Source organism: Crassostrea angulata, chromosome 2, assembly GCF_025612915.1.
Source record: "Crassostrea angulata isolate pt1a10 chromosome 2, ASM2561291v2, whole genome shotgun sequence".
Lineage (NCBI taxonomy): Eukaryota > Metazoa > Mollusca > Bivalvia > Ostreida > Ostreidae > Magallana > Magallana angulata.
In genome coordinates, this window is record NC_069112.1 from 71,333,789 (window position 1) to 71,405,877 (window position 72,089).

The window sequence follows — 72,089 nt, forward strand, 5'->3', positions numbered from 1 at the left end:
TACTTGAACCTTACCAAAATGTTGGACCTTCACCTGTAATTTTTATTTCAAGGTCATATTAGAAAAAACTTCATTGTTCAACTCCGGAATATACCTTGACAGAAGGACTTCAAACTTTAAACAAAGAACAATAATAATACACTTAAGTGTACTATTGAATAATATTTGACCTTGATCTTGTTTTACTCAAGATCAAATTAAGAAAAAAATAATGAAACTTTGTCTGGGTCATAACTGTAATACCCTTTAAAATTAAGACTTCAAACTTGGAACATAGGTAGATGGTATTGAGAAGGAGTGTAGCCACAAAAAGTTTTGACCTTGGTCTATTTTGTTCTTCAAGGTCAAGCTTTTCATAAAAAATATTGTCCGGACTTTAACACAAGACTCCTTTAACATACAGACTTTTAACTTGTATCATGGATAGATGGTATATAACCTAATTGAATCTTACTAAAAATTTTGACCTTGACCTAAAAATTTTATTTCAAGGTCAAGTTAGAAAAAACTTCATTGTTCAACACCTGAATATACTTTGACAGAAGGACTTCAAACTTTAAACAAAGAACAATAATAATACACTTAGGTGTACTATTGATTTATATATGACCTTATGAAATGTCAAATTAAGAAAAAGATAATAAAATTTTGTCTGGGTCTGGGTAACATATAGCTGACATCATTCTTTTTCAATTGTTAAATTTGCCCCATATTACAATCCTTGGGGAGAAGGTGAGACATGTGTTTTATTGTAATAAAAAACCCCAATACCCACTAGTTTAAATGGTGAATTGCTTTTAACCAGAAAAACCAAGTGTTAAGTTGCATCGTATTGGCGGCCAGGTAATTAAAGGTCACATAGGGCCACATGGTCAATGTAGGCTCACCATAATGGGTCAGTTAAGTTTCAAAATCAAAATATTACAGTGGCCCAACACATGCCTTTGTGTTGGACCAACCTAGGTCCAACATTGTTAGCTATTGTAGACCAATGAGGTTTCGTTTGTTGGGCCAATGTTATTACAACATGATGGGTCAATGTTGGACCAACACATTGGCCCAGTGTTGGACCAACGTGGTGGGCCATAGTTTAAATCAATGCGTCGGACCAACGTACGCTCAACATGTTAGACCAAGGTTGGACCTACACGTTGGTCTAACGTAGAGCCGATGAACAATATAACATTGGGCCAACAATGTTTGCCAACATTGGCCCGACGTAAACAACATTGTTCGGCTTAAGTTGGCCCAACGTAGTCATGGTATCTGGGTATCGAATCCTTCAAACTTCCACATGCAGATGCTTTTTAACAAGAGGCCCATGGGCCACATCGCTCACCTGAGGAACAATAGGTATGATAAAATCAGCTCAATGGAGTCATAATACAAACTATCCGGACAATGTACAATAATACATACATGTAGATCCTGTATAAATAAAATCCATTTTCCCCTGGATATTCTTTATGTTTATAATCATTAGTCCCTTTTCTTACAGGATGATTTTATAGTCATATCATATGTTGAGTATTGCAGTTCTCAAAGAGATCCCTAACAATAGTTTATATATGGGATATAAACGTAAATCAAACTCTGAACCTTCTCGTGAGGCCAAAGAATTGTCCTGGGGCCAAAGTCTTAACAATTATAAAAAATAATCAGGCTGATTAGTTTCTGAGAAGATTTTTAAAGATTTACCATATGTATTCCTTTGTTAAACTTTGACCCCCCCCCCCATTGTGGCCCCACCTTACCCTGGGGATCATTATTTTCACAACTTTGAATCTACACTACCTGAGGATGCTTTCACACAAGTTTCAGCTTTCCTGGCTGATTAGTTTCAAGAAGATTTTTAAAGATTTAATCTGTTTATTCCTATGTAAAACATCGACCTCCCATTGCGGCCCAAACCTACCCCCAGGGGTCATGATTTTCACAAATGTGAATCTACACTACCTGAGGATGCTTCCACACAAGTTTCAGTTTTCCTGGCTGGTTTCTGAGAAGAAGATTTTTAAAGATTTATTCTATACAATCATATGTTAAACTTCGACCCCCCATTGTGGCCCAAACCTACCCCCAGGGGTTATTATTTTCACAACTTTGAATCTACACTACCTGAGGATGCTTCCACACAAGTTCCAGCTTTGCCGGCGGATTAGTTTCTGAGAAGAATATTTTTAAAGATTTACTTTTTATATTCCTATGTTCAACTTCGCCCCCCCCCCCCCTTGTGGTCCCACCCTACCCCCGGGGGTCATAATTTTCACAACTTCGAATCAACACTACCTGGGGATGCTTCCACACAAGTCTCAGCTTTCCTGGCCGATTAGTTTCGGAGAAGAATATTTTTAAAGATTTACTTTTTATATTCGTATGTTAAACTTCGACCCCCATTGTGGCCCCACCCTACCACCCTCAGGTGAGCTAAAAAGGTTAAGTTAACAATTCAATAAGTTGGTGTCTGGAAGAAAAGACTTTGAAAATTTTCGTAATAAATATTGACAATTTTTTTACTTTTTAAATCTTTAGCTTTTAAGATCTGTGTACAAACAGAGAATTGTGAGCAAATCTCTGTATCTTGCTTATAATTCGAAGCTTAACACTCAAATATGGTTAGTAAATAGAAATTGTAAACAATTTAACACAAGAAACATGCACTATAACAAATAAAGAACACAATTTATTTTTTCGAAATGAGCATATATATACATGTATATACCTACATATTTCCGACAGCGATTATCAAACTCTATTTAAACTGAATAAACTCAGGAAAATGCCGAGCATCTCAACAAAACCTATTGCATTAATCTACCATTACGCAAAAGATAATGCTGAATTACCGATAGAATGAATTGTATTTCAGTACTTTTTTGATACATCAGATTTTGCTTAATTTGCGCATGTAAACAGTTAATTGTTTGATTTACCGAAGTATCTGTTTGATTTGATACGTAAAATTCACGAAATACAGACGATAGTTCCCAGGTTACAAAGCATAAATAATGAAAATGAAACGAAAATCAAAACAAGCTAACACCGACGTCATGTGTGAAAACTGTCAACGCTTTGAAATATTTAGCCTTAATTTACTTCACAAAATCGGCACCAATATATTTTGCATGTTTCAAAAATTTCCCTTCATACGCGAACGGTTGCATAGCAAGCAAATTCATCATAGTCAGATCGACCCTTTTTCGTATAATGTCATGGCTGCTTTAAACAAAGAACCTCGTTTTAGAAGTATGGAATACGAGTCTTGGTAAAATGGGTATGCAAACCCAGGCCGTGGCAAAATAAAAGCCGGGGCAGATCGGCAATCGTCAATTCCAAATACGCATTATTTTGCAGCAATATTTACAGCGAATACAAATATACTGGTCCATCAAATATCCCGAAATTTTAATGAGATTGGCAGAATAATAACTGCCAATCTTTTGTTTTGCTCAGGCCAAGTCTTGGCTACCCATTTTATCGTATGCCGAGCCCGAAGCTATTAAACTGATTGAAACACGCCATTCCTTTATTATTATTTTCGTAATAACTCAGATTTGAAACAGAATTAACACTTAATTTTTGCAATTTACATTTTCCTTCCCATAAGGATAATTTATGCTAAACTACGTTGAATTGAACTCGGTAGTTCTTGAGAAGAAGATTTTTAAAAATGCACCCACCTTTTTCTACAGTTTCAAGGTTTTCTCCGCTTTGAATACAGATCGGACTTTTATTTCTGCAATTTATATTCGCCCTCCCATAAGGATGCTTTGTGCCAAATTTGGTTAAAATTGAATAAGCGGTTTTAGAGAAGTTCAAAGTGTAAAAAGTTTACAGACGGACAGACAGAAGGACGGTCAGACGGACGACGGACAAAATGTGATCAGAATAGCTCACTTGAGCTTTCAGCTCAGGTGAGCTAAAAACAAATAAATTGTTGCAATCCATCCATTTCCCTTCCATGCCATTGCTATCAGCATCGAAATTGCAAATTACAAGTGTACATGTAGCATAAATTTCTTTTACATTCAAGGTAAGCGCTTTTCAGTACTTTGATTTCTGCTTACTGCTGAGCATTGTCTCTATTTTGTATTTAATTGGTGGTAAAAACATTTACGTGGATTCAAGATCAGGTGGCAGGGGATAGTTTTTTTGGTCGAGGAAATGTGAGGCAGATAGTGCTCATATATGAGATTTAATTTTTCAGTGGATTTTTAAATTTGCTAAAATTGGTTTGCATGCAGGGGACACATGGTCCCAACTCTTGAGAATTTTTAAACATTTCAGAATTAAACAAGTACAACTTACATATAGCACTATAAAGAAGAGCCAGGGACGGTCTCAAAATTTTCTGAAAAATTGCCCTTTTTTCACATTTTCACGGGTCCAGAACCACGCTCCAGTCCCGAGCAACTTCCATAAACTACCATAGGATTGGTAGCTTAATGTATACCCATGCAAATAATCACCAATTGATGGGGGGTCAATCACCTTCTTTTCGAGTGACATTTCGTGTTATGAACCCACCCTACTTTTCAAGCACAAAACCGAAAGTGAAAATTTTGGCCACAGTTTCGCATTTTCATTCCATATCTGATGAAAAGTGCTACCAGTATTAAAGTGTCATATATCAATGAAATTGACATGAGCTCCTCTATCCACAAAGTGAATGCAATAAATATTCTAGCAATTTGTACCCCTCAAATAACCAGTCAAACCCCAGGTTCTCCCTTTATTTCAAAATTTTGACCGGGTCTTTCCTTCGAAACTATCCCCTGCCACCTTTAACTTTTAGAGTTTGTTTCTCTCTAACCAAAACACTTCAAAATCAGAAAGTTCATGCAATTCTGAGTAAAACTTTTCAAATTTGGTCTGATTTCATTGAAAAATCAAAAAGTTATGGCTGTTGAAGTATTACCCCTCTTTCCCGGCTGAATCACCTTAACCTGTTTCTGTAAGGTTTTCAAGATATATCATGACTTCTTTCAATCCAAAAGACATTTTTTCTTTTAAAATCAGTTATAACAAGAAACCTTTATCAAAATCTGATGTAAAAACATTGAAATATTCACATTTAGTAACAACATATAGGAGAATTCAACTCATATGTATCACCTATCCCCCTGCAAATGGGAATAAGAAAAAACACACTATTACTCCTTGCAATCAATCTTTTTGTTTCTAAATGGTATCAACAGGTTTAAAACTCCATTGGAACATAAAAGCAACTTATTTGAAACACAAAACCTTCACTATCATCTCTTCATAAGGGACAGGTACCTAGAAAATGGCAATCAGGCAACCTACCCGAGGAGTCATTTCCCAAATATGCTGAACGGATGATGTTGAAACCTAATTTCTCTGTTTATTCTTTAACCAATAGTAAAAGATCTAGATTTATTTGGTAAAAAGATTGAAATACATGTTTTACACATAAAGAAATACCAAATTTGAACATCATGACCACACCCCCATCATGAGGTCGGAATATATGCAAATGACAAATGGTTAAAAAATGCACACAAATTCAATTTTTCTTGATATATTTTCAATAAAGAAGAAACCAGACATATGTGTTTTGTTTTAAATGGGAGCAATTTTGTGTACCTATGAGATTTTATCAAGAGAAATGTGAAATAAAGGCTATTTTTGGTTTTTGGTGAAGAAAATTGAAGGGTGGGGGGTGCTTTTTTGACAATCAGACTTTTTAAAATTGTTTATAATGACTTAAAATGCAGATATTAACTATTTAGAATTACATGTAATTACATGTCATTTACATGTAGCACATGTAGAATATATATTTAGCCATAAAATCTACTTTTTGTCTGTTTTAGCTTGAGAAAGAACAATATTTAGCAATTTCTTATCAAAACTAAGGGTTTAAAACCTTATAAAAATGCATGGCTATCAATTAATTTCAAGAAAATTTAAAGAAAATGGTAAAATATTATTCAGTTAATCCAAATTCAACCCTGCATCTTATATCAATAAGAATTAAATGCCTATAAAGGGTTTTAAAATAAGAACAAACCCAAAACGCTGAAAAGTTGCACTTTTTCTAAGGAACACCCCCTGTTACATTTTGGCCCCTAAATCTCATCACAGGGTTGAGCAATCATAAAAATTCAGCCAGTTTCCCATTTTACACACATTGAACATCTTTTCTGTTCCCATATTGTTCAATTTCAAGCCTAGTAAAAATTTGACATTTTCTTGAAGGTGGCAGGGGATAGTTTTTTTGGTCGAGGAAATGTGAGGCAGATAGTGCTCATATATGAGATTTAATTTTTCAGTGGATTTTTAAATTTGCTAAAATTGGTTTGCATGCAGGGGACACATGGTCCCAACTCTTGAGAATTTTTAAACATTTCAGAATTAAACAAGTACAACTTACATATAGCACTATAAAGAAGAGCCAGGGACGGTCTCAAAATTTTCTGAAAAATTGCCCTTTTTTCACATTTTCACGGGTCCAGAACCACGCTCCAGTCCCGAGCAACTTCCATAAACTACCATAGGATTGGTAGCTTAATGTATACCCATGCAAATAATCACCAATTGATGGGGGGTCAATCACCTTCTTTTCGAGTGACATTTCGTGTTATGAACCCACCCTACTTTTCAAGCACAAAACCGAAAGTGAAAATTTTGGCCACAGTTTCGCATTTTCATTCCATATCTGATGAAAAGTGCTACCAGTATTAAAGTGTCATATATCAATGAAATTGACATGAGCTCCTCTATCCACAAAGTGAATGCAATAAATATTCTAGCAATTTGTACCCCTCAAATAACCAGTCAAACCCCAGGTTCTCCCTTTATTTCAAAATTTTGACCGGGTCTTTCCTTCGAAACTATCCCCTGCCACCTCAACTAAGAAAAGTTTGGTTAACTCGTGCATATATTAGTCGGTCAGTTTAGAACTAAACAGGTCACAAATCAGATAACACCGCTAACGTGAGTCTTTTACAGTTTAGAGTCTGTGGCACGGGACAGTTTTTTTATTCAATTCATTGTAGCCAGGTGATGTGTGTCTTCGGAACTCTGTAACTAGAATCTATTCAGCACAAATACCTTCCATTCGCTCGTTATAAGGCCAATCTGATTAAAATTAGATCTTTGATCCGCTCTGACAAATTCGACGTCGCTACACAAAGATCTGAAGACATCCCGTACAGGGTCACGTCAGAATGAACTTTGTATTAACCAATGAAATCTACGCTGGCAAAGTCGTTAGAGGCAACGCCAATTTGATAAGTCTCGAAGGTCTCCGAACGATAAAGCTTAAAATTTATTTCCGAAAGAAAAAAATGGCGGCGCCCACGAATAAACAAGAAATTGGCAGTACCCCTAAAAAAGTGTACCTGCGAGGGAATTCCTGTCTTGTATGCGGCTTTTCATTTATACAGAAGTTAGTTGATAGTGATGGCAACACCACTATCAAAAAGTATTTAGACAAGAAGCTTCGCCTTTCCGTAGAACGACTGAAAATCGTGAAGGATGTGTGTAACATTACAAACGACGTCATATTCACTAGTGATACCGGTGTGTGCCAAAAGTGCTTCAGAAACATTGAAAAGGTCCTTAAAATTGAGAAGGAAGCAGCGACGCTCCGAGACTCTTTTAAGGCTTCTGTCCAAGTTACGATGCAAAGGTTTGTCAATCCACTGTATAACATTTAGCTGATCATGGATATCATTCAGTCCCTTTTAAAACGGCAATTTAGTAGAATTATTTTGATTTTAACACTGTTTAAAAAAAAATCGCCAGATTCAGTCAGATTAATCTCTGATGAAAATATGTTCCTTTTGTAAAAGATAACTGACAAGCAATCATGTCATGTTGAACAGGGTTTAATTGTGTAATAATAGCCCATTGTAATTAATGTTTGTTAACATCATAATTAGCTGAATATATCCACCTAATTATTACATGATTGTCTTTGTATTGTTTTTATTGGCTATTATTTTAAGAAATTAGTTTGTAAAGCAGGGTGTTTAAAATAAAGGGGCTTAACTAATATCCAATGTAGTTATGGTCATCCTGATCCACATGTAATGATTTGATATAATTATTTATACATGTATAATGTTTGTTAACTTTCAATTAATTAGTAAAATATAAAACCACCTAAAGCTTCACAACATCAATTGTTGTAGGTTAAGTGTCTTCGTGCCTTCCCCATCTAATTTTTTATGGAAAAGAGAGAGATGAGGAGTCCATTGAAGGAAAATGTTCAGGTAAAGAGGGTCCGAACCAATCAAACAGATGATCTGCTCTTAGTGCCCATCAGACGGGTAACGCCTGTCAAGCTTGTTCCAATTCAGCCTGCTCCTCAGATGGTGGATACAAGCTCCAGCTCTGTAATTACAAGCAAAGCACGTCGTTCTCTCGGGGGTGACTTAAGCAAAAAGGTACACATTTGTCATTTAGTAAAGAATGTGCGATATTGTTTTAGTTTATTTTTGGATATGGGTCCAAATAAATCAACTTTTTAAGTCCAGTTTTTACATTTTGTCTGATGTCTTTTTGTGTTTTAAACCAGATCAAATTTCAAATGAAATCCAGATCAAATGTCAGTATTAAAGTTTATAAGAATGTCCTATCAATAATTTTAAAAAATCTAGAATATGTTATGTTTATGTAACTAAAACATGATCAATTTGGGATAATCAGCATTGCATAGGTTTATTTCTACTGCCTTCCAATGTGAATGTGAAATTAAATTAAAGGATATATGCTAACTAGACAAGGCTTAGTATTATTCAATTCAACATATGTAGTAATTTTATTTTTTAATTGAAGACCAAATCATGTGTCATTTTAATTAATTGAGTATTTGTCATAAATTTTAGGAGAATAAAGCTGATAAACATGACACTGTTTATAAAAATGGAGAAGTTCAGGTATAGTGTTCATGATGAAGTTTAGGTTTAGATATTTACTAAACTTATATTAATATGTTGGTCAATTATTTTTCTGATGAAAATTTATTGTCAGTTGATTATACTGACAAGTTCAACTCTGAATTCAGTGGCGTCGGAAGCAAATTGAAAGGGGGGGACTTTATAGACTCATCAGAAATCTTGAAAAGCAAACAAAAAGGATTATGGTTATGATTATGCCTACTTTTGCACCCCCCCCCCCCCCGGTTCCGACGCCAATTTAATTAATATTTGTTATATATGAACATGAATGTGATATATGACCAAGTTTTCCATTCTGCATGTTTCGTAGGCACAGCTATGCCTTATTTTCAGTACGGATCAATGATCATCCTCTAATTTGAATGAAAACTTGAAAACAATATAGTAGATCATACTTATAGATTACTGATAGTATATATTGAAATTTTTGCAATATATACAAAATAGATCAAAGAAGAAGTGATCAGTAATCCCATTCATATTGTTAAAAGTCTAACTGCTTTCCTTTTTTTTGTTTATTTGTTTGTTTGTCTATATTACTGAATGTACTTATGTATGTCAAAAGTTTGTTCTTAATTTTGTTCTTTATTTTGTTGACAGATATCAACACTCTAGAATATGCCTCAAGATGTATCTTTTATTTGTCAAATATTGACAAATATTTGCATAACTATGAAGGAAAGGATTTCTCTTCATAACTGCTGTACATGTAAGATTCGTATAAATAAATGAAATACTTTATAATTATAATGAAGCTAAGCACGACTTGTAAATGGAAAATTTATCATTATCAATATCTGCAGTATTTTTATTTAGCCCTATAATGCCTTACCTATCTTACATGTATGGATATATTTACATTGAAAATAATGCTTGACTTCTATAAAATTATAAAAAGTTGAACAGTAAATATACCATGGCAGTGTAAAAAAGTAATAATCAACTGTACATGAAAATGCACCATAAACACAAATTGCACTTTATGCATATACATAGTGAAATCAGGTGTAGTGAGTGTGAATTGAATTTAAGTGTACCTATTTATTGATTACTGAGAATACTGAAAAACTGTCTTTTTGCTAGTCATGTTAAGCTTATATCAAATTATTCAAAGTACATTTCAAATATTAGCCCTTCAATGTGATTATCATGCAAATCAGCTAATTTTTTAATATACTTACTCTCATTAAAGGTATATGTGCATTACCCAAGTGGAAAGAAAACAGCCCTGATTACTTCGGAAGTTCACAGAAGCATTTGCCGAACAATAGTGGGAGGAAACAATGTTAAAAGGACCATTGTTAACAACCTTTGCTCATCTCACCCTGAGGAGGTTACAAATGGGGCAGCGAAAATGATCAAGAAAGAGGCACTTGCTCTTTATAAGAGGGGGTCGGGGTCCATTCTCCAGAGTAAGGACTTTAAAGATTTTTTTGAATTTAAGTGGCAGCAAATGAAGGAAGAACTCCAAAGAAGATGGCCTATAATTCTTTCTTTACTATCAGCTGTAGTAAGTGACCAGTAGCTCTCCAGTGATAGCAAATTAGTCATCCATGTTATGGTATCTGCTGCCATTGCATTGCATGGGAGAACCCAGAAAATGTCCCTTTTCCGGTACATGATTGCCTTTGTGTTAACTCATGGTGGATGTATTCAAAGGGTATGATTATTAACAATGTTATATATTGCCTATGTACATAATTCAGTAGCAAAACAAATACAGGTACAAGCAATTAATTTTTGCTTGCAAGAGTCAAAGGCTTAAAAAACCTTTCCTATTGCTTATTACCTTATGTTAACTTCTCAACCAACCAAACTTGGTACAACCTGCCTTCGGGGGGGGGGGGGGGGGGGGGGGGCTCTACAATAGGGGACCAATGGTTTAAGTCTTGTAAAATACAGTATGGAATTATTTTGATGCATGTTTGTATTGTTTTGTAGGATATTGAACGACTGTCAAATATTGGATTATGTGTACATCCGAAGACCATTTTTTGAAAATTAGAAACTTGGAAGGAACTAGTAGATTTGAAAGTGAAAGAAATGAGGGATTCCTGGGCTGATAGTGGAAATGTGAAATATCAATTAGTCAGGGACAATTAGGACAAGAACATTTTGCCATCTTACAGGACTTCAGAACGAGGAACACTGTCACTGCATCTCTTCAACGTCATTGCGGTTCAAGATAGAGTTCCACCCTTACCGGATCTCCACAGAATAGAGGAAAGAGATGCCAAACAAATCTGTGAATTAATACCGTCTGTTGCTGAGCAAAACAATTGATGAGAGAATTAGTGTTCATATTTGCAACTTCCATTATTAAGCACAATCCTCAACTTCAAAGGGTGTACAGCTCTATTTATCCAAAGCATTTGGATCACCCTTACAGTCATTTCTCTGGGCTAAAAACATTCCAAGTAATTATTACACATTTATTATATACTATTGTCAATAAACGTGACTGTTAGATTCAATAAGATATCTAGCATTTCAATTACGGTAATAATGAAAAATAAAGAATAGTTTCTAAATTATATTTTCAGTACCCTCTTGGACTGTTTGACTGTAATGAAAACAAGACCCAAGAACTCATTGCTCTTTTGAAGAAACTTTCCAATGACTTCATACCATACAAGAATGGAAACATTGTTGAGCCTGTGTTTTTTGGAGGTAAATATTATTTTGTCTTTAGGCTATACTTGTAATTTTATAACATAAGAAATGTGTAATATTTGTAGATGTTAATTTAATTATCCAAATTCCTAAATAATGATTTTTTTGTCAGAATATTATTTAAAGTTTTGATACTCAATTTAAGGTAAGTGCTGATTGTAGAAAACATTGATATTTTAGGGGACAGATTAACAGACGAGAGAGTTCAATCAGCTCAAAAAGCTATGAAGAATGCAGTAACAGCAAGAGAAAAATTAGAAGGGTATATTTCCAAAATAGAAGATTTTCATAGGCTGATGAATTTCGTAGAGGTATCTAAAAAAATTTTAATAATTCTTAACGTTTTGTTTGTCTTTGTTTCAAGATAAATTGTGAGACTTATTTGCCGAATGAAAAAGATTCAAAAAATTATTATAGAGTATTTCTCTTTCTTAACATCAGTAGTAGGGGGGTGGTGATACTAGCACACATCAACTCCACCCACTGTACTATATAATACTACAGTGGGTGGAGTTGTGCTAGTATTATATAGTACTGTTGATTTGTCGAAGGCTCTGCATAATAAGTGTTGATGTGTCGAAGGCTCTGCATAATAATTATGCAGAGCCTTCGAGCCTTTTGATTTACATTAGTACTATATACTATATAATACTACAGTGGGTGGAGTTGATGTGTCGAAGGCTCTGCAGGCTCTGCATGATTATGTAAAATAATACCTATGCAATATGTAAATTAACTCAAAAGGCTTGAAATGTCATCCGCCTACTGTACTATATAATACCTATGCAATATGTAAATTAACTAAAAGGCTTGAAATGTCATCCGCCTACTGTACTATATAATACCTACGAAATATGTAAATTAAGTCAAAAGGCTTGAAGTGTCGATTAGCATACTGTACTATATAATGTCTACGAAGTATGCAAATTAAGTCAAAGGCTTGATTGCTCTGCATAATCAACCTCGCCTATTGTAATATATAACATCTACGAAAAATGTAAATAAGGTCAAATGGCTCAAGATCTAACTCCACCCCATATGATAATATGCAAAAGGCTAAGACTTTACTATATGTTCTTACAGATCTACCATAAAACAGAACTCCAGCTAACAGGAATCATTTAACATTTATTAGCGCAATACTAAAGAACATTAATATCAGTACATCTTTTGTATATATAAAACTAAAAAAAACTAAAAAAAAAAAAAAAAAAAAAAAACAAAAAAACAAAAATATATATAATTAACAACAATTACAAATGTACATAAAATGATTGTATAATTGCATCATAAAAATGTCTATTGCAACATGCCTCATGTATATAAAAATAACGACAAAAAATAAAATAAGAGCATTAATCACTATTAATCACAAATGTATATCAAATGATTATTTATAATGCTGGAATAAAAACATAAACTCACTATCAACTGTATCATAAACAAAAAAAAAAAGTTTCCATGCCTCATGTATGTAAAAAAATAAAAATACATAAAATCACTATCAATCACAAATGTACATCAAATGATTATTTATAATACTGAAATGAAAATGAAAAATTCAACAAAATTTTACAATATTACATAAAATGATTGTTTGCAACATTGAAACAAAAATGAAAATAAGCAAAACTAAAATACATGTATTAGCGGAACTTAAATATAATTTTGATAAGAATTCATACAATTAATAAACTACGAAAAGAAGTATTTATCAAAACATTAATTAAGCATACTAGATGATTGTGTATATATGGAAAGATATGAAGTTATAAGAACACTTTGGAAAAAATGAGCAGATTAAGCATTTGAATATAGTAGTTAGTGAATATAAGGATGTAAAAAAAAATAATAATTGTGATACAACTGACCAAGTTTAGGTCTTTTTGCTTTATAAGATATAAAGCATACAAGTATAAAAGATTGAAGAACAAATCTTGCAAGAGCAATGAGCTATAACTATTAAGCATGAAGCGGAAAATATACACACAAACGTATGAGTAAACAAGCAATGTCATCCTTCATCATTGTTTACTTATCTCACATATATTCACATTTCCATATAAACCTACTAATGTGTCAACAGAAAATTTAATTTTGCTTAAACATTTAAAATAGTCTTAAAATTATGCACCCACAATAATAGTATAAAGAATGATATATAAATTTAAATTGTTGAGAATGTAATTAAAGTAAAGAAAGTACATTTTTGAACAAACAAACTACAATGATTCAGAAGTTGAATCAATTTCTCCGAACCCTAATCTATTTCCGTATCTGTATATTTCTAGTTCATCGTCATCATCAATATAGTGAGCCAAAAAGTCTGCTTGTAAATTATGCTGTCGCCGTATATGACGTTTACAATGATGAACGATACAAAAGATGAAGATGCAAATGATGGATGTTATTAAACTTGCTGAAAAAAACAGTGGAATAGATTTGTAAAGGTTTTTTCTATCAAGTAATATCAGCAATCATTTCATGTTTCCTCAACCACAAGAGGTACACTTAGCCATACATTAAGGTGACTCTATACATCATGGTTTAATATGATAAATTGTTAAAATGTGATGTTTGAAAATTGAAATATACAATTATTGTAATTGAATGCAGGGAGAATTTCAGATGAAATGACATTTAGATAAAATGTACTTACTTAACAAAAATAATATTTGGCTATAAATTTGATGCATTTTGAATTTATATCCATTCCTAGATCAAGTTCAGTTCTTTTTCCATGATCAAATTATTCATATAAAATCTAATGTGTAGAATCTCCTTAAGTACTTGACAGATTTCCATTAGTACACACTATAGTCGATGCCAAAACGTTGTGTTCTTTTTCTAGTTCTTGGGGGTAATATTTTCTGATTTATTGGCTGAGTAGACTTATTTTTCAATTTCTTTTTACTTGACTGCTTAACTTCAAATACTTTTTTCACAAAAATCTTCAGTTGAATATAAATGTGTTTGAAAATATCATATATCTCTGTTACTTTCCTCTTAATAATAATGATTTGATTGCAAATAAATGTTAGGAAGCCAGCTACACCTACAAGCAAAAAAACAGCACATATAAAGCTGTGTATTTAAAATAAAGTTCACAGATTTTCATCAAGTATTTCTTCAGTATGAAGATTTGCAGTTATCTCCCTCCACATGCTATTGTAAGTAAAGCGTCTGTATAAAGCATACGCGGCTAAACTCAGGCAGGATAAAAATGCCAAAGCTGACAGGCAAATAGACACAGCTGAAATATAATGAAGACTTTCTTATGTAGCTATTTGTTTACCTAATTGTATAAAGTTAAATAAAAAACATTTAACCAGTTATCCCCCTCCACATGCTATTGTAAGTTAAGCGTCTGTATAAAGCATACACAGCTAAACTCAGGCAGGATAAAAATGCCAAACCTGATTGGTAAATACACACTGCTGAAATATAATGAAGACTTTCTTATGTAGTTACTTGATTACCTAATTGTATAAAGGTAAATAAAAAACATTTAACCCAAATATTTACTTATAATGATGGTGAAGGTCCTTCCATTAGTGAAGTCGTTCCCATTTTCACTCTACAAAGTAAATAAATATATAATTATGATGATATTTATAATCCATTCTTGATTAAATTGTATTATTCTGATTGGAAATACATCCTTTTGTCTTTTGTAAAAGGCATATAAGTTATTTACTTTAACTTTGTAATTTATCAATTAGTATAACTTTACCATGGTTATTTGTTAAACAGAAAAATGGATTATATTCCTTTTGTTTACCTCACTGCTGCTTATGCTCTGCAGGGTGGTCGGATGGAGAATTTCAGAGGAGGAAGAAGAAACATGCTACAAAATTGTTATTTATAAACTAGAGCAGAGCTCGTGGCAAAGCCACGAGTAGGTCTTCCGTTGTTGCTGCGGGTTGAAAATATATGTGATATGGTGTCAAAATTACAATGACTATACTTTCAGTTCTGCTTTTGTTATAAAAACGTGTTGTGATTGAAAGCTTGTCTATAAAACATGTTTTGAAAAAGAAAGGAAGAAAATGTTTTAGGAAAACTATTTGTCGAACACAGTTTGTGTAATCGTTTCAAAAAGGCTTTAAAAAATGAGATGTTAAATGGCGAGTTAAATTTTCAAAGGGTAGCAAGCATTGTTATAAACAGTATGCACTCATGATTCATGTCAGGAATTGTATTTTTTTTAAAAACCGAACACGCCTACAAAACACGTAACCTTTTCTCTAAGATAACTTCTTTATCTAAATCTTTCTAAATTTTTGAAGACTATGTGCAAGTTTAGAATTGTTACGTGCTGACAAAATTTAGTAATTAGTCAAAATTGATGGCATCTCTGAACTTTTCTATAGGGAAATGTGTGTCGTCTGATATTATTTAATGATACGAGTAGACTTGGACATTCAAAATAATATATAATCAGCTAAATAAAAAAGATCAGCGGGAGAATTTATGCAAAAGCGAGCATCTAAATTTTACACCAGATGGTGCTGTTTCATAAAGACACCGCTATGTAACGTGAATTAAATAACCTTATTACAGATATGAATATTACCTCTCTCGACGATGTAATAATATGCAAAATCCTTATTTTTATGTCAGTGGGTTGATTAATAAAATTGAAAAAAAAACTCCAATTGCACTTGCGTAAATTGGAATTCTGGGAAGGAATTAGAGAAATTAGAGAAATTCGAAGAAGTTATGAAACTGTTCAGTTTCTAGATCAAACTGCGCATTGATGTATTAAAAGACTATCATGTGTATCGTCTGTAGCCACGGTCCGGAATCCGTATGTACAGTCATACATTGTATGTATATCGATACACCTTTACCTCCTCACCTACAGCCATGCAAACGAGGGTGCAACCTTCATATACACATGCATAGTATTATAGTTCTGGAAACAATTTATCTTGTATTTTAATATATTGGGTATCCATTGTTAACCTAAAATTAGTATTCCACTGGCTGTAGCTAACCTTGTAAGTAAATTAAGTTGCATTACAACCTCATAATACACAACTTCAATTAAAAGGGTTTATTTTTTAAATCAATTTTCGTACAATTAGCAATAAATAAAATCTCCAATAACGCACTTAAGTGTAACTTTGAGACGCGCATATATTTTTTGGAGGCAGATATGTCGCTATATTATAGTCTGCAAGTCAAGTGAACTATTATGGTCTTGCAACGAAATAAGAAATCTGTCGACACTTGCAGTACTTTGATGATTTCTATGGCGATCGACTGCATTGCGTAATGTAGTCGTATTTCCCAAGAACAAAATTTCCTTTGACTTCCAACTTTCAATTATAATATATGAATTATTCTGTCCATAACTATAGAAGTTTAGCATGTTCAAGAGGTTAATTTATTAGCCACATTCTCAGGTTACGATTTCACTTCTTTAATGTGAAGATGATTGACTTCGAATTAGTCTTATTGTTAATAAAAGCACCTTCCAACTGTTACTCAATTACATATGTTCTGAGTTGTGTGCGCTAAAGCGACACAAGATTTTCGGTCGCACGTGGCGATTGAATTAACACAGACTGACCGAATGTACAAACGGGTGGGAAAGTGAAACACGTTGAGGAGAAAATGTTACACATAAGAAGAAGTCACCAAAAATGATTTTCGACAGATCTGGATATCTTTTCGCCAATTTAAATAAAATCCAGCGCGGGCACTTGTCATACAAACCAACCATTTATTTATGTCTGACGATGTTTCCGATTTGGAGTAATATCGTTCATTAATATTCATTTTCACTCAAATCTTTAATTAAATAAATACAAGATGGACAAACTTTTATAACATAAAATTAAAATAGTTCTTGTATTTACGGCTATATAAACTCAACCACGTTCATATTCATCTAAGTGTGCATCGCAGTGTGCGAATCTTGTGTATTAGATAACCGCTGACCGCTAGGTAGTGCAGCCGTGGCTGATCTCCTCGGTCGTGGACGAAGGGTATATTACGTAAAGGTACAACGCACAGACATGCACAGGTCAGAACCCAGGACGATTTGAAAAGTTTGCAGTATAATGACCATATTCTATCAAATAAAAGTTCTTAATTTTAAACTTAAAACCCACAATTGATCTGTGTCTGATATTGCTTTAGATTGAGAATGACATTGCTTTTAATAATTAACTGAACAATTTCTTAATTGACACCGAATTGTTTAGTCGATAAACTTTTATGTGTAATCAAAACTAAAACAATTCTTGAGTTCGCGGCTAAATAAACTCGTATATGAGAGACGCAACTCTCGTGTATTAGATAACCGCTGACCGCTAGGTAGCCCAGCCGCGACCATGGTGACCGATTTTCTCGACCGCGGGCGAGGGAGAGTTTCGTTAACTTGGCCAAATTGCCGCGAGTACTGGTCAACACGTATTACTTTTCCCCTCACATTATGCAATACCCGAACACAAAAACAGTTTTATGAGATCAATAAAGTCACAAACAACATTTTTTGCAGCGACGCCCATATCGAAAAATTTACCGTTTTAGAGTTATGAAGCAAAGACTTTTAAGGGATCTAGACCCCTCATTTTAGGGGCTAGCCCCTTTTTTATGGTATCAAATGAAAGCTCTTAATATTCTGCACAACTTTTGCTCTATATGTGTCTAGAAAAAATTTACAACTAAAAAGTTATTGAGCAAAGATATAAGCAAAATTTAACATTTTTTGAAACATAAATTTCGATGTAATTTTTTAAGAAGTATACGTGGGTTAATCAAACATGTAAAACTAGGAGGACAACGTTCAAGATGTCTACATTAAAGATTTGTAAATTAAAACTACTTGCTACTGATCAACTCGGAGCCTTTGCAGGTACACGAGACCCACTAAAAAAATATTCAAAGGGGAATAACTCAAAACCGGAAGTAGCGATTTCATAATTTTTTGTGCTATAGTAAGCTATTGTCATTTCCAATAAACCCTGAAAATTTGAATAAAATCTAATGACAAACAAGCGAGATATTAAAGTTTAAAGAAACGTCTAGAAGAAAAAGAAGAAGAAAAATAATAATGAAGAATTTCCAACAGAATCAGTACAAGGTCTTCCGTTGGAAACGGAAGACCTTAATTAGTCTATTTTTACCATGTTTATTGTCTACCCAAAGAAACAACAATAAATATTTTCTTTACCTCCCTAATCTGTGTGCTCTCAAAGGTGATGGCATGGCTGGCAATGGCTGGGGAGGTAGAGGGATGCTGTAAAATAGTAATTCATAAATTAGTCTAACTTCAGCATGACTATTAGTCACTCAAAGAAATCAACATGTATTCTATTTTCATTTTTACCTTACTATTCCTTGCGCTTCCAGTTGTAGTGGGAGGGAAAGTGTCAGAGGCATGCTGTAAAAATGTAATTCAGAAATTAGTCTAACTTTACTATATTATTTTTATTTTTTAAGCAGAGAAATGGATTATATTTTCATTTTGTTTACCTCACTGTTGTCAATGCTTTGAAGAGTAGTCTGATGAGGGACCTCGGTGGAGGGAGAAACATGCTGCAAAATTGTTATGCAGATATTAATCTAACTCTATAATGTCTTTATGTATTAGTTACCAAAACATGACCCCCCCCCCCCCCCCCGTTTAAGAAAATACTCAAATGCTTACACATTCGGTTTTTGCCTCTCCCAAATAAAATGTCACTCCACTATCTGTAACAACATGCTGATTCAGGTCCTTACACCTTAATGGTGTAATTTCAATCACCACAACTTGTACTGAACAGTCTCGGAGATCCAAGAGTCCATCGCCGTCGAAGCGATCAAAGTAAAGGATGGGGATGTCATCAATACAGCCCCCGTACCATCCTCCACCATTCCACATGCATTTTCCAGCACTATCACAAATAGAGTCCAAAGGCTTGCCATGCATGCGAGCAAACAGCATGATGATAAGAATGAAAGAAACGGTACACATGTTCATGTTTGCCATTTTCTTTTCACTTCGGCGTGTTCCTTCGCATTTAATGAATTTCGAGCCCGATTTTATTGTTTCAATTTAAATGAGATATAATGGGATATATATATATTTATTTATATAAAACAGTCTGTTTGTGTTCAATTCCATTTAATTTTACGATTTTATATATATTTTGAACTTAATAACTTGATATGTTTTGTTTACTTCTTTATTAATAAGTTCTTAATTTGCAATCTTTCAATCTTATATTTAGCTTTAATTAAAAATTTAATGCTGAAATATTGTTTATCAGACAGTACTGTTTTCAAGGACGAGTCAATGGTCGAGAAGTTATTATATACATTAAAACTTTATTGTGTAAAAATATCTATCATATCAAATTTTCATCAGTTGTATATATAAAAAGTTCGAAGTCTGACATTACCATAATATTTCACCAACCTATGAACTCCACCTTGGTAAGTCCAAGCAAAATAAGAAAATGGTTTACGGTTACATAATCTTTAAAAAAAAAAAAAAAAAAAAAACAGAGGCAAAGGTTACGAACAACAGGGTAATTGGCAATACACATCCTTACATACGTTGAGTAATCAAAATCAAGAGTCATAAAATTTGCAAGACTAAAGCTGTTTACTTCTTTACAAGAAATAGTTGTTTGCTATATTTTGAACTTTTCAACCGAAATTTATTATTGAAAGGGTTATTAGAGAGTGTATATATATATGAAAAAGTTCAAACACTGACGACGCATCTAAAAGCAGTCATGGCTTCGAATGCAAGAGCGGTCTTCTCACAGCAAATTGATGATGATGGTGAAACACCTATGTTTGTCATAGAGAAAAATGATTCTCTAAGAATTAGAAAAGGACAGTACTCTATCAAGATGAGCTATTATAACCGGAAAGTTTACTTCCACATTCAAAGTAAGTTATAAACCTTATTAAATAAACCTCTGTTTTATATGGTAATTTATCCAGAAAACGTAAACTAAAATATTCATGATTTTTAAATTATTTGGTATTTTTGATACTACTCTTTGTTTTTATTTATTTATTTATTATTTTTGTTATAATTTTTTAAAGTATTGATATGTTACCATGTAAAACTTTTACGTTTACCTGTTATATCATTAATATATCCATTATTAAATTAAGATTAGATTAAAGTGATTTTACGTTCCTGATGATACTTTAATGTAAAATTTTAACATTTTTCTTTTCTGTTTCTTCCTGACAGACAATGCAAAAGGAACATCGACTTCCATCCCCGAGGAGGTCATGCTAGCAATGGCAGGTTTGGGGGAAGAGATTACAGCAGTGCGAGACTTTGTAAAAAGTCTACAACCCCCGAGTCCACCAATGGTAAGTTTTCTTGAAATTTGTCTTTATGTTTAGACGATGAGATACATGTATATAACCGTTTAAATAATTCATACAGCTGATATACATGAATGTCGGATAGGTAAAATTCCACAAGTGTTATTATTATTTTTTTAATATAGCTCAGAATCACCCTTCCCAAAAAAAGGAAGGTAACAATTGTTGAATCAGACGATAACGAAGATGGGGGAGCTTTTTAAGATTCATGACCATCTTGGCTGTAGATAGAAATCATTTATTCAGGAAATGTGTTAATCAAGAATATTAATACTCGATCCAAGAAGCGGAAGAAGTTACCCTATTTTTAATTATTTTAACAAGATCCAATCTTTGCGGCATTCCTGCGTGGTGGAATTACAGAATGTGGCGGTCAAACTTAAGTCATCAGCAGATGTTCTTCTAGAAGGAATTGACAAAAAAATAAGTGAAGTTGAAGTAGGCGAACAACAATTAGAAATAATCAAAAATCGTATGGCCGACATTTGTTCCATCCACTCATTGCGACCTTCCTCCGTGGTGGAATTACTTAATGAGACAGTTAAACTTACGTCGTCAGCAGATGTTCTTCTGGAAGGAATCGATAGAAAAAAGAAAGAACTTAATGCAGATAAACAACAATTAGAAATAATAACAAATCGTATGGTTGACATTTATCACTGTCTATGTGTCATGAAATGATCACCTTAAGGTAAGGTCAAAATTAAAATGTTTGTTTGCAGTTGACTATCCTACCCATTAAAATATATGCGACAAACCTTTTAACCTATTATTTGTGATTCAATAGGAAGCAGTAAAGTAATATTGTTATAAAATTGAAAAACTATCCATTCATTCTAAAAAATTACAGGTTGACAATTGCAAACAATTTTTTTTGAATTTTTGACCTAATGTTTTGTAGCGTACTTCCGACTTGATCGAGTATTCATCACTTTACCCATTTTATGTGCTCATATAATTGTATACTGTATTAAGATTTATCAATTAATTTGTGTATTATTTTGATTTTAAATTATGGAAAACTAATTGCCAACATATTTAATCCTTTCACGATAGCAAAGTCAAAATATTAAGATATGTTAACACAGTATTGATAAATCTTAGGCAAATTATTATACGTGTATACTCTCTCGATAAAAACTCTTCCATTTTATACTTTATATATTGCCTACTGTTTTCATTTAGTAAACGTTAATGACTCTGCAACGAAAAACGTGATAATTGGAGAGCTATTGTAAACAATATCATGCTTTATTCCATTACTCATTTAATCCAATTAAACAACTTTCTGCATATTAAGAATATTGACTTTGATTGTTACTTTCCCAGATACGGAATTGTTAGTTGTATCCTTAATTATTTATTTCCAATTAAGCGATTTTGCTTAACTATTTATTGTAAATCAAAGTAAAATAAATTGTTGGAACGAAGGTTTTATGTTTATTTCAAATACAGAACACTGATTTGTATCAAACGTCTCTATCTTAATTACATGTTTACATTCATATGCTAATAAATTTAATCAAAATACATATTGTACAGTTTATTCATCGATTTGATTTTTGGTCGCATAGTGTCCATATGAATATCCCTCAATGCCGTTAGGCTCCAACCACCATCGTTTATCGTCAAACGGTGACAGAGAAATTTTGTTGATGTTCTTTAAATACAGGTTATGATTTTCACTTCGAATAGAGTTCATTGAATGTCTATTCAATTTACTGTCCATTAGACAGTTTACGTAGTTTTGATAAGTTAATTCTTTTTTGACTACCGATTTGGAAATTCCTTTAGCTTTCTTCACTTGCGTTTTTTTCTCATCGTAAACAATGAATGAATACATTTTTGGTCGTAAACCAACAAATCCAAGAATTGGATGAGATGCCGTTTCATCTTTCATCTTTCCAACAACTTTCTTGTGTTTTTCACTGAACAGAGGATGATCTCTCGGATAGTTTGACGTGTCAAACAAATCCATATGCTTGTTTATCTCCTCGTACATGTCTTCAACTTCAAATCTACAAAATTAAATAAGGTGAAGAACAATGATCGTCTGAATTAGTTAACAGACTTTATCACAAGAAATAACTATACCTACCTATAAAATAGAGAGTCAGTGTCCGTCATCAGTAACTTTGCATTTTCTCTATACTGTTTTTTGACAAAGCCATAATGGAATTCATACATGAAAAGCTTGGAAAGATCCAATATGCTCATCCCAGTGTAGATTGGTTTGTTCAGTAAAAGCTTGACCTTTTTGTTTTTCACTCCCACAAGATCGCTATTGAAGATGGTAAAACTCTCAAAACTTGGTTTACTAACCAATCTCTGCAGTCCCTTTTTTGTATGAACTAAGTTAAAGTTCAATCTATTTCTGATATTTTCCATGGTTTTTCTGTAATGATAAACGAAAATAAACATATCTTACTGTATAGTGTCAGAAAACTATGATCATATGACAATCTGTACATAGATAATTTTGAAAATGCTTACCCAAAAACTATATTGTTGTAAGACTTGTAAAGAGAGACTTCAAATTCATTCTGAGCTTGCTGCCTCATCTTCGTGTTGTATTCTATGTAGGGTTTTAACCAGTTTTCCTGTTCAAAGCTTATTACTCTATGCATATCTTTCAGAATAAGTCCTTGTTGAAGATAGAATTGTAAGTTTCTGTAGTGAACAACGTATTTGTGCTTTGTTCGAAGTGTAGGAACAAGTTTTCTCGAGATCTCACCCTCGATTTTCTGTTTATGAAAAATCTTATACAGTTCTTGGCAGTAAGGAGATAGATCTTCAATTTTGATAGATAACGATTCCGGTGCTAATGGTAGATCATTATGTACATCATGCAAATGACTTGGATATTCAAGTGTGACCTCTAAGATATATCCATTTTTCGCATTTTTATCTACATTCATAATGTCAAGCTCTGATATTTCATTCGCACTCAGCCATTTAAAATCCCTAACAGGGAGGGACTCAATCATAGCTCCACCATATAAGTTGTTCATATCAAAATATCCAAGGTAAACATTTGGTTTGCTTGGATTATAATTCTGCTCAATATAGGGGTTGTTAGCTTCAGCGAAACGTGATGTTATCATTGCCACACCACCACGCACACCCTTTTCAATCATCAGATATTGCTCTATGTCAGTAAGTAATTCTAACTCCACACCAGTCATTTTTAAACATGCACTCCAGCACATACCAGCGAGGGTGTAATACTGTGCAGGATCTAAATCAAAACTTTTCATGGAAATATCTCTGAATCTTTCAAAAACATCCGCTAAAAGTAATACATCACAAAGTATATATAGATCATGATATTCCCCCATTGTTTGGATATTCATCTCTCTCCAAACTTCTTTCGCATGCTCATACTCTTCATCTGATATGTGACATTTGCGTATAGTATTGTAGAATTCATGTTTGGGGGGTAATTTATTGACTAAAAACTTTGAACTGTCTGTAATGAATGAGTATGGATAAATTCCCTTTCTTAATAAAAGATTTTTACAAGAATCGGAGGGTAAATGTTCATTGAATTGTTGAAAATGTTGTATACCGCTAGATTTCAAATTCTTCACCAACACATCCAAAGATGTTGTAAGAAATTGAAAAGAGTCTATAAACCTTAATTTTGAAATTGTAAAAGAGACGTATCGTTCATTAGTATTGGCGATGACATTAATACGTTTTTTCTTGAATTTTCCAAGTCGTTGCATGATAAGATGAGCGTCAAATCCTCTAAGATTGTGTAAAATAACAGGTATAAACTCTACCTGCTTAAATTGTAAATTACAATTCCGATGCAGCACCAAAAAAATCACCTGTAATATGATCATGATTTCTTACTTTGTCATGCTTCTTAATAAATTCCAACCCACACAGATGACAATGTGTTGCTCTTTGAAATAAATTTTCTATATTACCGTTGATTTGCATAGGTTCTATAATATGTAACAAATTCTTTCCTCTTCTTCGAGTAATCGAACCATGAACGTCTCTACGATGTCCTCCCCTCGATATACAGTAGGCGGTTTAGTATATCTCTTATCAGTAGAAACTATATGATAAGCAAAGCCACAAGGTTTGAATTCAGAAATATTACTGGTGTGTGAAGAGTTTGGATCTAGGTCACATGATTGAATGGGTTTGACATATGTTTCGAAATCAGCGTAAATGACAAATGGCACACGAAGTTGTTTCGCAATATCAGTAAATTTTAATACGTCATTTTCTCCAGGCGTTGGCATCTCTATTTTCTGTAAACCGAGTGACATGCAAAAGTCAACATGTTTATTCAAAATTTCTCTCCTCACAAATCCATGCAAACAATAAGGACAATAGTGATGTGAATGGCGTGAATTCCCACCTTCTGTTCGGAAGAGAAATCGATTGAGATTTTTGATTAAGCAGTAATGGAAAATGTCTTTATTCCTTAGATAAAGCAAATCGACATGAATTTTTTTTTTGATTTGGTAATACGCATTGGAAATATTTCCTTATCTTCATATCCAAATACATTTAAGGAAATATCATTTTGATTTTCAAATTTTGTTATCTGCTGTACCCGAACTGGATATTGGATTCCACGCATGTTTACTTTATGAGTATATGCATAGTAATGACTGACTCTCGACGGGTTTCGCTTAGCAGGATAAAGTTTTGCTAAAACTGAGTACAGGAAACATTTTTGATCTGTATTTCTTATGTTTACCAACGATTTGCTGCTTCGCAGTTCGTTTGGCTCTCTTATATAAGTTCCACCCTTTAATGGCGAGTAAACAACGTAGCATAATTCCACGTAAATTACTTTGGAAAAAATCCAGTCTGAGCCTTTCATGATGAATTCTTCTTTAGATGTAAACATCTTTTGGAAAGATTCATTGATATTGTGAAAGTTAAATTCTTCTGAGGTTAAATGTCTATAAACGATAGTGCGAAAATGAGGTAAGGCCTTTTCCACCTGACCTTCCCTTTCCCTGGTAAATTCCACTCTCGTTACAAGATACCACTTTAATCCTTTTTTTGTATGCGAGTGTGAAACAATTAATTCTTTGATTTTATCTTTAATATTAGAATAAAACACAAGAAGATCAAATTTTTCCATTTGTCGTGGTTTAATCTTGATAGAAGTTACTTGATCATTGATTGATTGCGTGATTTCATGTTCACGGTCCTCGGACTCTTCTTCCCGTAATTCCTCAGAAGTTCCAGCTTCACTTGTTTTTTCTGATGAAGATACATTCGTTGACGTACTGGTTCTAGTTGATGATGAGGAATGATGGCTACCTCCAATTTGGACATTGGATGCAGTCTCATGATAACGACGATAGTGAGTTTTAAAATTATCCTTTCTGTTGAAATGATGATCGCAAATAGGACAAACGATTTTTTGCTGCTTTGACCTATAATGTCTGTTTAAATCTGACTTGCGTTTGTAACTTTTTTTGCAATCCGTGCAGTGGAATCTCTTATCACTTTGCTCCATGCCTATTCATTTATATTTTAACCATTTTTTTCTGTTTGTTTTTCTTCTGCTTGCAGATACCTTCCGACGATTGACGATGCTTGTCGGCGTGCTACGTACTGCTAATTTTATGACGCTGTCATCGGATTTATCTCTGTATGCTTCAGTAGTTTGTAACGCTTCACTTGATTAACTCCTGCTTTCCCATTAAGAGTGTCATGGTGTACCGACTCTAAAACTTCCTCTGTGTCAGCATTTTGCAAGTTATTATACGTTCTTTTATTGAAATTTTGGTCAACACTTTTATCTCCACATTCCGTATCAGGTTGTGACTTTTCTTTGTTGTATAAATCTGTTTCTAAGTTAATGTTGTTCGGGTCACTGATGCTTTTCTTCTCTTCAAAATCTCCATCTATTTTAGAAGGGTTTGTCTTGCACCGATTATTCATGATCATGCGATCCTCCAGTAATTTCTGATATTTTTCTTTCGGAACTAGAACGACCTCTTTTGCCATTGTTTAATAGATACCTATTCACTGCTGATATTAAAGTTGGTATAAGAGCTTGAATACGTATCAAGATCTGTTTTTTAACACGTTTGGCTTTTTTTCTTTCTATTAATTTTCGTAACAGTAGTTTGTGTTTTTTCAGTTTTTCTTCCTCGTCTTTAGTTAGAGAACAAACACCCTGAAGAATGTTGTATACGACTTCTATCAAAATGTCAAATTGTCCGTTGTCAATGGTGTGAAGTAATTGTAGTCGCTGACTCCTATATGTTGATGCTAGCAATCTTAGAAAATCCAAATGGTCTTTCAGAAATGAGGACATAATTCTACATTGGTAAGTATAATATTGTTTCCTGTTCTGGAAAAATGTTAGAAGACAGTCGGTATCTCTCTGATGTGCCAGGATAGAGTGTCACACATAAGTAAGAATATGGAAGTTCGGTCGCCTTCTTATAAGCATCCATGAAATACTTTGATTGGTTAGGAAAAATCTGACTACCTAAAGTTCTGACTTGTCGCTCATCACGTGGATTCTTAAATAGTATTATATAATGCGCATTTAAAGATATGGTTCTCAATACTTTCCGGGAGGAAAAATATTTTGCAGTAGGAATATCACAGTTATACCCATGTCATGTGAATAAGTTGTAAACAAGTTCATTAACTCTACATTATTTGTTCCTTGACCCATGACATCGTCCAATACCAGTAATATGCTTCCATGTTCATTGGAAAATCTTTCTAAAATATTTTTATCTGGAATTCCCTGGTGAAAGGTAATGGAATTAACTACTGTCTCCATTTGCTCAAATAATGGCTGCCAAATTCCGAAAACATATAGTATATGCTTAATATCCGATTCAAATAGTTCCAGGTGTTTCAGCAGAGAAAATACAAATGTGGATTTTCCTGCATGCGATTGCCCTGTCACAATTATGTTGCTGTTAGCTTTAAATTTAGTCACGATTTCATGTTCATTATCAGCCATCCTTCAAAGAAATCCAGTAATGAAATGAATACGAAGAAGGAAAATGCTCTGTATTTATTTATTAAAAAGTGTGTATATGTATATATCATACATGATTTGTTAAGCATAATGAAAATGTGCGAGTAATAAATTTAAGTACAAATGCATCATTGATTTCACAAACAGGTGATAAGAAATTCAAAAACTCTTGAAATGAAACATCTCGAACTCTAAGGAAAAGATACAAAATAGAATAATGTCCACATACTAAAGAATTGGAACATTGAATGTCGATATGATTAACGTATATTTTGTCATTTACTAGTATTTTATGAAATTCAATAAGACTTTTATCACTCAGGTTTCCTAGACTGTCAAATATTTCCACATTATTCCCATCATTGTAAACAGCTAACCAATGTTCTCCCTCATGACCGGATGGCTTTATATTTACTATTAATCCTCTTTGTGCTTCTAACTTCTGTATTTTATCTGCTGAATAAACACCAATTATCGTGTCTTTCATCAGTGGATCACATGCTATCATACATTTTAGTTGCACACTGCTGAGAGCCGACATCACTTCACGAGGTTATTATATCTCTGGCTTGGTTAATTTCGAAAAGAGCGGTGTATTGCCCCCACACAATAGCCGTTACTGTCTCTGGTAGAGCTACTCCAAACTGTGCTTCTAGACGTACATTACCCTGTTTAAGTAATGTTAAATACTCTCCTTGTTCGAACGTAGGCTCTAAATCAAAACAGAATATTACATTACCACCCTCTGCAAATTGTTTTCTATTTATAGCATTTCCTCCATCAAAGAGCCATTTTCCCGCATTGTCAAATAAATTCACGAAGGCTGAGACTATGCTATCTCCATTGACGCTGTCAAATGTAAGCTTTATGGGTGTATTACCTACTGGAATTCCATCGCTATACAAAGCGATTTGGTTTATGTTGTAGTGTTGAAAATTGAATGGATTTTTGGTAAAATCTCCTGCCACTGCTTGTGAGGATACAAAAGCAACATAGAGTCTGTCTGGTCTGGTACCTGAAAACATATTTTCGATGGAGATGTTCAGCAGCCCCTTCGCAAGACTATACATTTTCACTGTGCTTTTTTTGAATGGATATTTGGCTGTGGTGGTTTCCAACATCTTGGCATGACTAAGTATCACAGCTGGATTAATTTTGCATTTACAAACTCGTAAAATAACTTCCACTAACTTAATAATGTAATTTTTCCCGTCAGCGCTATTCGAAAGAAGACAAAATTCAGGTCTCGTGCGGTAGAATTTGAGGGAGATACCAACTTGATTTAAAATATATCTATCCATCTGAAATAGTTCATGCATGATTGGTCCTTCCAGGTCGAGGGTCTTGCTTCCCTTGATAAGCAGGGCTCGTTTTAACAATCCTCCATTTTTTCCTGATTTGGCATTGACGTCATCAAATTCACCCGAGTTATCACTCTCCCATAATTGTGAAGTCAGCTGAGAAGATTTTGCATCACCCCCATAATTTATGAGAGTATTCAGCATACTAAGGTATGGATAATGCGCTCCTGAGCTATTGATTGGCTTGTTCTGCATCGATACATCCACCTGACTGAAAAGTGATGATAAAAGCAAGTTCACTGGGCCAATTACGTCACCATCTTCAAGCACTGTGTCTCCATTCATGACTTTTAGCTTAACATAAAGTCTACTTCTTTTAAGATCGATGTAGTCCATTCCATTTTGTGGGGATAGTTGAAATTCTATTGGTGAACTATCTGAGATTTGTGATATCGGGCGAACATCTTGGAAGTAAATGTTTTCTACTGCAGTCTGGGTGGGTGGTAAATCAAATAAAGAAAGCTGACTAGGCATAGCTTCTCTAAAACTTTCACTGGATAAAATCGACATGTTTCAATATAATCCAAAAACGTCTGATTTTAGTTTTACAATCTTATTTCTTTTGGTTGTAGGTCCGCTCTCTTTCTTGCTCGACTTCTGACTGGTACGCTTCATGACTCGCTTCCCCTTTTCAATAGTTTTCTCCCTCTTAATTTCACTTTTTGCCTGCTCCACCACCTGCTCAGCTGGTGAGGTAACATTTATTTTTTGCTTTACATCTCGATCAGTAGCCCCTCTTGTGTAGTTGTCTATGGATAGCATATATGGTGAGGTTTTGTTTCGTAATCCACCACCTCGTTGATATCCTTTCATCGTATGATTGGTATAAGGATTTACATCACCATTACCTACCCGCATGTAAAACATTGTCCATTTTTTAGTGTCGGGTACATACAGAGTTTTATTGACATCCATTCTTAAAATGGATATCGTATTAAATGAAGTGTAATCCAAACGTCTGAATTAATGAATGTGGCGGGTAAATGACTGTCATCCCTTAAATACAAATGTAGGTCAGAAAGGTGAGTGACCCTAAGGGGAATGTAGTACGCAGGATAAAATTTGTCATTCCAACCGTAAGATGGATCCGCTTGGATGATTCGAAGCAGAGGTTGTTGATGGCCATTGACGCTTGAAAAATCACACACATTTGAATAAACAAATAATGATTTATGCTGAAATGTCGTTATGGGTTTTGAAGTTAATGCGTCAATGACTGTCTTTTTCGTTGAAGACAGAGTAAAAAACTCGGTTATACCAATTTTCCAAAAGCCTTGTAGATCCAGAGCGTTGTCAAGGTGAATTTTAAAATCGTATGGTTTATTTTCAGGATAATAGTCCCTGCATTCGTCAGACTTGACAAATATATACTTTTCCATTACTTTGAACTTAGATTGACGATGTCAGATTCCTTAACCCACTGGTTAAACTTCTCTGGCCAAGATTCAAATTTAATGAACAATTCTTTCTGTCCTTTCCGTACACGCTTCTTGATTACTTTCTCAATAAGCCATAAGGAATCTTCGCTTTTGTCAACTTTTTGTAGATCGTTTTCGTAAAAGTCTCCTTCAATTAATTCCTCGTTAAAATCTCTGACTTTGTACATTGGTATTCCTTGTAGATGAAATCTTTTGGATACTTTGAAAATTTCTCCTGTAAATTGTTGATTATATCCCCGTCGAAAGATATGTTTTAAATGTGAAAGTCTGACTAAATCGTTAATTTTATATCGATATCGAACGGTTCTTTGGTTTTTTTTCTTTGTGTTCTGTTTTCCACTTCTTTTAATTTTTTTTAAGTAAAGTCTGGCCCACACATCAGCCTCGTTTTCCTTTGTAACTTCATTTAGTGATAAACCGTGAAGACTTCTATGTGGTGTTGAATTATAATTTTCTACTACATCTGATAAGACATCTACATATCTATGCGTTCTTTCTTTTTGAAAGTATCGATACAGTCTACCGCGAATTGTACGTATAACTCTTTCTGCAATAGATGCCTTTGAATTTTGATTGGCAAAGAAAATTCTGACTCCTTCATTTTTTAAATAGTTTAGTAGTTGTCGATTCTTAAATTCCCCTCCACGATCACTTCGTAATGTCTGACATTTCACACCAGATTCAAAGACCTGCTTAATAGCATTTAAAACATCTCGAGCAGATTTTTGTTTATAAACTACAATTCGTAAATATTTAGAAAGTGTGTCTATCAATATTAGAAGAAATCTGATACCGTCATTTTCTTTTGATAGGTTTTGAACGTCCATAAGATCCATACTCCACTGAGCATTGATGCCACTGACACGAATATTAGGAATCTTCAAAGGTCGACGGATCTGTCGCTGTAATGTATACGCATCCTGTTTTCTCAGCCATTTTGAAATAAAATGTTTACTGAATTTAAAGTCTTTGTTTGATTTTAGTGCTTGATAAAGTTTTTCAGGCGTTGTAAATGCCGCAGGATTACGGATGGTATAATAATAAGTTTCAAGATACTGCGTCTTTTCCTTTTCACTCATAATGTGTCAATAATTGCATGATATAGCATCCCTTTCCATTTCTGAATATAGTTTATCCCTCCAAATATCAGTTAGGCAATACATTTTCATGATATCAGCCAAATCTTGTATCTCTGCACGATCACAGTCATGATCTCTCAGCATAGTATGAAAAATATCTTGAATGTTCAGTTTCATATAGGCAAGCTCAAAACTCGTAATTAGTTTAATGTGTGTCGAATCCATCAGACATGGATGTTCCGTTTGAGACGGATGATCTATTTCACAACCATTACATCTTTCCTTAGATATACTATATATATCATTCCAAATAGCGTTGACACAAAGAGAAAAAAACAAATCGTAATATTCATGCTCTACTTCCATCGTTGAAACAGTTTATTCTGTCAGATGTGTAATTCGATGTGTTATATACTTGTTTCACATTGTATTGATATTCCAGATGAGTGATTCTTTTTATTATAATCATCGAAAGCAAATGGAATTTCTTCACATGGATTTCTTCAACAGTGAAGAATCGATATGATCCACTGAGTTCTTTAAATACTGCCACTGCATTTTGTTAAGTTGAATTCCATCACCAGTCCATTTTTCATCTCTGAATAGTCGAATATCTAATGTAATGCTACCCTCCAACTGACATATTCTTACGTAAATCTCATCACCGAGTGGATAGCTATCTACATATGGACATCTTGGGGGAGATGCTGTAGAATTCCAACACTTCCACTGAATACAATCGCTTATATTCAACTGCTCTTCAGTTTGGTTTTCTTTCAGAAGTATTGTGTTTACACATAAAAGTATTATAACAACGGTTGAAATTATATAGAGTAAAACAAATTTAAGTTTTTGTTTCTGAAATGTTTTTTTGAATTCATCATCACAATTTGCTTCCAATAAATTAGAAACGACGCTGACAGTTTCCATTTTTATAGAAGAGAGTACTCCCCGTGGTATCTAAAGGTGAAATGATCAAATAAAATGATTTTTTGCTCTATTTATATAGTGATGATTTTTGGGGGGGGGGGAATATTATAAATAAAAAAATTGATATTAAAAGCAAATAAACGTGTGACTTAATCTAAATACATGTATTTGATAGACGTTAACAAATAGAATGGGTGTAACTTAAGATTTAGCTCGCAGTTCATTGTATATCACATGTCTGTGAACCTTCTGACCTTCTTACATGTATATAGTTACTTTGATGATTAAGGCTTCAATTGACTGTATGTGATTATTTCGGTGAACCAATCATCGACTTAATTTACATATTTGGTAGAGATTATGTTGTATTGTGGGTGGGATTAGCCTTCCATCATTTGACAATTATGTAGAGCCTTCCGTCTGCGCCCTTTGATTTAATTTACATATTTGAGAGCCTTCCAGCCTTTGACATAATTTACATATTTGCTTGCTATTATAAAGTACTGTACTATATAATACTACAGTGGAAGGAGTTGATGTGTCGAAGGCTCTACAGTGGGTGGAGTTGATGTGTGCTGTCTTTCAAACATATAAATTCTTTTGACTCATAATTTTACATATATAGTAGATATTATATAGTACATTGGGTGGAGTTGCAATTATGCAGAGCTTCGAGCCTTTTGACATAATTTTACATAATTATGCAGAGCCTGCAGAGCCTTCGACACATCAACTCCACCCACTGTAGTATTATATAGTATATAGTACTAATGTAAATCAAAAGGCTCGAAGGCTCTGCATAATTATTATGCAGAGCCTTCGACACATCAACTCCACCCACTGTAGTATTATATAGTACAGTGGGTGGAGTTGAAGTGTGCTAGTATCACCACCCCCCTACTACTGGCTTTGACTCTGTTAAACTAAATAGGGCATAGGCGTCGGAAGCAAATTGAAAGTGGGGGGGCTAGACTAATCCTCAGAAATATTGAGAAAAAAGTAATTCCCAAAATCATGGAAATCCTAATCCGTGGGGGGGGGGGGGGAAGTATACCTATACTTATACTTCCAAAAAAAAAAAATTTACTTACCAATTTTTTTTCCCACAAAATCATGAAACTCCTAATCCGTTGGGGGGGGGGGGGGGGGGGGGGGGGGGCTAGTATGCTTCTGAATCTAACCTCTCAATCTTTCAAGGTAAATTTAGGAACAATAGTCTTTCCTGCGAGAAAAAGTGGGGGGGGGGGGCTGAACCCTCTATCATGCTATGTTTCTAATGGTTAGGTATAACTTTGCAAAAAAAGTGGGGGGGGGGGGGCTAAGCCCCCCCTAGCCCCCCCGGTTCCGACGCCTATGTAGGGTACATGTACTTTCAGCGTAACTTAACAATGATAGTGCTAGACTACTGTTTTGTAACTCTGAAATTTTCATCCACACAGAACAGACATTACATACCTTATTTCCGAGCCCGATGTTTATCACTCTATTTATGTTAAATGGATGTATTACAAGTATAAGATAACCTATTTTTTCACCTTTTTTTTCCTAACTGTAGTTTTTACAATAGTGGTTGTCCATCACTAGTAGGTGCCATGAGATATTCAGCCCACAGGGATAGAGCCTACGATGTTTTCGAGCCGAATGTTCTTTTACATTTTTTAACATATATAAAAACACTGTTAAAGGTCGGCACCGCTTGATAAATTCACAGCAGTAATGTCCACACGAAATATATATATTACAGGAGGGTCAGTATCTTTTAAAAAAGAAGTTATATCAACACAATATGTTGACAGTGTGTTAATACTTGCGGGTGAAACTAACTATATCATCTTCAGGGGAGGGTGTTTCACTGGGGGTCATGAATCACAGGTAGATTGTTATCTCATACAATGGATATTTCCTGTACATTCATACAATACATTTTCTGTATATTTACATGAACTATGAGCTGTTCCCAACAGTTAAACACTGAATGTACATGGTTTGAATATGAAACCAAAACATATCCAGTTTATTGTTATATACATGAACTTTATTTATTATTGTTGTTGTTGTTTGCAGGTGCCCATAACAAGCTCCAGAGAGTCATCGACCTTGATGGTGACTTAGATCGAACCTACCGCTGGGGGTCATGAATCACAGGTAGATTGTTATCACATACAATGGATATTTTCTGTACGAGAAACATACCTACTTTGTTGTTATATACATGACCTCATATACAGATGGTTATCAACCATGGATAAACTAACTACTTAGAACATACATAACAAATTAAAGATAGCTTGAAAATATGCTTCAAATAAATTTAATATGCATTATAAGAAATTATTATTTATATTGTTATTACTAAATACAATAATTTGTAAAGATGGAGATTTCAACACTTTGATACAGAACTCTAATTTTTAACAGAAATCCACACCCTTCTCTCCTCTCACCAGCCCCTTGGTCACAGGATCAACAGAAAAGGTACTTCAAATTGTTTCACATAAAATCAAAGTTTCATAGATGATGCTTTAAAGTTTAATATACCACAGTAAGTTTTAAATGGATTGATATGAAATCTGAAAAAGACTTCTTATGGATCCAGCACCTTTTAGTAATAAATGTTTATTTTTAGCTGCTGTTGACTACACATCAATCATCTAAAGACTCGGATGCCGATGGAGGTACCCCTGTGATGACAATTCTCATAAGTAAATACTTATCTATTTCTTCTTTTTGTTTGTCTCTATTTACATTATTTTTAACACTGACTATTCTGAGATTGTGTCATATCCAAAAAAAATCAAAATCAACCTCTAAGAAGTTCAATATATACTGGATCCAGAACAAACATTTCACTTGATTCTTTTGATTCTGAAGGTTATTTAAGACCACACACAGACATTGATAGCATGTATGAAGACATTGTGTAATTTTTGTTCTCAGTAAACTAATTTGTGTAGTTACAACTTTTAACCTTATAATCATAAACATCCAATAGATGTTATTAAGATAGTTCTTCCAATTCTTTTTCCAGTTGTCTGCACAGCATTGATTGTCTCCTTAATACTGATATTATTTATAATTACTTTATTATGGCTTAAAAAGAAAAGACAAGTTAATTTGTTATATCCAAACCCTTGTGATCAATTTCAGATGGAAATTAGAGACAGTCATTCATGAACAGAAATAAAATTCATTAAAATTGAAGGACATCTGACAATATGTGTTTATATTTCAAAATATATATGGTGACCGGGTTATATATAAGATATATAACTCTATGTTATTTTCTCTGCTTTCAGTAGTATCAATCTGCTTGAGTAGTCTATCAATTGGCAGCCTCTGCATTTATCTCATCTGCATGCTTAAAAAACATATAATTAGGACAAGACTTCAGCAAGCACATTTTGCCGATGTAGAGGAGCATTTCAATGCACAAGAATTGAGAAATGAAAGTTTATCTGATGTAGAGGAGCATTTCAATGCACAAGAATTGAGAAATGAAAGTTTATTGTGACTTTGTGTGTATTCTTTGTAGGCGTAGTTGGCTTTCTCGCATATGTAAACAGACAACTTGACATAGTAAGAAGAACACTTTTAGGTGTACATGATGTATTAAGTAGAATTTCTTTATCAGTCGAACTGTTCCTGGGAAAAATAATAGCCATGCTGCAACATGTGCACCTCCATAATCAAGATCGTGTAAATGAAACTGTAAATAAACAAACACAGGAACTTGATAATCAAAGAAGATATCCAGTTAGAATTAGGAAAAAGACAGATTTTTATGGGGTGGCTAAATAATTTCTTATCACTTGATATACCAAAGGCGTTTAAGTTTTCACTTCAGATTTCAAGGTAACTTGTGTAACTATTTTTGAAAAAAGAAGGGGTGAGGGTGATAGTTAAATGTTTTATTTACTATTACCTTAAATAATCCTTTACATATTGAGTAGAATATTTTTCTTTATTTTCAGTTGTCATTGTTGTGTTCATCACTTGCTTGGGTTTCATTTTATATATTGCCGTTATGAAAATTACAAACGTCAGCAAAGAAACTTGAGGTTAAATTGCTTATATTATTACATAGAGGACCCAACAGAATTACAAAATTACATGGAAAGAAACAATCTAGGCTTTGGTGAAGAGGTTACTACTTCTCTTTAATGTGTTCTACTTCTCTGTGATGTGCTTTTAGAGATTTACATAGAAAATATGAAGCTTAAAAAATCGCATGACTTCTTTGCTTTAAATGTATTCATAGTCATAGCATATCATTCCTTTTAGATGTCAAAAAAGGGAATGACATAAGTTGTATGCTCGCTTTGCTTAAAATATAAGCATAGATCATTGCACATCATTTCTTCTAATTTTAATTTTTTTTTGTATGCTTGCTGGTTACACATTTTATTGGTAAAAGTAACAATAATGTCATTTTGATTTATTATTGATTTTATCTGAAAATGTTACTGTTGACTAATTTAAGAATCATTTGATGTAGCCTACATTATTGATTTATAACTGATTTGTTTACTTTTTTGGTGTTTACAATTTAAGCTGTGATTTTTAAATTTGTTTTTGTCTCCTTTTACAAGATATATGCCATTTAATTATATATTGTACAAATTATGTACATTGTATTTTTCAAAATGTCGTGTTTTTTTGTGTTTTTTTTTATTTTAAGCTGACATGGTATGTTAAATGTTAACTGATGTTTTTTCTTTACTTCAAACAGTTTAATATGTGATTTATGTTGGGGTTTTTTTAACTCCTTTACAAAGAAATGTGCCAAATTATTCCAATCATATTTTAATAGTTGTGTATATATTGTGATTTTTATTGATTTTATTATTTTAGTTGACATGGTATGTTAACAAAATGATTACTAAATAAATGTTTAAATGATATATTCTGTATTTTGAATTCTTGGACATGTTAAATACCTTCTGCATTATTAATAGGACATTTCCTTAACAAGAAAAAAAAAGTCAAAAAAAAAAAAAATAATTCCCACAAAGTCATAAGGGTCATAGACCTTTTGGTAGAGAGACAATCCTGTTTTGATGTACCCTGAACTCGGGGAATAAAGAGGGATCTGGACTAGTGTCCTCCCATAGAGTTGTTATGGAGTTTTGTCTCGAAGTGTGAGGGGTGAGACAATTATTTAAAAGGTCTTTAGGAAAGTTTGACCAGGTATTGACTATCTGATAAAAAAAGGCTTATAAGAATAAAGAAATTATTATTGAGCAACAATAAATAGGTGACATATAATACTTGGTGAGGAAATTATTTTATACAGGTATTTGGAAAAAATATGACTGAGGTATTGACTATCTGATAAAAAAGTAAGGTAATTAGGGTATTGAATATTTTACCTATAAAGGTGTACAATAACCAACAAGGTTCTTAACATCATATTAGCTGTCCTTGACTGGTCATTGACTGACAAAGAAATTATTATTCAAAAACAATAAATAGGTAACATATAATACTTGGTGAGGAAATTATTTAATAAAGGTCTTTGGAAAAAAAAAAAACATGACTGGGGTATTGACCATCTGATAAAAAAAGTAAGGTAACTAGAGACGAGCTCGTTGCAAGCAACGATTAGGTCTTCCGTCGTAGCTGCGTCATACTTGTGACGTAATACTGTACAAAAATTGATACCTGACCATGGTGCAAAATTAGATGTATAAACACTGTGTAAAAGAAACAAAGTACATGTATATAAGCAAATACAGATCTTTAAAAGTTGTCTGAAGTTTGATTCGTTTTTTTTTGCATGTGCATTTTATTTTGAGAAACTTATCTAATCATCATAATTGACTCAATATACACAGAATATGGACAACGATTATAATCACACAGTGGGTATGCCCGGTATGAACGTAAAAAGACCAAACATTTTACTCGCATTTTTTATCGAAAGCAAGGGCCAATGAATCTTTTAGAATGTATGCGGAGATCCTGGAAATTTTACAGGGGGTTCTGAAGAATAATTTTGTTTTTTGAGGGGGGGGGGGTGGGGGGGAGGGGGCATGCGCGGATAAGAAAAATTTTCCTGGGGTGGGGGTTGAGTGTCTGACGGTTATTTGAGTTTGCCTGGGGATGTCCGAAGCATATTTTTGAAATTTTATATTGTACATGTAATGGAAAGAAATTTTGCGGGGGTTAGGGTGGGGTCTGGAACCCTCACCCTACTCTTCTAGATTCGTGCATGGGGAAGACCGATGCCGGTAATTTAACGGTAATTTTAACCATTTTTATTTAATCAATCATTTTCAAAATTATCGGAATTCCAATATTACCTTTAAACGCAGTTAAAACTTAAAATATGAACCATTTAGTCTCGGTGAGTATTCGGCCAACATGTGTCCGCGTACGAAAGAAATGGCAACATTCAAGAAGTTTGGATGGAAGATCTGGGTCCTAGGTCGTCCATCCGACTCTTTTTCAGACTAAGAGCTACAGAACTGCACTTAGAGAATGTCAAACTGATTATGTCAATTTATTTTGTCTCAAAGAATCAGTTTTTTTTAATCAATAAAGTTTTACCTTAAAAAAAAAAGAAATCGGGCACAAATTTCAATGTTAGCATTTTACAATTTAAAGGTCTAATAAAATTTTGAATAAAGTTTCAAGATACTACTCTTCGTTGTTTTATACGAAATATTGCATGGAAAAAAGATTTACATCGCATATATATTATAGAACTAATTTCTTCTCTTTTTTATTTACATCAAAATAAATCCAAAAAAAAATCTAAAAAAAATTTTTCCTTTATATGTGTTAATGAAAACGTGGTCAGCAAGGGCCGGTTCTATGTCGTGCAAGCACCTACTTAATACATTGTTACACGGATCTACCACGATGACAAATATGGAAAAGGCAATATTGTGGGTGAAGGATGAATGTGTAGTTTGTTTTTTAGGTTTATTTTTGATAATTATATTCATCTGGATCAATTTGGTCTGTTGGTTTGTTTTGTTTATTGAAAAGGGAAATAAAGAAAATGAGTAATATCCGATATGAAGTCAAGCATATATTTTCATATTATTATTGACTTAAAACATGTTGGAAAAAAGAAATATTGTATCAAGCAGTTAGTTATTATGCGCAGATCATGCATTCCTCTATGGTTTTCACAATTGCATGTATCAGTTACTATACGTATTTGCTTACGGAGAAATTAATTTCCAAAGAGATGATATAGTTATCAGTTAAGTTCCAGGTTGTCTTCTGCACCAGGCACGTAGCATCGTTTTTGAAAGTGGGGGGGGGCCAGACCCATCCAAAAAATCTTGACAAGCAAAAAAAAAAAAAAAAAAAAAAAAAAAAAAAAAAAAAAAAAAAGGAAATTTAAAGTTTCCAAAAATCTTCAAAATCCTAATCAGTGGGGGGGGGGGTTAAACTATACTTCCAAAAAAAATTCTTACCTACCAAAATTTTTTTCCTTCCAAATCATGTAATACCTAATCCGTGCGGGGGGGGGGGGGGGGGGGGGTAACTTCAATTTGACTCCTCATTTCCTTATTTTCATATCAATTTTTTACTTGCTTCCAAAAAAGTGGGGGGGCCAACTCCATTATAAATCATTTTTTTATATGTAAATTTTAAAAAATTTGTTGCTTCAAGAAAAAGTGGGGGGGGGCCAGGCCCCCCCTGGCCCCCCCTGGCCCCCCCTGATGCTACGTGCCTGTGCACATGCAAGCACGTGTGTAATCCTGATTTAAAAATAGGTATAATGGCCGGGGGGGGGGGGGGTCATCGCAACAAAATTGTGTATTAGCGTTCTAGGGTGTACATTGTTAATTAATAATTGATGTTGAATTGTTATTAACAAACAAAATCATAAATTTATAATAACATACACTAAAATGCCAGGGAGTTCTGCTGGACGCGATTTCATTTGTCTTCAATTAATAGGGTGTAAGGATGCCCGCCTACTTAATACATATGCCCACGCGTCAACCGATGAAAAATGACTGTATTTTGGATTTATAAATCGTTCTAAAACATTCGATCTGATATATCGTTGTTAACAATTCAAAACTTTGAACGATTAAATTTGTTTTTATACCTACCCCGACCCTCACGGAAAAATCCATTCAGATCAATGGAAATTTCATTTACAAGACTCCGCGCCAGAATCAGAATGTCTCATTCATTAATTTTTTCGTACATGTAGTTATAGTGGACGAGTCCAAAATAGGAATAGAATTGGAATAGGAATACCATGTGAACATATGCCGTGAATGCAGTTTACTTTGCGTCTATTTTCTTATTTTGAGAGTCCTTTTTATCATGCTTATCATGGCTTGAAAATGACGGAAGGCCCTTGAATGTTGTTATCTTTATGCAGGCACGAAGCATCCTTTTTGAAAGTGGGGGGGGGGGGGGGATTTTCCCAAAATCTTCAATATCCTAAAAAATTAGTTGCTGTGAGAAAAAGGGTGGGGGGGGGGAGGGGGGGGGCACCCACAAGCTTGAATTAATAATTGCCTGACGATGCATCTTTAATGTGTCAACATTTATATTCATAATTGATGATTGATGAAAACGTTATATGGGATGTAATAAGCAACAATGAGCAAGAGTGTTCAATTAAAAGGGCTTTTCACATTGCACGTGTGTAATCCTGATTTAAAAATAGATTGCCATATTTGAAAGGTCAAAAAAAAAAAGAGGGAGGTGTCATCGCAACAAAATGATACACATTGTCTAAGTAGTACAATGTAAGTAATAGTTGGTGTTGGATTATCATCATTAACAAAGAATCATCAGTTTGGATTAATTAAAACAAATATAAATTCATATAATTGGAATATTTACTGGAGGGGCTACGTACAAGTAATTCGCCGAAGTGGGGTACATGTGACCCGATTTTCGATCAATTGGGCGATTTCATTCATCTGGAAAAGGGTTTCACTCGCGTGTACAAATGTAAATGTACATCAAACAATTGCTAGTCAATTTAGTGTGTATGTTATTTGGATAGATTTCTTTTAAAACATTCAATCCAAAGTATAATATATGTAGTTATTAGTTGACAATCTCCCAATGGATCTATGCCGATGGATCTATCTGAGATCTCAGCTGTTGCGCGAATGGTAAAGAAAGACTTCGCGCCATAATACGTCTCATTTATAATTTTGGCTCGCCGATTAGTGGGCGAGTCCAAGTTAGGCCAGAGCACATGATGTGTAGATGGTCTTGCCCACTCTATTTTCTTAACTGGTCATATAATAAATAGAGATATCATGGATCTTTCACTTTTGTCGGAGCATGTAATAAATGGAACCAAAAAATAAAGTAATTCTAATTGAATTAAATTGAAGTTAAAATGTAAATACCCTCTCCCACCTACGGATTAGGATTTTCAAAATTCCCCATTTTTTAAATTCCTTGTCAAGATTTTTATTTGATGAAGCTGCCCACCTAACCCCCCCCCCCCCCCCCCCCCCCACACACACACACACTTTCAAATAACGATGCTACATGTACGTGTTTGAATATCCTTTCCTATATGGTTAGAAATAACAAAATGTCTTTGATTTTGCATCTAATATATAACAAATTCAATTTTCAATTTGGCTGTTTGAGATTATTCGATACATGTACATTCCTAAAATGATTTAAATTAATGAAATGATTTAATTTCCAGTGATATACAGGTACATGCACTCGATCGAAGAAAAAGATTGAAATTACTTCTAAACTCTGCACGTTCAGTTTAATAATTTATGATCCGCAGCGAAAATTAAATTTCATTTCTTATAAGATAGCCTAATTGATACATGCATGCTTCCATTGAATAAATTTGGGTAGTCAGGCAAGCTTTTTGGAAAGCTATTGCTTGTATAATATTAAGGTCAGACGCGACCTTCATGTATCTTCCATTTTTTCCTATCTCCACAATGTGAAATAAGATTTCCACTTTGTTATTTCATAATTAAATTTTTATGTAATATGATTTCTTTGGTTTGAGTATAAAGTGTTCAAATTAAAATATATAGTATGACTTTACTTATAAGCATTCAAATGCATTTTGCGTGCTATTTTAAGGAAAGTTCGAAATATTCTAGCTCCAAAACGAGCCTAATAATGTACTCTAAATTTTTTGGAATTAACAGGTTTAAATGTTAATAAATAAGGAATGAAATATCAAGGAAAATTATTTAAAATTGAGGAACGTCTCATCTGTCCTTAATTAAAATAATATAAATAGACATCATAAATCCCATATCAAACGACATATAACCACTTGAATCTGCACGTCTTTTAATGAATTTATGAACAGCGGCAAATTCTAAGGTAATGTTAGCTGCAAGTCTGTATAGCCCTTGTATGAAAAATTTCGGATGGTACTCAATTTTTCCAGACAGAGAGCTACATATATGCAGCTAAGGTAACTAATTATGCTTCCGATGAAATACTTTGTTTAGTAATGCAAGGTTTTAAGAGAGCAATACTTATTTGTTTAAAAAATAACACCCTAATACTTCGCATTTCATTCGCTGTTTGTAGAACAAGCAGAACCAGTATCAGTTCGATCCCTACCGTATGTACATTGTTCGAATTTAATAGCCCTTGCATTGCATTGCTTTGCATGTACAAAATATCTTTTAAAAATTCAACACTGAAAGTGTTTATCTATATGGCTATTAATCTATATGTACATGTACACATAGCGTACACATGTGATTCAAAATACCCCAAACGGAAAAATTCACTTATTGAGTCTACATTTTATAGAATTTGCAAAAAATACATTGCGGGTCTGAATGTTTGTTAATGTGTCAGTCTATCAATATATAGTTTGTTAATTATTTTCGATTGCTAAGGCTACATCGTTTTTGATGAACATTGAACAACATTTTTTCCATGCCATTATTTCCACGGCAGATAGCGAGTACAATTATAAAGCACACTTTATTTAATTATCTCTTTAATATTGTGTACTAGTATGTAATAAATAATTTATAAATTGCTGCCGAAGGTTGTTTGGTATTTTCGTTTGTAGATGCATTGCAAGTAAAAAACGTGAAACGCGGGGCAAGTCATAATTAATATCCCTAATAACCGTTACTTAAAAATAGCGGCTTTGGATTCAAATATTATCGTATACGAATATTAAGTTCACTTTTTAATATCATCTCCACGATGATAATATTATATCCATCGGAAATCAGTATTTCGTTTTGCTTTAAAAGAAATGTTCTATCGGGAGCAATCCCGCGTTCGTTTAAATTGCCGGCGTACATTTGTCATGTCAGTAATACACATTGTGCTTTATATGACGGCCGTGTATACGTACTGTAGAAAAGTTGAGTTTAATTACCATGCATTCGAACCATATTATTAACACATCTCCCAGTACTGAAACAATTCAAAATGTCTCTGTTACAGTAACACAGTGGGGCGTTAAACATGTGTACGTCCAGCTCTACAAGCATATGCACTGTCGTCAAGGCGACGGCCTGAATACAGCTAGCGACTCTTATATCGATCGGTTACCTGAGTCTCGTAATGCATCTAAATATAGAAAGGGGCACAGTTATGAAACAAACAACAAAAATAAGGTCAAAGACGTTCATCTTTATGAAATGAATATGTACATATGAATAAAAACATTTGGGAATTTTATGTAGAATTATTTTTGCGCGCTGCATCTATCAGTTAGTGCATTACAAAAAGCCCTTTCATAACCTCCTAAACGTGCGCACCCCCACAAAAATGGACCGAACTGACAACAATTGTTTCTGCAAATACTGGCTATGAATTACGAAAACATTAAATTGAATACCACGGAAGGATTTAAAATTAATTTCTTTACAACTTTGCTTCAATAATGCATTAGAAATTTTTATTCCTTTACAAGTTATTGACAAGAAACTTTTGACGCATCTAACTCCCTAATTATAGGGGCCAGCCCCTTTTTCTGTATACCGAATGAAAGGTCTTGGTAAGACCAAGATCTTTTAAAATACATGTTATAACTAATTTTTATCAGGTATAAAACTAACACGGAGAATACGCGAATTTTTTGGATTTTTTTTCTTACCTTTGTTTCAACATCTATACCACCCCTTTTATTTGCATTTAAATAATAAATAAAATATATCTCGCACAAATTCAATGTATTAGCTTCCAAACCAGCCCATCTTTGAGACTCTGCCAGTCATCGTTATAGCTAAACCCCCCTGGACAAAAGAAGTCGTTAAATTTTACTAAAAGGGGAATAACTCAAAACCGGATGGGGATTTTCCTCAACTAAAATATGCAACGACAACAGCACGCGGCATGTTATCAGTCCTGAAAATTTCAAAACAATCGGTGAACAAACGAGCGAGATATTAAGGATCAAAGTTGGCGTCTAGAAGAAAAAAAAAAATAATAAGAAATTTGAAAATTTTTCAGAATAATAGTAAGGTCTTCCGTTGGAAACGGAAGACCTTAATTAGGGTATTGAATATTTACCTATAAAGGTGTACAATAACCAAAAAGGTTCTTAACATCATATTAGCTGTCCTTGACTGGTCATTGACTGACAAATGGATGTGGATATGTGAGAATAAAGCTTTTCATTCAAAATACATTTTCATTGTTGACAGTATATAAAAGTAAACATTTTCAACAAGTTGTTGAATTTCCAAAATTCTTCCCATAAGCATTAAAGTCGTAATTAGGAGTCTACGATTGCATTTATATATACTAAGAGAATATGGATTATTACAGAAATTCTGCCGATGAGGAAGTCATTTGTCCGTATGACAAAACTCATGTCAGTAGAAAAGGAAAACTGTCACGTCATCTAATTAAATGTGCAAAAAATAACAAAGCTCTTCTAAAAAACTTTACATCTTGTGAATTTAGCCACAGTCACAAAATTAAAAGAGGGGATGGTAGTGACCATTACAGATATTGTAAAGAAAAACAGATTCATGAAGGTTGGCTGGAGCGGGATAATATGTGTACCAAAAAAGGTTATACCTCTCTCCCAAAATACAAGGATATTCAGATAGATGGTGAGAACTGGGATGAGGAATTGGAACCTTTCCCTGGAAAAAAGTACTATGGTTTCATTCCGGACATAAAGAAGCAAAATTAAAACATTATGTCTATTTGAATTCTGTTCATACTACTTGTGTATATAGTGAATTTATATTTAGTATTTGTGGATGGACTTTATTTTGTACAGAGTTATCTCTCTTTGATCAGGGTTACATTCTACGAACTCTCGTATAGCTTGAACTTCACAAGGATAGAGAGATTTCGAATTTGTCGTGGTGAGAAGTACTACGGACCAATTCCAGAATAAAGTGCCTTTAATTTGATCATTTTCTTCTTGGTGATATGTGTAGCTATATGTAATATATATTTCGTTTATATTGCTATTTTGTTTTGTTTTGTTTTCTAACCGATGATTGAAATCATCAAGGTTGACGGAGTTAACTGATCTTGGAAATTTGCTAAGAGTTATCATTCTTTGTACGTGTCTTCGAGAGAGGGCGGAGTCTCCTATAAGCCAGCTTTCTAAAGGGTGACACTATTATAATCCTTTTATATAGATAAATAGAATATCCTTCTGAGTGGGCGGAGACTATTGTGATTTTAAATGATAAATTGACAGATAGTAGAGTAATAGAGTAAGCCTAGGGTAAGCCTTTCGAGAGGGCGGAGTCTCCTATAAGCCTTTGGTATAAATATATAGAGTAAGCCTTTCTGAGTGGGTGGGACTATTGTGAGCCTTTGGTATTAATATATAGAGAAAGCCTTTCATCTTATTACCATAATTGGTAAGAATATAGAGTAAATTGGGCGGGTCTTACTATATAACTATAAAGTGTGTTGTAGAGCACCATATATACCACTACTATGAGAAATCTCGCGCAAGCGATTAGCGACTTGGACGACCTGCCATGTCCGTGAGTAATTGATAATAGAACAAAAAATAACACGATTTTACTGAAAAAGTTAGCTACAAGTGAGTCAATTTTTTTTTAAAACACACATTACAATGAGAACTTCACAACTGTAAAGTAAAAAAAGTAAACTTAAGGATAACTTGAAATATGAAGCAACTTTGTGTGAAAATGTCTTCTGTAATAGAATGTAGAACGAAGTTGTAAATTAGTCTTTTCATTTTTTTTTTTTTTTGGTTTAAGTATGGAGCAGTGTGCCACTCCACTTCTTTCTTCGTAAGTGTCGTTTGTGTGGTTTTTAGAAATAAAACGTACTCTCCAGTGTATATGATTTTAATCTCCGTTCTGTTTACTTTAACCAAATTTTTATTCTTTATGATTTACACTTAAAAAAATTAAATTGATCATCATTTTCCCCCATATGTAAAGTATCCCACTGGCATCCAGAAAGAGGACGTACAGCTCCTCACCGGGATGTTCGCCAGGGTTAGTTTTTTTTCCCCCAAAAATAAAAGTTTCAATTGTTTTATTGTTCAGATATAATAAATTCTACACTCAACTTTCACTCAAAATTAATAGCATTTCATATTCTGTCCGTACATATATAGCACGCCGATGTCAAAGAAGAGGAGGGGAAACCTGTTAGTACATTTTATATTTAATGAAACACAATTTCTTGTAAATGATCTTAGAAATATACGTATATATTAATTTTTTCATATATTCTTAACTTTATTCCCTCCACTCCGTCGGTGCCGATTGGGTCAGTAAATTAATGTTGATTTTATCCTTTTAAATATTAAATTCGTAATTTATACATTGTGGTATGCAGTAAATATAATGTGACCCTAATTTCTCATGTTCATTTAGATTACCCCCCAATGCGCCGATTCGTCCAACGTTAGTATGATTCTTTTTTTATTAAATTAAAATATTTTTGTCACTGAGTTATGTTTTTTTAAAATGTTTGAATGGTTATATATGAAAAAAATTTTTTTTTTTTGCTCGAATGAATACAAATAATCACACAATTTTTCTTTATTTAACAGGAAAAGGATCGAAATCGTTACAATTAGCGATGAGTAAGTTACGTAACAAATTTACATGTTTCATTTGGTTTAATTTTAAATATATATAGATTTTTTTAGTTCCAAATTTTACCTCCTTTTTCCCGTAGTTCAACCACGGAGAGTTACTGTGTTCTGGACAGTAGGCATGTATGTCTTTTTTAATCACCATAGAATATCTGTTATATCAAATACTAACTGTATGATATTTATGTCATTTTTAATTGTCATGGTTTTGGATGTTTTACGTTATTTATTCATGCTTTTATGTATAACATTATCTAACCAATTTTGCACATTTTCTTAACACTGTCTTTTAATCATTTTATTTTAGTCTCGAGAGACAACTGCTGTGAGTTTTTATTTGATATAATTTCGATTTCATTTAAAAAAAAGAAAGAGAAAAATAAAGATATATTTTTACGTGTATGTAATTTAAGAATTATGAAATACAGTTATTTGTTAACAAATATTTATTTATTATTTCATTAGATAGTCTATTTTTATTCTTTTTTTCTTTCATTTATTTATTAATTCTATATTTATTTATTTTTTATTTGGTTTATATTAATTTTTTTTTACATAGGGATGACACTGTATTTGGGTAAGTTTACATTTAAGGTTGAAAATAAGATAGATATAATGGGAATATTATTGTCACGAATATATATATATATATATATATATATATATATATATATATATATATATAAATGTGAATGAATTAGATAAAAAATTCTCTAACTTAATGATGAGGTTTGTGTACAATAAATTTCAGATCGCTTGAGGGAAATACAAGCATGGCCTCGGCCAGCACCTCCACTACGGCGATGGAGCCCGAGGAGCCCGAGAAATGATTGGAAAAGTAAGTCTATGTTGATGATTGAAAATATTTTTTTTTGTCATGAAGTTAAAAGTATTCTCTTTGATTAAATTTCTTAGATAAAATTAACAAACAAAAAAATTAAATATAACTTCAAAAAATTTTTTATTTTTTTTTGTCATGACTTTAACAGTGTTTTGTTTGAATAAATTTCTTAACTTAAATAAACAAACAAATATTTCAAAGACATAAATGAAAAAAAAAACAAATAAAATGTATTTTTTTCCTATGAATTTAGCAATATTTTGTTTGATTTAATTTCAGATTAACAGAGGTCCCCTTCCCCCCAGACAGGAGGAGAAAATGGACATGTTTTAAAATTAATAAATATCTTTTAAAAGTGTTTGCATTGTTAGTTGTGTATATTGCAATTGAATTGCTTGAAAGAAAAAAAACTGGTATCTATAGTTCCAGACATCTGGAGACTGAGCAATGGTTTGAATAATTAAAAAAAATTCTGCTTTGGGGTGATGACTCATATTTCCAAGCACATTTAAAGCCACCTATGTAGTAAGTCTTGTGTCTTCTCATTATTACGATGTGTGGCCAATGCATAACACTCGTTTTCTAGTCATATATGATTTTTTAACTGTCATATTGAGTCGATGAGAATTTGGCGCGGTTTTGTCTGTCTTTGTTTTGGTCGTTCATTGTGTTTGCAGCAATTGATTAATTTTTGCATCTGCAAACATGCTAGGGATACAGTATTTTAATGTCTGTTTATTAACTCATGGAAATGATTTCGATGGAATAAGCTGTTCTTTGAGATGTGTTAAAATTTAAAAGCATGGAAACCCACTCTTGTCATATTTTTTTGTGTCTGTTTCATATTGAGATTGTTTACATTTTGTATTCTTTGTAGTTTTTTACCCTCTCCGGAGAATTTCGTTTTCTTTTTATGCAACATTTGTAATCGAAACATTTCTTAAGATTGACTGCATTATCATTTCTTTAAAAGAATCGGTAACACTGTGTTGCACTACAACGCGAGTTCTTTATGAAAAAAAAATCTAGAGTAGTGCTTGTTGAACTGTAACGACTAGGACTTTTAAAAAGAACTAAAGCAGTGGTTTTTGCACTGTAACGACTAGGACTTACCAAATAGACTAGAGTAGTGCTTTTTGCAATGTAACGACTAGGTCTTTTACAAACTAGAACAGTACTTGTTGCGTTGTATCGATTAGGTCTTCAATTTCTAAATTGAAATTTATTTTAAAAAAAATGAAAATATGTAAAAAATACAGGTATTTTTTGTCATTGAAAATAGTAAACACATAATCAAAAAAAAAATATTAGATAAATAAAACTTCCTACCAAAATGTAATACCAAGTAATTCATATTAAAGATAAAACAAGAATTAAAATTGTTCTAAAATGAAAAGAGAGGGGAAAAAATAAATGTTTAGTTCAGTGACAGACTAATTTTTATGTACACTTAGTTCAGTGACAGGCTAATTTTCAGTTCAACTTATCAATTTTTTTTTTTTACATCCTTGATATTTTATTTAAATATTCATTTAGAGCTGGTTTAGTTTTATAGATAATCAATAGAAATTTTATGTTTGTTTGGTTTTTTTTTTTAGATCAGATGTCCAGGAACAAGACCTGTTCACAGATCTGGAAGACATTGACTGGAGCGAGGTGACTCTTGCCGAAGGTGATGACTTGCTAGATGCGGTCCATGGATGTGACTTTCATGACATCGCGGAGTCCTCGTTTCACGGAGATTAATCACTTCTAGAAAACTTGGACACCTTCGACTTTACAGAGTTACCAGGACCTTCCTTCGCTCGGGACTCGACAGTGCAAATTGGAGGCGGGAGGGACGATTTCAACATCCGTCTGCTTAAGTAAAAGGCTCTCAAGACAGTGGGGGTCAAAGAAGTCTCATACGAACTGACTTTCAACGACCGCCTCTTTGGTGAGCAGAAAAAATGAACGAGGTGTTCGACCTTCTCAGGGAAGCTTTCCAAAAAATGCTAGATCAAGTCAAAAGAGACCTTCGTCCTGGAGATATTGTCCGTGTGGCCATTCACAACGATGGACTTGACCTACCGGTGTTCGTTCCCTTCCGTCCAATGGAAAACATGAATACGGACACCGTGCTGGAAACCTTGACCCACGTTCTTAATAGTAATGAGGATGTGGCTTTTGAATCCTCATGTCGGGTCGATGTAGGAGCTATCCGATATCCGCGAGGGGGCAAAGGGCGCAAGATGTCGACTTTGGCTCCTAAGATTGCCAAAAAGCGTTCGATTGTGGCGATCTACAACGACGACAACATCTGTCTTGTTCGGGCTACTCTTGTTGCCCTCGCCGGCGCCTGTGAGCTTCATCCAGATGAGTTCCGCAAATTCCAGAGGCGACAGCCAACATTCACTACCAGAGAAATGCTCATTCATTTTGGGGTGTGTCCAATCTGGTATTATAACGATCTACGCGCTAATCATCAGCGGGCACAAGACCTCTTGACGATTCGAGTCTGCGAGGCCCTAGGGATTGTCGCGGACGAACCGTTGACTTATGCCTGCATCCCTCGCCTGGAAGAATTACTGAATATAAACTTATATGTCATTAGTGCAAGTATGGGGGATACGTTTTCGTACATCAGCGCCTACCACGATCAAGAACGCAAGAAAGTTTTTCTGTACCACGAAGACATAAACGACAAGGAACACGTTCACGCCATTCCTAACATCACTGGATTTTTCACCAGTTCTTACTTTTGTCAGCACTGTCTCGTGCCATTTAAGAAACCTTACCGTCACCACTGCGTGAATTACTGTGGCGTGTGTCAGTCGTATGACTGCCGCAAGGGTCGAAAACTCCGTCCGAATGTCACCGGACCTGTCGCTCCCAGGTGTGTTACCGAAGACACAAAACACTCACTGACAAGGGGTTCGTTCCTTGTCAGACCGCATACAAGTGTCCCTTTTGTCTGCAGACCTTTTACATCTCCGACAGAAAGCCAGAAGATCATCGCTGCGGACATTACACGTGCACGTCCTGTCATCAGTATGTCGAACCCGAACACCTCTATTACGTCAGAGCTCACGCGGTCTCCCCGCCAGAGCCACGACGATACATATTTGCCGACATCGAATCCTCCCAGCGAGACGAGATCGTGCAGTGCTAATTTGGGTACGCTCCCTCACCCGACCCTGACTGTGTCCGCTGTCAAGACCACTTCTGTGCGAGTTGTCGCCTCTGTCAGCACTGTCAGAAATCCCACTGCGGGCAAGCCAGACATTCGTTCGTTTTTGCTATGTGTCAGACCGCATGTTCGGAATGCGAGGAGGAAAATCTGACTTCCGACAGCACGTTTTCGCATTGCGGAGATCGATGCTCCGCTTGTTCCAAGATCGATAAGAAGACCAAGAAGTACCTTAAACCACCCTGTACCAACACATGTGGGAGACGCGAACGAGTCTTCGAGACCTTGCACGATCTGGGGATCTGTATGTTCAGTGACACGCACAAGGGGTTTACGGTCTTCTTCCACAACCTTTCTTATGACGGCTGCTTTTTCATTCAATACCTGATTTCGCAGACCATTCGCCCGTCCTTCGTCATCTACAGAGGCAGTAAGATTCAGATGTTCAACGTCGGTAAACTGAACATCAGATTCTTGGACTCGTTCAATTTTCTGCCCATGGCCCTCGGGAAACTGCCAAAAGCATTTTAGCTCGACTCCCTGAAAAAAGGATACTTTCCTCATTTTTTTACCAGTGTTGCCAACTTGACATACGTGGGGCCTTATCCCCCCGCCGAAACTTACGGACCTGATAGGACAAGTTCATTTTTTCAGCAGATCTGAACAATTTAATTTTACCCGCCAAAAAGATGGAAGTAATTATTATGTAAGTAGTTATTTTTTTTACATCTGTGCAGATTTTTTAAAATTTATTTTTGTCTTTATTTAACCTTTTAATTTTTTTTTTAAATATTCATTTCTTCATTTTTTTTTAGAAGTAACTTGACAGAAAATAGCAGTCTTTCGGTTCAATTCACAGAAAATAACAGTGTACATCTCACATTTAGGTTTGGTGTTTTATTTAAAGCAAATTTAAAAAAAATTAATTTACTGTAGAGAAAAAATAGAAAAAAAACTTTTTTTTACAAATCTAGGCCATTCTCCTCCAATAAAAAAATAAACATTTTGTCTACCAAATGTTTATCCTTGTTTTAATTTTCACTAATTTTTAAACACAAAATATAAAATCATGTATCATTGTAACTCCCTTCCTTTTTTTTTAAAAAAAAACTTCTTTTAATAAAATTACAGTTATCCCAAGCTCCCCTTAAAATCTACCAAAGAAGTGGGTACTTCTTGTGAAGACCTAGAGCAGATAAGAGATGAGGAAGAAGTAGATGAAGAAGAGAGAAATGAAGATTGACATTGACAATAGTTTATTGAAGATGATTCAAAGACAAGAAGAGTTGAAAGAAGAGAAAGAAGAAACTGAAAGACGCTTAACAGACTTACAGTCGAGATTTGATAACATTGAAGAAGAACTTGAGGATATCATGTATTTAATGGATTAACGGAAATTTTCGCAGTGCATGTATAGTTTGTAGAGTTGCCTGTCTTTTCTCATCATTAAGTAGTTTATCATGATTAAAAAAACTTACCTTTTTCACTGATGTCTAGATCACCGATGAAAATTTAGTGGTTTATAAATTGCACTTATGTTATACATCATCAAAACTTCTCTACTAGGAAATCGTACTATTAACCGTTTGTCAATATGATTTTAGCATACTCCCTTTTTGATGTACAAAACAAACTTTCCCGTAAGACATTTATCCCAACGTAAGAATATCGGAAGTTCAACCCTTAGTATAGTGTAAGATATTTTTGTACAAAATGCGTTTTTTCAATCTATAAAGAAAGGTGAATTTTTTTTCTGTTACGAATTGTGAAAGCCCTTACAATTATACACCCTGGCATTCATTATTAAACAAACATGCCCACCAAGGGATTTCCGAGACTTTAAAAAATGATTTTATGAATAAATAACGAATTCAAATACGTTTATAGATAACAATCAGAATACAGGTGTCACGTTTCATTCACCTGTGAGAGAGGCGCTAGAAGGATTACTCCACCTTAAATGAAACCTTCTATCATTATATAAGCATTCAGGGATAATTTTTTTTAAATCTTACTGATCAATATACATCATAAACAATAGAGAAAACAAAACATACACAATGAATTCGTAATACCTAAAAATAATTCGGAAATAAAAACGTTGCCAGAAAAGTTCGAAAAGTAGTTAAACATCCACAAATTGTTAATTCTATCCTAATTAGGTCGCTTGTTTTTTTTCCACTATAATGAAAAATTATCAATTTTCAGCTGATAAATTTAAGACGGATAGTGTTTAAAATGTAAAATTACTTATATGATTCTAGGTCATATGTGTTTGATTCATTTTGATAAACGTGAATAATGTTCTAAGGTATAAATTAACAATTTGCGAAGGTCTGCAGATTTGTTAACCCGTACATAATATCATTTTTTTCTCCGTTTTGAATGAAGGTCTCAAACCAGTACAATTCCAAAGTTTCACTACAAATCATGTTATAGACAAAATAATTCCCTATTTTCCCCTTCGATTTTAAAGATTTCCTGCCAGCAACAGGGACTGTATCTTTTAAAAGATAAAAAACAACATGTTAAACAGTTTAATACATGCTTGATTTGGCCTCGGCTCGTGTGAAAATTCGAGGCTTTTTTGTTTGTTGACTGTCTGTTGTTTCCTGAGGGGGTAAAAAGCCTGGACTCGGACAATGATATTTAAACTCAGTATGATATGCGCACAAGCGCGAGACTTGTCGTATTCTTAATCTGTAGCTCTCGGTCTGTATAAAAATCTTAACGTTTACCATATTTATTTTCGGTCTAAAACTAGTGTTTTCACTCCAACGTACTAAATGTAATCAAAAGCTTTGTTTACATAGCAATGAATTGTAAGCTCTGTAACTCGCTTATATCTCAACAATTGACACCTAAATTTTGGTTGCCTTGTAAACATTATACTGGGAAAATAAATTTCGACAAAAATCATGACCATGCCCCTTTAATTAAGAATTTAACTTTTTTTTAAAAGAAGTTTAAGTTGATGGATGAAGTGGCACTAAAGGGGATTAATTTTAATGAAATTTAAAACGACTGATATGATTGTAGTGTTTTGGCAATTTTAAAATTGTTTACAATATTAAATATTCTTTTTTTACAAATGTTTACATAGTATGGTATTTATGGTAATATTGTGGGAGTTTAGTAAATTAACAAGGTTATTGAATAAAATCATAGTCCTATGGGATCAATTTTCTGATATGGAGTTGCGTTTTTGAAACAACTAATTGCATCTGTCAAGACTCTTATTAGAAAGATATTCAAAGTTTTATGAACAGAAAGGCATTTGCTTGGATACCGGTATTTTCACTAATGTTACTGCAAAGAGAGGGGTTATTGCGATTTTATTGGTTTTTCTTTCAAACAATTGAATAAAAAAATATATCATCCGATACATAAATTTGTAAATGTATTACTCATATATATATATATATATATATATATATATATATATATATATATATATATATATATATATATTTACAGTGAAATTCTGACAATTTTTATTATAATTTTTCAGTGTTAACTTTCTTTATTTACAATTCTAGATTTTTTTGTATTTGTATACGTTCCAAATCTTTATTATTCTGTTCAATTCTTTGTTATTAGTTAGACTAACTTAGACTAGTAACATGAAAGAAGGTGTTGCAGTTTCTATGCTAATTTTCCCCAAAGGAGTTGCAGATAAAATAGAAAAATAAAAGTTACAGAATTTGATGTTTTTTTTTTTCCCATGCAACGTTGTACATAAATCGGTGTGGAATTTTAAGGGAAATTTGTACTATTTTATTTAAGGTGGCTCCATACTCGTTAAATTATCTGAGGAAAGTTGAAAACCGAACTGATTTCGACTTAATAGACTTAAATGTCATCAATTGTTAGAAAAAATGTTAGAAAATGTCATCACACTTTTTGAGATGCCAGATAAACATAAACTAAAGCATAATTTAGCATTAGAAAATTTTTTTTTTGTTAAAAGTAAAATCTTGTAGGCAGAAATTTGTTTTTCTTGTTTAATTTTAATGTCAACTTTATCAGAGAACTAAAATTACAAAAATATTTTAAAATTAATCGTTGGAATAGGAAAAAACTATAGCATTTAGACATACAACTGAGAGAAAAGTCAGAAAAAGAGTTATTTCCCCTTTGCATAGATAAAATATATAAAAATTTGGAAATTTAGTATAAAATTAAGTGCGAAAATATCTTGAACCTACTAATAATTTTAATTACATCCATGTGATTATATTCACATAAAATAAATAAAACTATCATGCACAATTTTTAAAGAATTCAAAGTCTTACAAAAAAGTGTGACATCACAGAACACTGGATCTATTTTAAGACCATGACATAAATTTTAAAATGGTTACACAGACAAATATGGCAGAATTCACGCCATATAAAAAGGGAATCCTCATCATTGTGAAAAAATGCCTCTTTGAAACAAAAATAATTTAACCTTAACGTTTTAAGTAAGACAATTTCTTATAATCTGCCATTTCCGATTTTTGTTTCAAAGAGGCATATTTTTAATAAACCTGATTTTTGGAAAAAATCATTAATACCTTTGAAGTCTAAAAACGACGTATTAAATGTTCCGTACTTAATTCATGTCTAGATTAGTCAAGTGGTAACGCAGTTACAATAGACTAAAACCGTGTCTTATATTTTTGACTGGGTTCGAATCCCGAAAAAGTTGGAATTGTTTGTAAAATTTTATTCTTTCTTATTTCAAATCGCATGGAAGGTAGAGATAATATAAAAAATGTCAGAATAAAGTTATTTAAACTATTATAATTTTTAACATTACTGTGTGAAGTCCCCGTTAAAAACCATTTTCTTCTGAACAAGAGAATTTAAAGCAATGTACTTAGTATGCATCAATGTAGAAATTAGATTTTCCACCCTTTTTTTTGAAATAACGGATATGCTGATTTCAAAGATACATGTACAGGTTGTTAACAGCAAACAAAATCATTTTAAAAAGTTTGATTGGGTGATGAAGCAATAGGTTACTGAAAATATGTACGTAAAAATTGTACTTTTTACTAGACTTGGCGTTTATTTAGATACTATAGAAACATATACAACTCTGAAGGATTTGAAGAGCCAAAATAAGATTGATTCATGTATTTCAAGAATGATATTTTAAACACGCTGGACAGTAGATATCAAATTGAGAAATGTTAAAGCAATATAGGCTGTCGGCGACGGTATTTTTTTTTAAATCGCCAAAAGAACTCTTAAACAATTTAGCCACATTAAAACATAACATATCAAAATGATGCTACCTGCTATTAAGTCTAAAACTCGTTTAATACGTGAAAATATGCTCAGCGAGAATCTTTGTCTCGCAAGACAATATTTCACTGACGTATTCAGGAATATGCAAGTGACCCTAGGTCAGACACTCGGACACTGGGGTACGCATGCGTAGATAGTCGGAGGAGATGAAAAAAGATGTCGGGAAAACGTGGAGCGAAGTTAAAAGTAACGGATTCCGCTAGGAAGAGGAATAAAAAGAAAGCAAATGCCAGACTTAACAAAAACAAAATCTATATCGGAGATCAGAATGATCGATGGAAGGAATTACGGACGAATTTGTGTTTGAAAACAAATGTCGAACTTGCAAAGATGCTACTTGATAAGTAAGTGTAAACATTGTTTATATATAATGTATATAAGCCCATTGTCTTCAAGATCGTTGCATGAAATATTTTTAAACACTTCAGTTCGTCATGTCCCCCATGTTTATTAACCCGATTTCAGTGATTGTTGCTGTAGATGAACATAGTAAACAAAAATATTCGTCAGTCATTCGGTAGTGTAAACTTTGTGAGGTACGGAAAGGGAAATTTTATCGGTGGAAAATAGCCTACTTGCATTTCATTATTTTTTTTTAGTTACAAAGATGTTCAAGGAAATGAGACCAGAGTACCTGCGCGAAATGAATTTATTCCTTGTGTTACGTCAACGCCTGGTCCATCAGTTGTACAGAAAATGTGTGTAGTGAAATCTGAATTATTAGACATTTCACCAGATGAAGTTGGAAAAGAGTAAGTTTTTAATAGCTATACATGTTGCACTTGAGTGACATTTCAATTTTGAGAAATATTTAATCAAGGATTATATAAATGATTTTGTAAACTTATAATAACAAACCATTTTCAGTGGAGAAAGTGCTATGTCAGGCATTGAGGAACTTACACAACCAAGGATGAAAAGACTTAAGCAACTTTCAGACAGTTTATGGATCCTTTTAGGTATCTAAAAGCATTACTCTGTTAAATTGGATTCACTTGTTTCTTAATTAAATCATTATTAAATGTATTATTAATTCTATTGATTTCAATATTTTATGCAATTTCTATTGTAGAATTACATTGAGTGCCTCAGAACTGACTTGTGACCAGGATGACTCCTCTGAAGATGAAGAGCCTAGCTTTCATCTATCATTTAAGTAATTGTTATAATATGTACAAAGTTTAGGTACAGATGAAAAAATAGTTGATTATTAGAAATAAATACAAGATATTTGTTTATCCAAAAGATAACAATTCAATTTTGAAGTTTTACTAAGGACTTGATTATGGCATAATCTCAGAGGAACCAGAAGAAAATGAAGAGGAGGAAGAAAGTGTAGGTAGACATTCTGAGTGTAAAGTGCAAGTGATCCGAAGTCATAATGAGATAAATCAGCTAATTAACGATCGCCCAGCCATCGTCTATCTAAACCCACTGGTTGCCTTGGCAGAAACTAAAGTGCCTAGAATTTGCAGTGTGAGAGAGGCTGAGGTGTAAATTTTATCAGAAGTTGTATCTTCAGCAGTGTACCTAAGATGGGTAAATCAACTTTTAATTTTGCTTTAAAAATATTTCAATAAAAAGTATATATTATAATATATCTCCTTTCCGGTTTCAAAACTACGTATCGAAGTTTCATTTCAGGTCTGCACAAACAATCATGAGGTTCACAAAGGGTGTTCGCAACTACTTCTAAACAGGCGGGTCCACAGTGGAGATGTGTTGCTTTCAACAGCACTACTGGCCTCTGGAAACAACTTCCAAAAAATTACCCTGTTTGCTAAGTTCCTGAAGCTTCCTATCTTGTCTTCTTCATTTGTTAAAATCCAAAGAACATATGTAACCCTTTCAATTGAAGAAATTTGGACTACCAAATTAAATTTTTGAAGAATTCAGAGGCAAAGATATTGTTGTTCTTGGTTAGTATAGTCAAATGCTTTTATAAATAAGTTTAGTATGTCGTTGACCCTTTATAATTACAATCCTTTCAACTACATGCGTCTAAAAAAAATTTTGGTGTAGGAGATGGTTGCATGGACAGTCCAGGTCACTCTGCATGGTACTGCACGTACACGTTTATGGAAATCGAGACCCTTAAAATACTAGTGACAATGGACAAGAAAATGACAGGACGAAAAAGTGCCATCTTTGAAAAAGCATGTTTTCTAAAGAGCCTGCATTTTTTTTAGAAAAAGGAATACATGTAGAAATATGAGGCACAGTTTTTTTGTCAACCAGTTTATCAAACTTACATTTGTTAATTTATGCATGCATGTTTTAGATTCTGAGCACTATATCTCCAGTATCAATATATGGAATAGAAGGTGAAGCCGACACAGGGAAAGAAAAGCGCACTGTCAGAGAAGTCAGTGGTCCATCTGAAAACTGTTCTGTATCAGCTGGGTTGATAGTTACAGGTTTGAATATTATATGACGTATAATTTTTCCTTATCCATATGTGTGTTTGTTCTCTACAAAATGACTGTTTAGTAACTGTATAATTGGTTAAAAATCTAAAAATTTAGCTTAGCATTTATTTTGTAATATTTCTATCTGTTAGTAGGCTATATGTAAAATTCAAATCAATTGAACTTCTGTTATAGTTGAAGTTTGACAGAATATAATAATATTTTTTATTGTCAAATATAGAATTTACCTATTATTACGATTAGAGTTTTTAAATGCAAAGATTTGATTTTGAAAGCAGAAACTGTACAGGTGGATGTTGATGCTCAACAGTAAAGCTCAACATCCAGTGAAGTTGAAGATTGGGGTATGTTCTCTCATTGTACATCTTGAAAAGTATTCAAAATTTAGATCATGGCAGTGCTATGTTTGAACATACTTTATGTCAAGAGTATTTATGATGAAAACTAACGAGGCAAAAATACAGTATATCAGATTAAAGTGTGTATCATTGTCACATTTCATATGGTTTATTCCAGTATTTATTCTCTATATGCCAAAAACTTGAACCTTTTTTCATTATTTTTTAATTAATAAAGGACACTTAGAAAACTAAAATCTTGTTTTGTTAAATTCAAATTCTTTTTTAAGACTTATTTTTTTTAAATTTAAAACCCTTTTATATTTCTTCCCCATGAGTTTTAAAAGCAATGCATTTTACATATAATAAACAATTCATTTTATACATTATGTAACAATAAATTCATAACAGTAGGATATAATAAAGCAAAGTACAGTTACAGTTTTAACAAATAAAAATACGTCTCGTGTTTTTTTATGCAACCAATGTTGATAAGATCACTGTATATGTAAGCACCAAAGCCTTTGATAACGCTTTATTACATGATCGGTATTATCGCTATAGGTGAAATGACCGAGAATAACAAGACATTTCCTGAAATCCACAAAAGAGAGTTAGCGAGCTTTCAGCCCTTCGATGTACACATGATCCGCAGGAAGCAGCATCACAGGCACCTTCACCACCGCCTGCCCCTCGTCACAGGCGAAGAGTGAAGTCATGTCAATGCCTAGACAACTCCCTAAAGGAGAAGATGACAAAGCTGTTGTTCGGCCAACCCAATCGTCACCCCCTGCTGAGGAGGAGGACGAAAAGCACTTAGTTACATTCAGCATAAACTAGGCCCCTTTGCAACCTGTGCCCCAGGGAGAGTCGCCGTTTTATCGCTGTGTTAAACCCCCGGACTGTTACTACATAGTGGAAGAGGAAATCTCCCCTATATGTACACTTTTTCACCAGGGGCTCAGGCATTCAACTTGGCATACCGGAATTGCCATCTATGCCGGGGGTGTTGCAGCTGCATGAGACAACTAGTAATTACACTACACATGAAAGTGCATTTGTTCTAAAATACTATGTGCTTCGACAAATTGCTCCCATAAAATAATGAATATTGAGCTTCAAATTATTGGCTATTTAAGGAATGAACTCTCCAAAACTTTTTCAGATGAATCTTCTTTCAAAACGCTTACCATGCATGAAAGGATTTAATTAATATTTCAATTTCAGATATTTTGAGGAGAGCATTGCAAGCATTTCAGGAAGATTTCAATTGGGCCTTGCAATCTATAGAATCACAACCAGGTGAGAATTCTGACTATGGTAACTAGGGCGATAGTTGTCGGAAATTGATGTCTAATGAAGATGACTCGGTTTATATTTTCTTCTGTAGGTGATCACCCTCATCAGTCAGATGTAGAGTTTAATGGTGGAGAGTCACATCATCATAAGAAATGAAAGCTGCTCACCATCAAAAACATACAAAATCAGAACTCAAGCTTTGGAGGAATTTCCCCTGGAAATAAATATCAGGAAGGAATTCAGGTTCAGGGCACAGCACATGGAATGACCATTATTGAATTGTAAGTTTAATAATCATTTTGTTATAATAATGACTTTAGTCTTCTTAATATATACAAATGTTAATGTGTTAAAATTTTAAATATTTCCACTACATGCGTCTAAAAATTTTTTTTGTGTAGGAGATGGTTGCATGGACAGTCCAGGTCACTCTGCACAGTACTGCACGTACACTATGGAAAATGAGACCCATAAAATACTATGCCTAGTGACAATTGACAAGAGAATGACAGGAAGAAAGAATGCTATCCTTGAAAAAGCATGTTTTCAAAAGGGTCTGCAGTTTCTTTTAGAAAAAAGATTACATGTAGTGGAAGTTGTAATAGATGCACATGTGCAGGTTGAAGCACTAATGAGTAAGTGCTTTCGGAAAAATCATTTTAAGGGGATTAGTTCGGGTTAGAAATACAATTAACATGGTATACCAGTACAATTCAATTAAAAAAAAATACTTTTGCCTTTATTTAGTAGTACATTTACGAGGGTTGTTCGGAAATTATTGAGACATTTTCTCTTATTCTTTTAGTAAAAAAGATAAACTCTTGAAATTTTACCAAAACGTAAATCAGGATAGAGTTTATTAATGTGAACAGTTTCTTGTTCATGGCATGAATAGATCATCCCTAGCAAGCTGACCAACGTGCCTTCGTCCTGTAACCCGGCGCAACCGCAAACTTTCCGCAACGTCATTTTAACGCTTCTTATTGCTCCCGTGTTTTAAACACCTTACAAACGAACTGAAATAAGAATTGTTCTTTATTTCTCATCTTTTGTTTTAATTTCAAGATGTCATCATTGATATTTTCTCTCATTCTTGTTTTTTTTTTAGAGAAAAAAATCGAGTTATTTTTACCCGAAAGTCTAATTACTGTGAATGTCTCCTGCAGTCATTTTTTTTTTTTTTTACATATTTTAGAACTGTTGACAACAGTTAGTGTGTCAAAAGTTGTTAATTATTAATCCCTTTGGCCTAATTCTAGTTAAACAATCAGTGAAAAAAAATATGATGAACTGAAGTTCTATACCCTGTCTTGTCATCGTATAGTTTTTTACGCAATTGCGTGGCTTTAAAAGGTCTTCTTCTGAGATTTCCACCAGTTTAATGGTTCTCGTTGCGCCGCCTTGACGTCAAAATTCAATGTAAAGTCGTTGTCAGATTTTTATTGTTTGGTAAATATATGTGTACCATATCCGTATTTCAACTCGAACATCAGTGAAACTTAATCAACAGTTGGTCGCAAAGAATAGCAAAATGAACATATTTAATTTGATTTCTTTTATCATTAACTGTAATTCTACGGACACTTATAAAGTAGATGTATAAGTGTATTTAATCTCCGAGTTCAAGGCTGCGCCGGGTACCCCGTCCACCGACTTGTTTATCTACTGTCGTAAGCAAAATATTAAATATTCTTTTAATATTACTTTGTTTTATTATTTGTTGGTGTTTCTTCAGTGTCTATGCCAATTTTCACCAAAATTCGTCACTTAGAAAAGAAAATAATCGATTTGTCTCAATAATTTCCGAACACCCCTCGTATAATAATGTCATTTGTACCAACATTTTTTTATTTCAGAAAAATATTACCCAAAAATTAAGCATTCCTTCGACATATGTCACGGGTCTAAAAACTAGAGAAAAAAATAATAAAGGTAAGACAATTCAGTTTATTAATATAAGAATGATGATTTTGAGAAAATAAAAAAATGAAGTTGATAAACTAAATGTTACATTATAATTATTTTCAGGCTGGGCAAGAAAAATCCAAAAAACCAATATTACAGTGGACAAGGGATATAGTTAACCATTTTTTGTTCTGTTCCTCCGTTGCAAATACAGAGGAAGAGTTTATTGTAAGTTTGATTATTTAGTTAACTAGATTTCATATCATCAGTTATCGGTTAAATATGAGTAAAACAGCATTTTAACAATGTTCCTGTCCTTCTTTTCAGGGCATTTGGTTTGGAGTCATGCACCATGTGGTAAATGAGCATATAGAGCAGGTGCGAAAAGTTAATGCCAGTGTAATGATTTTACTTCCGGATTGAAATGTATCCTGTGTTTAACCAATCAGATGCCTCCATTTTTGACCAATCAGTGATAATCAGTATACCCAATAGAAATGATGCATGATTAGACCAATCAGTGAGAACTTGCAGGGTATCTATACAGCCACCCTATCATTCTTAGTCAGTCTTCTGCCGGTGAACGACTCAACCGGTCTTCTGGCGAAACTCTTCGGTTAGAGTTCTACAGAACAGGGATTTGAGCTGTCTCGGAAAGCAACAGAATTGTTAGCTAGACCACTCAGTTCTTAACCGTGCTTCTGTAACTTGTGTCTTAGTGACTTGATAGTGTCTTTGTGACTTTGATTGTGTCTTGGTGACTTTCGACTGACCGTGTATTGGTGAATTGATAGTGGTTGTGTAGCACAGTGGTAGCAAACATAATTGTTTGTTTAAATCCACAGTCTAAGGATAGTTGATTATAGGTTAATTTTGTATTTTGATTCTTGTTAGTTGTTCTACAATCAAATAGCCAAGGTAGGCCCTAGGAAAATCTTATTATTACTGCGTGTTCTGTTGGCAGTTGAAGTCTTCGTTGTATTTGTTGATTCTTACTTGATTCTTAGGAAGGAAACCTAAGCGAATTCACGAATTATAAACTTATTATTTGTAACTTGAAAAACCGTTACAAATTTGGTGGCAGCGGTGTTTGTATATCAAGTAAAATCTCTTGTTTTATTTCAAACGTAGTGATCGCCGTGAAATAGATATGAAGTAAATTTCAGTTTATTAGATGTTTTTATGCTAGTGAAGTTAAGAGGTTGTATAATTTGTTGAATAAAGTCCATGTAATTGTTTCATTTTTATCGACGATTGTTTATGACATTTTATGGTGGCATTATCTAAAACGTAGCTATGACTAACATAGACGACATAGACAAAGAGATATCTTTTATTGAACAAAAACTTCAAGAGTTAAAAAATGAAAGTTTCAATATTCATAACGCTAGTGCTATAGATAAAGTTAACTCTGACACTCATGAGCCACAAACGAATAAAAAACCACGAGATTCGGGATTTGTGTCGGATTCTTCAGTTATAGACTATCACGGCGATGTAAAGCCTAAAACACGCCCTACTGCAAAAGTATCATGGCAAGATGAGTTGATGCCGGGTGCAAGGTCGCCTTATGACAAATACGACCAAGATTTTGCGTCAACCCCATTATCACAAAACGAACCAGAAAGTAACATTACAAATCGCAGAAAATCTGGTCGGTTTAATGCAGTGGATGAAAATAAGAATACAAGAGACTTAGGAGATAAAAAGTCTCAGTCACATATCAAACCTGCAACATTTGATGGCACAGGATCCTGGTTGGATTATCGTTCACATTTTGATGCATGTGCCATGCTTAATAACTGGAATGAGCGAGAAAAGGGACTCTGTTTAGCAGTTTCCTTGAGAGATCAGGCTCAGGGTGTTTTAGTGTTTTTCAGAAACACGATTATGCACTTTTAGTGATTGCCCTTGAAGAAAGATTCTCACCCTCAAATCAAAACGATCTCTATAGAACCCAATTGAGGGAACGCAAACAGAAAGCAACAGAAACTTTGCCAGAGCTCGGACAGTCAATAAGAAGGCTAACTAAACCTAGCTTATCCTACAGCTCCAGGAGATGTTAGAGAAACTTTGGCAAAGGAGCAATTCATAGATGCTCTTATAGACTCCGATATGAGGTTACGGGTAAAACAAGCAAGGCCATTAAACCTCAATGATCAGATTCGGCATGCTGTAGAATTAGAAGCAATTGTAAAATCAGATCGTAAAATGCTAGAAGCAGAGTCTCATTTAAGACCATTGCAAACGAATAAGTCTGAAAGTGTTCAAGTGACATCTTCAGATTCTCTTCAGGTTTTTAGCTCACCTGAGCTGAAAGCTCAAGTGAGCTATTCTGATCACTTTTTGTCCGTCGTCTGTCCGTCCGTCTGTCTGTCTGTCCGTCTGTAAACTTTTTACATTTTGAACTTCTTCTCTAAAACCGCTTATCCAATTTCAACCAAATTTGGCACAAAGCATCCTTATGGGAGGGCGAATATAAATTGCAGAAATAAAAGTCAGATCTGTATTCAAAGCGGAGAAAACCTTGAAACTGTAAAAAAAGGGGGTTGCATTTTAAAAAATCTTCTTCTCAAGAACTACTGATTCCAATTCAACGTTGTTTAGCATAAATTATCCTTATGGGAAGGAAAATATAAATTGCAAAAATTGAGGTCTAATTATGTTTCAAATCTGAGTTATTACGAAAATAATAATAAAGGAAAGGCGTGTTTCAATCAGTTTAATAGCTTCGGATTCGGCATTCGGTAAAATGGGTAGACAAGACTTGGCCTGGGCAAAACAAAAGATTGGCAGTTATTAATCTGCCAATCTCATTAAAATTTCAGGATATTTGATGGACCAGTATATTTGTATTTGCTGTAAATATTGCTGCAAAATAATGCGTATTTGGAATTGACGATTGCCGATCTGCCCCGGCTTTTATTTTGCCACGGCCCAGGTTTGCGTACCCATTTTACCAAGACTCGTATTCCATACATCTAAAACGAGGTTCTTTGTTTAAAGCAGCCATGACATTATACGAAAAAGGGTCGATCTGACTATGATGAATTTGCTTGTTGTGCAACAGTTCGCGAATGAAGGGAGAGTTTTGAAACATGCAAAATGTATTTGTGCCGATTTTGTGAAGTAAATTGAGGCTAAATATTTCAATGCGTTGACAGTTTTCACACATGACGTTGGTGTTAGCTTGTTCTGATTTTCGTTTCGTTTTCATTATTTATGCTTTGTAACCTTGGAACTATCGTCTGTATTTCGTGATTTTTACGTATCAAACAGAGACTTCGGTAAATCAAACAGTTAACTGTTTACCTGCGCAAATTAAGCAAAATCTGATGTATCAAAAAGTACTGAAATACAATTCATTCTATCGGTAATTCGGCATTATATTTTGCGTAATGGTATATTAATGCAATAGGTTTTGTTGAGATGCTCGGCATTTTCTCGAGTTTATTCAGTTTAAATAGAGTTTGATATCGCTGTCGGAAATATGTAGGTATATACATGTACATGTATATATATGATTCATTTCGAAAAAATAAATTGTGTTCTTTGTTATAGTGCATGTTTCTTGTGTTTTATATAATTGTTTACAATTTCTATTTACTAACCATATTTGAGTGTTAAGCTTCGAATTATAAGCAAGATACAGAGATTTGCTCACAATTCTATGTTTGTACACATATCTTAAAAACTAAAGATTAAAAAACTAAAAAAAATTTCAATATTTATTAAGAAAATTTTCAAAGTCTCTTCTTCCAGAAACCAACTTTAACAACTTATTGCATTGTAAACTTAACCTTTTTTAGCTCACCTGAGCCAAAGTCTTCTCAAAAACTATTAGGCCAGGAAAGCTCAAATTTGAGTGGAAGCATCTTCAGATAGTGTAGATTCAAGTTTGTTCAAATCATGGTTCCCGGGGGTAGGGTGGGGCCACAATAGGGGGATCATGTTTTACATAAGAATATATAGAGAAAATCTTTAAAAATCTTCTCAAAAACTATTAGGCCAGAAAAGTTCAAATTGAAATGAAAGCATCCTCAGGTAGTGTAGATTCAAGTTTGTTCAAATCATGCTCCCCGGGGGTAGGGTGGGGCCACAATTGGGAGATCAAGTTTTACATAGGAATATATTGAGAAAATCTTTTAAAAATCTTCTTCTCAAAAATATTTGGCCAAGAAATCTCAAATTGGCATGTAACCATCCTTAGGAAGTGTAGATTCAAGTTTGTTCAAATCATGGTCCCTGGGGGTAGGGCGGGGTCACAATGGGGGATGAATTTTTATAGATAGAGAAAATCTTTAAAAGTCTTCTTCTCAAAATTATTAGGCCAGGAAAGCCCAAATTTGAGTGGAAGCATCCCCAGATCGTATAGATTCAACTTTGTTTAAATAATAGTCCAGGGGTAGGGTGAGGCCACAATGGGGGATGAATTTTTACTTAGGAATATATAGAGAAAATCTTTAAAAATCTTCTTTTTAAAGAATTTTTGGCCAGAAAGGGTTTAAACTTGTGTAGAGGCATCCTCGGGTAGTGTAAATTCAAGTTTGCAAAATCACAGTCCCTAGTGGTAGGGCGGGACCGTGATGGCGGTTTGAATTTTTGCATAGGAATATGAAGAGAAAATCTTTAAAACTATTCTGGGAAAGTGTTCGGTTCAAAACTCAGTACTTAGTGTGAAAGCAAAGGTTATGCAGATTTAAGTCTGATGAAACCATGATTCCCTAAAGAAAAATGGGGCCATGAAATGGGGGGAGGGGGGGGGGGTATATAGGAATAGAGACAAATCTTCTTACAGGTACAACAACAAAAGGGGCTTGGTATTTACCAAAAAATAAGAGGTTGATAAAAATTGGCAGATTTTCAATTTGTTTTAGCAAGATCTACTGTACTCAGTTGTCAAGCTATTTTGATACTGTAATGCTAATTTGATCAGAATTAAGGCAATTTTTGCTCAGGTGAGCGATGTGGCCCCTGGGCCTCTTGTTGAAGAACTTAAGAACGAAATAGTAAACCTCCGAAAAGAAGTTAACGAAATGAAGTCAAACATGTCCCAAAAGTCCACACATATAAACAAAACCCAAACCTGTTGGCAACAGAAACTGCTATGTATGTTGCAACCACTATTGAAATAAAACCACTATTGAAATAAATTATTTCAATAGTGGTTGGGGATTATTTCATTTGAAGAATCACTTTGCAACCACTATTGAAATACAACTACTATCGAAGTAATTATATCAATAGTAGTTTGGGATGTATTTCATTTTAAGAGTCACTTTACAAACACTTTTAAAGACTAATGTTTAATTATTTTTTTTAATTGTAGACGAGAATGAACTTCTTAGAAATATTACTTTGTTATTACTATTGTAACACAAGAAACACTTTATCTAACGAACAATATCAGATACAAAATGTAGGTATTATACTTGCATATTTTACCGTATTAATAATCAAGACTAAAAGAAAATATGGTATAATGTTACAATTTTCACGGGTGTGTAAAAATATATAACCAATTCACGCAAATTAAAATGCAAATAATTTTTTTTTTCTCGAACAAACGATTGATTTCAAATTCACAATAAAAGTATTAAAGACTTATATTATACAGTAATTATAACCGAGACTATCAATTTAACGTACCTTTTTTCGGATTTTTACTGTTGTGTAGAATGATGTATAGAATTGTTTTCATATTCTTTTCTTTACCTTTTTCTTTCTATTGATATATAATGTGAAAATTGTAAATTATTTGTACAAGAATTAACACATTGGAAATTACCGGAACTTCAACTCAAACCCCCTGTATATTAAAATAAATCAATTAAGGATATATGTAATTATAAACATCAATATTAAGATAAATTATTTCAATAGTGGTTAGTGATGAATTTTATTACGATAAATTATTTCAATAGTGGTTGATGATGAATTTTATTACGACCACTATTGAAATAAATTACTTCTATAGTGGTTGATAATGAGTTTTATTACGACCACTGTTGAAATAAATTTTTTCAATAGTGGTGGGTTATGAAGCTTATTATGAGAAATAATTTGCAACCACTATTGAAATACAAACACCATTTAAAATAGTATATAACATATATCATTATAATAATCTTTATTGAAATATATTATGATAATCGTAATTGTATAGATGTATTTCAGTACAAGAATAACTGTGCAGTATTGGCAATAAATTTCATTTTACACATCACATTTATGATATTTTTTTTGTATAAGTCGTGGATGTACTTCATTTCAAGTATCAATTTGCAAATAGTAATTCGATATTTTTTTTTATAAATTATATATAATTGTTATTTCAATATATATATATAATATATATGAGAGAGAGAGAGAAGTAATTTAAATAGCGGTTGAGGATGTATTTTATTATTAGGATCACTTAGTAATCTGGGCTGCATTTTACAAAAGAACTTACGACAAAGTCGTAAATATTTACATTCTCATAAAATGATCTTTAGAGAACAAAATTGACATTAAACCATTTATTTAAAAATATTTCCATTCCCAAAATTATACTTTCCTGCCATAAGAATAAATCATTGATTAGTTGATTAATTAGCATTCATTAATTTGGTCTTCAGTCGTAAGTTCTTTTGTAAAACGCAGCCCTGACTATCTAAATAAAACCACTATTGAAATAAATTATTTCAATAGTGGTTGGGTATGCATTTCTTTATAAACACTATTGAAATAAATTATTTCAATAGTGGTTGGTTATGCATTTTTTTTATAACCACTATGGAAATAAATCATTTCAATAGTGGTTAGATATGCATTTTTTTATAACCACTATTGAAATAAATCATTTCAATAGTGGTTGGGTTTGCATTATTTATAACCACTATTGAAATAAATCATTTCAATAGTGGTTTGGTATGCGTTTCAATATAACCATTATTGAAAGAAATATGGATCACATTCTTAAATATGTTGTGTTTTATAAAGAATTCTTTACTTGTCAAAAAACTTGTGAATGCTTGTTAAATTTCTTGAGTGAAAATTCACATCATATATTTTTATAAAAAATGCATTTGATTTTTGTATAACAAAATGAATCAGTTATTTAAGGAGGAAATGGTATCATCTAATCGTGCCATATAAGCTCCTCGAATTCTTTCACATGTTAATTGATCACCTCCTACATGTATATGTCGCATTTCAGCACTTGTGTCATCCCTAATTTATAAACTACACAAGTAAATACAATTCTTTCAATAAATACTGGTACATAATAAAAAAAAAACAGCAACAAACTAATGTGTCCGAATCATTATCTCTAAAATTGCTTATATCTTTCTATGCATGTTTACCGCACATCCACATTGTCTAATTCCTCTAAAGTTCTTGCATTTGGGACATATTTTTGTAGATATCTGAGTATCTCGATCATGTCATTCATTTTGTTTTCATTCTTGGCCAAGACCCCTAAAGGTAGCTACATAATAAAAAAAGTACAATCAATTATCATAGATCATATTTGACTATTTAAGCATAACCCCCTACCCTCTTGATAGATTTATTTATTTTCAAATTAAGTGCATATTTTCAAACTAATTATTGAAATTGAATTGGTTATGCGAAATATTCATGTATCATTTTTCTTGGCTCTTTCATTGTAAATAATGTTCAATCTTGTGTTGAAGAGAGGAGTATGTGATATATTAATACTGGAAATAAAACATATAATCTTTATCATGCCAAGTAATTAAGTGAAGCATTTTACTCATTCAATGGATTTTATTAACATGAAGGGTACTGCGCAATTTGTATTTCTAATTCATTCAAAATATGTCCAATAATAACATTATTCAAGTCAGTCACATAGAGTTGCCAAACCGTTAGATGAATATTTTCCCAGCAAAACCATATCATTATAACTTAAGGTATCGAGATGTTCTGTAGATGGAGGACTGTTTTCGTTGACGGTGGTAGCTTGCAAGTTGGTCTTTCTGCAGCATATTCCTGTAAAATGGTTCTTTTGTCTTCTTCCATTTCAGTCGCCATTTTCACGCTAGGATCACCATGGACTTGCCGGTGCCATGCGAGGAGGAGTGGACTGCAGAGTGGCGCATGGCTGTGAAGTTCCTGGCCCACGTGGTGTTCTTGGGCGCGTACGTGAAGACACGCTGGTAGAGGTTCTCACACCTGTTAGTGGTTGCCAGCTTGCAGACTTTCCGGAGACCATCATCGCGGAAATGCTTGCAGATGACGGACTGAATGGCATCCATGTCGGCAAAGTCCATGTCCAGGTGTTTTCCATACGGAAGGTAGTGTAGCCAGGAAGATGGGCACAACAGGTAAATGAACTTCTACACTTGTCGTGTATGCCCGAAAAGCAGGGTAAAACATTGAGGACAGCATTCTGTGCATGACGTAGGAATGTAGCATCCACCCTGCACAGTCTGCGAATCTTCACCAGCTTATACCTGATCCTGGCACGGATGCAGGTGGCTAGTCGCTGGATAAAGGCTTCTCGGTCTTGTCCCGCAGCCAGTCTGGTTTTGAGTCGAATGCTTCGGAGATTCTTCTGGAGGGTCCTCAGCTTGTGGATGAAGCAGTGGTAGTACTTTATGTTCAGGTTGTGGTCCTCCGAATAGTCTCTGATGGTTTTTTTCTACTTGGGCCGAGGCATCACTGGTAACTGAGCGGGGGGTCAAGATATTCTTGTTTGAATGAAGTCCAGATTCTTCCGCAGCAGTTTTGCTTCGCTCGAGGAAATGGAGTTCTCGGTGTAGTAATTATTTTTACAGTTCAAGGTACCGGTTTCAGGCCCTCTCTTTTTCTTAAATGTTGTATGAAGCTTCACTTCTGTGGACTTGAAATAGCAGTAGGAGCACTCTGCTCTGCCAGTAATGCATAGGCCCTGTATGTGATGTAAAAATTCATTGCTGGATTTTCACAATGATGATCACTAGAGTTTTGTAACAGTGACCCTAGTGACTGTATGTTCACAATAAATATATATAAATATAAACTCCTGTAAAGCTGTTTGGACTGATAATATTTC

At 33.6% G+C, this 72,089-nt stretch overlaps 3 protein-coding genes and 3 pseudogenes across 4 annotated transcripts; 4 read left to right on the top strand and 2 right to left on the bottom strand.

The window, feature by feature from the left end:
• The first annotated feature begins 6,997 nt into the window (after positions 1–6,997).
• On the top strand, positions 6,998–12,728 carry LOC128174823 (uncharacterized; annotated as a pseudogene).
• Positions 12,729–14,089: 1,361 nt separating this feature from the next.
• On the bottom strand, positions 14,090–20,099 carry LOC128171117 (uncharacterized). Of its 2 annotated transcripts, XM_052836866.1 has the most exons (6): positions 19,267–20,099; positions 19,092–19,154; positions 18,946–18,999; positions 18,790–18,855; positions 15,385–15,450; positions 14,090–15,180 (listed from the first exon to the last, which is right to left on the bottom strand). In XM_052836866.1, the coding sequence occupies exons 1-6, from the start codon at positions 19,588–19,590 to the stop codon at positions 15,112–15,114; spliced, it is 642 nt and encodes a 213-aa protein (XP_052692826.1). In that variant the 5' UTR covers positions 19,591–20,099; the 3' UTR covers positions 14,090–15,111. The 2 variants fall into 2 exon arrangements, 1 of the variants encoding a protein (XP_052692826.1); XR_008242008.1 differs by lacking the exons at positions 18,790–18,855; positions 18,946–18,999; positions 19,092–19,154; positions 19,267–20,099 and having other exon boundaries at positions 14,090–15,040; positions 15,129–15,180; positions 15,385–15,423.
• LOC128171123 (uncharacterized) lies at positions 20,100–21,157 on the top strand. The gene is made up of 3 exons (XM_052836871.1): positions 20,100–20,501; positions 20,815–20,939; positions 21,080–21,157. The coding sequence occupies exons 1-3, from the start codon at positions 20,342–20,344 to the stop codon at positions 21,155–21,157; spliced, it is 363 nt and encodes a 120-aa protein (XP_052692831.1). The 5' UTR covers positions 20,100–20,341.
• Positions 21,158–22,470: 1,313 nt separating this feature from the next.
• LOC128171111 (uncharacterized) lies at positions 22,471–23,899 on the bottom strand. Its single transcript, XM_052836865.1, has 2 exons — positions 23,053–23,899; positions 22,471–22,972 (listed from the first exon to the last, which is right to left on the bottom strand). The coding sequence occupies exons 1-2, from the start codon at positions 23,373–23,375 to the stop codon at positions 22,498–22,500; spliced, it is 798 nt and encodes a 265-aa protein (XP_052692825.1). The 5' UTR covers positions 23,376–23,899; the 3' UTR covers positions 22,471–22,497.
• Positions 23,900–45,469: 21,570 nt separating this feature from the next.
• Positions 45,470–52,590, top strand: LOC128174824 (uncharacterized; annotated as a pseudogene).
• A 5,362-nt stretch (positions 52,591–57,952) lies between these two features.
• On the top strand, positions 57,953–63,053 carry LOC128171103 (uncharacterized; annotated as a pseudogene).
• The last annotated feature ends 9,036 nt before the right edge of the window (positions 63,054–72,089 follow it).

What these genes read in the sequence shown, in the direction of transcription:
- LOC128171117 (XM_052836866.1), bottom strand. Translation starts at nt 19,590, where the DNA reads ATGGCAAACATGAACATGTGTACCGTTTCTTTCATTCTTATCATCATG. An exon ending in GAAGCGCAAGGAATAGTAAG is followed by an intron (nt 18,856 to 18,945) that starts GTAAAAATGAAA and finishes ACTATTTTACAG; the next exon opens with CATCCCTCTACCTCCCCAGC. An exon ending in AGAGCACACAGATTAGGGAG is followed by an intron (nt 15,451 to 18,789) that starts GTAAAGAAAATA and finishes ACAATTTTGTAG; the next exon opens with CATGTTTCTTCTTCCTCCTC.
- LOC128171123 (XM_052836871.1), top strand. Translation starts at nt 20,342, where the DNA reads ATGGCTTCGAATGCAAGAGCGGTCTTCTCACAGCAAATTGATGATGAT. An exon ending in AGTTTACTTCCACATTCAAA is followed by an intron (nt 20,502 to 20,814) that starts GTAAGTTATAAA and finishes TCTTCCTGACAG; the next exon opens with ACAATGCAAAAGGAACATCG. An exon ending in AACCCCCGAGTCCACCAATG is followed by an intron (nt 20,940 to 21,079) that starts GTAAGTTTTCTT and finishes TTTTTAATATAG; the next exon opens with CTCAGAATCACCCTTCCCAA.
- LOC128171111 (XM_052836865.1), bottom strand. Translation starts at nt 23,375, where the DNA reads ATGTTTATTTTCGTTTATCATTACAGAAAAACCATGGAAAATATCAGA. An exon ending in ACTGACTCTCTATTTTATAG is followed by an intron (nt 22,973 to 23,052) that starts GTAGGTATAGTT and finishes TTAATTTTGTAG; the next exon opens with ATTTGAAGTTGAAGACATGT.